Genomic DNA, 60948 nt, shown 5'->3' on the forward strand with positions numbered 1-60948 from the left:
CTCCTGGAACCGGGCACTCAGACCCAGGTCCCACTAGACCTCAGCATCCCAGCCCAGCCTGGGACACCCAGCTAGGGGCAGCCACCTCTGTCTCCATCAGTGAATATCTCAGTGGCTCTGAACTGATGCGTCCCAGAGAGAGCTCCCCAAACTTGTCCCACCCTCACCCCGATGAGAACAGCGCAGCTATTTCCTCCAGGGTGGACCCCGGGGCCCACCCTCTACCGTCAAATTCAGAAGGCCTGGACCAAACAGTGAGAGTAATTCACAGAGCAATACTCGAAGTCTGACGAATTCAATTCTAAGTAATACCATGTGTGGGACCTACCAGCCAGATCCCAGAAACTCTGCTGAGTCCAATTCCATTGTCTGCATCCCACACACGGGCAAAAAACACCAGGCCTGCTGGGCTCACACACCAGGGTCCAGGTTTCCTACTTACCATGTAAGTGCTTAGAGAAGAACTCACACACACACACACACACACACACACACACTCCAGGAACTAGCAAGGATCTGCAGACACAGAGCATTGAAGCCACGATTCAAAGGGGAGGAAGAACACTGTATACCATTCTGCAACAACGCAGCCTTGGTCAAGTCTGCAGTTTTCATGACTGGGCAAACTGCGATCCCCCTGGCAAGACACATGGGCCCTCATGTGATGCTGAGCGTTCACGGCTGTCCAGAAATGGCCCACCCGCCCTTCCACACCCACTCTGCTCCCCACCCTCTGTGTTCTCCGACCCCTTGACCTGTTTGGTGTACAAAGGTCACGGAACTCCAGTTGGGCTTGGCCAATGAGGAGTCCAGAGGGAGCCTGGGGAGAAAGAGAGGGTCTTCATCCCCCCAGCTCCCTCCCCATGGGGTCCCCCGAACTGCCTGTGCCCCTTTATCCTTTAAAAGCCATCCTCTCAGCGTGATGCTCAGTTGTGTCCAACTCTTTGTGATCCCATGGACTGTACCCCGCCAGGCTCCTCTGTCCATGAGGTTTTCCAGGCAAGAATACTGGAGTGGGTTGCCATGCCCTCCTCCAGGGCATCTTCCCGACCCAGGGATCAAATGCAGGTCACCTGAATTACAAGTGGATTCTTTACCGTCTGAGCCACCAGGGAAGCCCTGTGATGCTCCCAGGTCCCCGTAACTACCGTCACCTTTGTCCCTCGGGGTATGGGGTGTGGACAGCTCTGTTTCGTCAGCACAGCTTACTGCACTGTCTTTGGGGCTCCCAAACAGTGTGTCTAATGGTCCCTTCATTCCACCCTCCTTCACCCCGACTGGAGCTGCCAGCCGTCTCCAGGGAGGATGCTAGCCGACACAAGGCTTTTCCCGGAATAGAGCCAACGCCTGAAAGAGCTGGATGTATCTGAGCAAAGGAAGAGGCTGCTGGTAGTTCCTGAAAACCCTGCCTGCGTTCAGTGCCCGCAGGGCAGTGCTCCGGCCCCCGTTCTCATTTTCTGTCTCCACCCAATGCTGTCTTCCTCCTGCTGCTGCCGGGCTTTTGTTCCCAAACACAATAAAGAAAAGAGTCTGGAAGGGACCAGCACGAGTCTTGGCACCTATAGGCAAGATATATTATTATGCTTGTTTTCCTATGACCTGGAAAAGCAACATCAGGAGAAGGAGAGGAATGTGCTTATGAGCTGGACAACCTCCATCCCAGCCTTCTGAGGCTGTGGGTCAGGACTGGCTTTAGGCTTCCCTGTTTTATAGGGAACATTGGCTTGCAGGCGTATTTCTTGCCTTTTCTAACCGCTTGCTTTTTAGTTATTATTAAACACGTACCCCTAGACAGAGGTTCCATTGGCATTTTTAGATTTTAATATTTCTCAAATGATTTGGAAATGTCCCTTTGGAGCCGTGTTAAAAGGGCCCTCAAATATTATCATGATAGTACACTCTTAGCCGAGGAATGGGAATTGTCGGCCTCATGAAATACCCTTTTGGGGTCGAGGAGCTGCCTGTTCTCCTGGCGAGACAGTCCAGGGGATCAGATGGGAACAGTGGGGTGATGTGGAGCACAAGTTTGGGGCAGGTGGGGGGCGCTCTAGGCTACCCATGGGTCTGGCGAACTAGAAGCGGATGGGGGGTCAGGCGAGTGGGATCACCGTGCCCTCGGATGGCATGTGGCCTCCCTCTGTCTCTGGGTGGGAAGGGCAAGCTGTGGTAGAGACAGCAGGGAGGGAGAAGCCTTCTGTTTCCCTGCAGGGGGCTTTCTGTTCTCCCGGGAAGGCTAATGCAGGTGAGTGTCCAGAGCGAACAGCGCCTTGGCTTCCCCTGCCCAGAGTCCAGGCCTGCCCCACTGCGGGGTGTTTCTTGGTTAATTTATTTATTCATCTGGCTGTACCATGTCTTAGCTGCGGCATGTGGGATCCAGTTCCCGGACCAGGGATCAAATCCGGGCCCCTGGCCTTGGGAGCGAAGAGTCGTCCGCACTGGACCACCAGGGAAGTCCCTACCCCACTGTTTTTTGTGCTGATTGATTGGGTTGGATCATCAATTTGACCTTGAAAGTTGCTTCCCAGGTGGCGCTAATTATGGTAAAGAAAGTGGCTTCCAATGCAGGAGATGTAAGAGACGTGAGTTCGATTCCTGGGTTGGGAAGATCCCCTGGAGGAGGGCATGGCCACCCACTCCAGTATTCTTGCCTGGAGAATCCCATGGACAGAGGAGCCTGGCGAGCTGCAGGCCATGGGGTCCCAGAGGGTCGGATACAATTGAAGCGACTTAGCAAACACAGAGCAGACACGCGTGTCACTCACACAGTCTTTGCCTACTTAGTTTTCGAGAGACCGGCTTCACCTCCATCATTGATAGGGACCCTCAAACCTCCCGATCCCACCCAACCCTGCATGGAGCAGAAGAGGCATCCTTCATCCCACTGTGACCAGGGTCCCTTCCCAACCCATCAGAGAAGGTAGCGGAGGCGGCAAGAGGTGGGTAGAAATATGAGTATGGAAGGATGGAAAGAGACCCAGGATGCCCATCCCACCAAATGGACTTGGAGAAACGGCCTCGTTTGGAGCAAGAGGACCTACATTCAGCTCTAGGACACTGCTCTTACTTAAACCCCCCAAACTTCTAAGTCCTCGGTAGGGAAACAGAGACGGTGACGTCACTGGGCCGATGAGAAGAGTAACCGAGAAAAGACACGTGCGGGCGTCTGGCACCAGGAGCCTCAAGTGAGGGGCGGACCGTGATCAGTACGATGTTCAGTTCAGTTCAGTCACTCAGTTGTGTCAGACTCTCTGCGACCCCATGAATCACAGCACGCCAGGCCTCCCTGTCCATCACCAATTCTGTACGATGTTAGAGAGAGTGAATTTTCGTCTCATGATTCTTTATGTTCTTATTCCATGGAATGCCTGTCATTTCCTCAATGGGAGTCTGCTGGACGTTTGGTCTCTGGAGGAAAGGACTAGAATAGAGCACCCGGTGTGGACATTGAGGCAGTTTCAGTGGCCAGTGACACGGCTCCAAGGAAGTGTTCCCCAACTGCTCTCCCAAAAGCAAGAGTCTAAAACAGCGTGGAAATGCGCTGGGCAAGATGGGAATAACTGGGAACATGGAGAGGTCCAGAACCACAAAATCCATAAAACCAACGAATGAAACGCAGAAGCCCATTAGCCTAAAGAAAAAGAAACTCTAGTGGAGATTACCAGGCACCTCCTTTCTCTCTCTCTTTTTTTTTTATGATTATTTTTTTATGTGGATCACTGTTAAAGCCTTTAATGAATTTGTTACAATATTGCTTCTGTTCTACCCTTTGGGTTTTTTTTTTTTTTTGGCAGTGAGGCATTTGGGATCTTCGCTTCCTTACCAGGGATCAAACCCACATCCCTGGCACTGGAAGGTGAAGTCTTAACCACTAGAACTGCAGGGAAGCTCCTCAGGCTCCTTCAGTGGTAACAGCAATGACAATCTGTTACTGAAACCCACACTGTACGTCCTATACACGTTTTCTCAAAGCTTCCCGACCACTCTGTAGGTCAGGTCTGAGGATCAGCATCTCACAGAAGAAGAGACTGAGGGTCAGAGAGGACCGGGCCCTGCCCGCCCACAAACCCTCCTCGCTCTCCTCACCGCCTCCCCGCTGAGAGCGGGGTCCTGTCACAGTGGAAAACAGGGCCTGTTTCTTTCCGGGTCGGAGGCATGTAACTGGGAACAATGGGTGGAAATTACAGGAAGACAGATTTCAGCTCGATAGCAGGAAGAACTCTGGAACCCCGGGTCGCTCACCGACAGAAGGCACTGCCTTTGGAGACTCACAGTCTCCCACGACTGGAGAAACTCACGCATTGTTTGGAAGTAGGGGGTGGGGGTTCTGGGTAGGGCAATGGGGCAGCAAAAGCGCCTCTGCATTAGATGACTTTTCGTTTTTTTTTTTGCTTTTGGTTGCACCACATGGCACATGGAATCAGTCTCCTGACTGGGAATCAAACCCCTGCATTGGAAGCCTGGAGTCCTAATCACTGGTCCACCACTAATTCCCCTTGCATTAGATGACTTTTATCGGTCCTCTCCGGTCTTTTCCAACGAGTCAGTTCTTCGCATTAGGTGGCCAAAGTATTGGAACTTCAGTTTCAGCATCAGTCCTTCCAATGAATATTCGGTACTAATTTCCTTTAGGATGGACTGGTTGGATCTCCTTGCAGTCCAAGGGACCCTCGAGAGTCTTCTCCAACACCACAGTTCAAAAGCATCAATTCTTTGGCGTTCAGCCTTCTTTATGGTCCAACTCTCACATCCATACATGACCACTGGAAAAAACCATAGCCTTGACCAGACAGACCTTTGATGGCAAAGCGATGTCTCTGCTTCTTAATATACCATCTAGGATTGTCATAGCACTTCCAAAATGTGTCTAGCCTGTGAAACGACTCCCCAGTTCAGAGGCGAGGGGGCGTCTTCACTTTCCCCATCCTGTTCTTGCACAGTAACTGAGCAGAAGCTCTGATGTGCCAGGGCTCCAGAGAGGATCCCCCGACATCTGCCTCCAGCCCACCCTATGAGCTGAAGTGCTCTCAGTTCACAAGATTTCAACAAGCCCCGAAACCCACCCCACTGTCTCCCGTGTGATCTTAGCTGGGAAGTGTCCTGAGCCCTTACCCTCGAGAGCACTGCTCCCACCTTTCAGACATTAAGACCATGCATTTGGGCGAGGTAATTCAACATCTCACAAAACCTCCAGCAAAACGAAATGAAATATAACATGTGAAACCGAACAACTTTCTTGCACACAAAGCTTTCAAAAGAAAGCCAGCAAGTGTGTTCTAGACATCTCACAAAGTTCATATTGTATTGTGAACCTCTTTAATGAAGCTGTTATTATGCTAGGAGAACGCAATAAAACATCTGAAACCTAAAATTTCTTATTTTTATCACCTCCTGTAAAATTTTCAAAAGGGCCAAAATGATTTGTTTCAAAATGCGTACAGAAATAATTGGATTGAGAGTTTTCATGCCAATTTTCCACTTGAAATGAAATCTAGAGACTGTTACTTCATAAACCACTACAACTATGAGAGCAATATGAAAAGGGTAAAATATTACGAAGAATAAGTAGAATCAGACATAATACACCCTGGGAGGGACACTGATTTACCGTCTCCCGGTGTGGGGTTCAGCACAGGGACCTCGTTTACATCACAAATAACTGGTTTTAACTGAATCCCCTAATTACTTCTGGAAAGAGAAACCCTATATACATGAACTTCTGTGTATGAACACAAAATACTAAAACACTAAAGTGCAAATCCTACATTGCCTAACTTTTAAGCACAATAGTATTCTGGATTGTTCAGAAGAATGCTATCCTCGGTCCCTTAATTTTCTTTTGGCAACACACATCCTTATTCCCTGTTACAAAACTCTGGCAAAAATCGAATCCTTGTGTGCCAAGCCAATACATTTTAGCATACAAATTGAATATAAGAAGTTTATTTCAGATTGTGATTTGTTGTAACAGTCCTGCCAAATGACCAGGAATTAATCATACGCCCAAACGTGTAACTATAACAGGAAGATGTTAGTTATCTCACGATTTCAGATTTAATTTTCAGTTCGCACCTTTTTGAAAGTCATTCTGGAAGATCCGTCGCTTAGGAAACAGACAAACCCTCCTCAATTGCAAATCAAGTTTCTGGTTTGGGGCGCAATCTTTCCCGAAACATTCATCTCTGTCAGCGTATCCAGTGCACTGTCTTTCATGAACAGCTTCCAGAATTAAGTAGAGCAATTCTGTCTACCATCTGGCTCTCTTAGCAAAAAGATTTTTTTTTCCTATGTGAAAGTATAAAACTGATGTGTCCCTTGGTCTAGACATATAATCTTTCCAAGGATATTGTCCATCTCCTCGTCCATTCCCAACGGATGGAATTTGAGATGGACCAGTCATCAGAGGTAAAAGGAATGGAATCTAATTTCACATGTTTACTTAAGTTGTTTTTAAAGGACATAGGGGTTGGAATCAGTTTTTTTAGAGTACCGCCATCCCTGGGAACTGGCCCAATATTTACTTTTTACTATGTGACAATTGAGCACATTTTCAGAAATGCAGAAGAAAACACTGCATAGTGGAGGCAACAGGGGTCTTATTTAGCTGTTGCAGATGTTGGCAGTTAAAACTACAGCTTTCACTGGTTGATCTGCAGTTCGATCCCCTTCCTTCGGTCACAATTCTAACCACATAGGTTTATTATGCTCACATGCTAGATAAAATCATAGTCGGAAAAAAAAAAGGCATAAAAAGCTACTACAACAAGAGTTTGATCTCTCTTTAACTCCTCTTTTAATTCAATGGATTGTCCGCATGTACTGGGTTGGCTGAAAAGCTTGTCCGTGTTTTTCCATGTGATCTTATGGAAAAAGACGAACAATCTTTTTGGCCAGCCCAGTCCAACGTGAGTGTGGGTTTCAGCCACGGAGTGGGTTTTTACTCCATCTTTGTTCCGCCCCACCAGAACAATATTCTGGGCAATGGAAAGCACGGTCAAGGTCACAAGGTACTCTGACTCCTGCTGCTATGAAAATTGTGGTCGTTTTCAAAACACTTAAACCACTAAGAAAGACTTTCTTAGAGAAATCTTGTCTTTGTTCTACAAACAGTAATTGATAAAACCGGCGCCCACTGGGGAGTAAGGAGCAATCTCATCTCTATCGTGCAATCTGGTAGAAACTGAGGACACCCAACTCCAACTAACTCAGCCTAGAATCCTGAAGAACAAGATAGAAATCTGTGGGCTCAATCAAGCCACGGTGAAACACTATCCTTTTAGGAAGAACTGATGTTCAGTCACTAAGTTATGTCTGACTCTCTGCGACCCCATGGACTGCAGCACTCCTGGCTTCCCTGTCCATCACCATCTCCTGGAGCTTGCTCAAACTCATGTCCATCTAGTTGGTGATGCCATCCAACCATCTCATCCTCTGTCGTCCCCTTCTCCTCCTACCTTCAATCTTTCCCAGCATCAGGATGGACTGATAATTAATCAACATGCCTTAAAAGGTCATGGGTGATCCACAGCAAAGATCAGATCAGCTGATGCTCAAAAGCTCAGCTCTGCTGCCCTTCTCCACTGGAGGGCCAACTCCGGCACAAGCGCTAAGGTGCCAGCCTATCGCTTACTCTAGGCAAGTGGCTTCACCTTCCTCTACCTCAGTTCATCTGTGCAGTGAATATTCTAACAGTGCCTTCCACATCATGCTATAAGTAAGATTTAACGCATTAACATGCGTGTGTGTTAGGCTGCTTCATTTGTGTCTCTATGCCACCCCATGGACTGTAGCCTGCCAGGATCAAGAATGCTCCAGGCATGAATACTAGAGTAGGTAGCCATGCCTTTCTGAAGGAGATCTTCCCGACCCAGGGATCGAACCTGGGTCCCTTGAATTGCAGGGCAGATACTTTATCATCTCAGCCACCAGGGAAGCTGCATTAACACTCAGGTAAAGGAAAAAAGAAAGGTCTTTCTCTCAGCCCTTGACCTACACTGCTGACATATGGAAGAGAGAAGTTTTTTTATAAAGACTCAGGAAATGGAAACATTTGAAAGAGGTGCCTGAGGACAGCTGGAGGGAAAGCTACAAGCCTCCCCTGCCCCTCCTAGGCTGCTCCCCGACGCTCTGTCCCCACACTTCATCCTGTTCTCCAGTTTCCCGGCGGCAGGAAAATAGACCCTGCTCCTTACAGAGCCGTTCCCCACCTCTTCCCAGTGGCTCAGAGTGAGGCTTCGAGAGATTTAACAACGGAAGGGGAAAGAGCCAAAGACTAACTGACTCTAATGACATCTCCTGCTTGATAGGAGCCTTTGACTTTAGCTCAAGGTTAAGCTCATCATTTCGGACCACGTGACACTGGATACCATTTTTAACTGCAGAAGGCTCTTCCTAGTCTTCTTCATATCATGCAGCTCACCTCACCTTTTTTTTTAGTTATATTTTAGGACTATAGTTGATTTACAGAGTTTGTTAGTTTCTGCTGTACGGCAAAGAGAATCAGTTATACATATACAAGAATCCACACTTTTTTAGATTCTTTTCCCATATAGGTCATTACAATGTACTGAGTAGAGTTACCTATGTAATACAGTAGGTTCTTATTAGTTATCTATTATATATATATATATGAAAGTGAAAGTCGCTTAGTCCTGTCTGACTCTTTTTGACCCCATGGACTGTATAGTCCATGGAATTCTCCAGGCCAGAATACTAGAGTGGGTTGTCATTCCCTTCCCCAGGGGATCTTCCCGACCCAGGGATCGAACCCCGGGTCTCCCACATTGCGGGAGGATTCTTTCTATGGACAGAGGATCCTGGCACGCTACAGTCTATGGGTCACATCTATTTTATATATAATGGTGTGTATATGTCAATTGCAGTTTATCCCATGCCCCTCTTCAATTTCCCTCTGGTAACCATATGTTTGGTTGCTAAACTTGTGTCTCTATTTTTGACCCCACTTCTTAGGACTATGGTCAGCCCTGGAAATACAGGCATAACCTAGCATTCTAACCCTAGGGTTCTCTTTCAGTAAACTAGTTGATTCCACTCAAAAGGGCAATGTGACCAATATCAGCTTTACAGAACCAACTGCATTCAGATTACAATTAAGATAAAGAGGATCAGCTTAAGTTTATTTTCCATCAATTGTATTGTCATGTATGATAACAGAAAAACACCTAAAAGTCTTGATTATATGAAAAAGTCTGATTTACACAGAAGTAATCTTTGGTGTTTAATTTTTTGTGTCTGTAATCAAACAATAAAGAACAAGTATCTCACAATTTCAGACCAGACTGTCTGTTGTGCTTAAATCAGAAGCTGGACCTCCTCTGAGCGGTAAATGCTAGACTTTCTCTCCTTTCAGCATCTTTTCTCTCTGCCTTGGAGCGGGGCAGCCTGAGCTGCTGTCTCCCAGGCTCCCTCGGGTGATCTACCGAGCCTGACGCTAGGGGGAGCAGAAGGGAAGGCAGTGACCAGGTCTTCGGAGGAGCTGGGTGGGTATGGGGGGAGAGGGGCAGGAGTGAAGGAGGGGGTGAGGAGTGCGGAGTGGGGAGAGGGCTGAGCAGGGGGAGAGGGTGTGGAGTGGGGGAGGGGTGAGCAGGGGGAGAGGGTGAGGAGGGGGTAGGGATGAGCAGGGGGAGGGGTAAGCAGGGGGCGGGGGAACGACTAGGGGAAGGGGGAGCAGGGGGGAGGGGTGAGCAGGGGGAGGGGGAAGGAGTGGGGGAGGGGTAAGCAGGGGAGGGGGAGGGGTGAGCAGGGGAGAGAGGGTGAGCAGGGGGGAGGACTGGGGGAGGGGTGAACAGGGGGAGGGTGGTGAGCAGGGGGGAGGGTGGACTGGGGGAGCAGGGAGCACGGAGCAGGGGGGAGGGGCGGCAATGGCACCTGGGCCCAGGTCTGGGAAGGAGCGGGGGTGCCAGTACGCAGAGGAGCCCCAGCGGGGCCATCAGGGGCTTTTAGGGAATCGGTCATTCGTGTCTTCGGGTTAATGATCAGGTGCCCCGATAAACAAGCAATGGCGGGGGCCTGCAAGGTAAGGCTGTGGGGGTCCAGTTTCTGGGTCGAGGGGGGATCTCTGCTCCTCTCTTCCCGTGCGCCCCAGCGAGGGGTGCAGGGAGATGAAGTCCTGGGCGCCAGATGAGAACCGGGACTTTCCAGGAATTTCCAGCCACGAGGGCCCGGCTCCTATCACGCCTGGTTTCCTCTTGCTGTTGTTTAGTTTTCCTGTTCAATACAGCCTCCCTCCACAGCCTCGGTGAGGGGGCATTGGGGGGGCGGTGCTGGGAGGGGACAGCCCAAGTGTCGCTGCACACAGGCCCGGGCAGCTCTGCAGGAATGAGCGCTGCACCTGCGGTTAAAAAAAGCCGCAGGCCCGTCCCAGTCAGCGTTTCCTGAGCCTCGCGGCAAGAGCTGTCAGTGAAGGAGGCTGTTCATTGTCTGGGTTCCGTCACTGCCAAGAACAGACCTGCTGAAGCCAGCGGGGCTTTTGTCACCGGGGCTCATAGGGGACATTGTTCCAGCTCAGGAGGGTCCGGGGGGGACAAGGGGAGACGGGGAAGGAGCACCCCAGGCCATCGCTGGCCGTCCAGGCAAAGCCGACCCGGGTGACCGAGTCCACGGCAGGAAGAACACGGTCAGTTCTCCTTGTTGGTGGGGGGCACACAGAACTTGTCTCCACGGAGCCTTTTGTTCCACGTTCAAGTCAACACGGAACCCACGAGACGACAGACCCTTGCCAGCCCGGCCGTCACCCTCTGGCTTTATTCCGATTCTTGGCGTAGCGTTGACCACTAGCCGGTACTGACCCATTCACTCAGGCACCCGTTCGTTTCTTTCCCATCCGTGCCTGCATCTCCCCATGCAATGTCAGCTCGGCGAGACAGCCTTGGTCTGCACTGCGGGCCACGGCAGGCCCAGAGCACCTGGACGGGGGACCTGGCCCGCGTTCAGTAACTACTCCTGCGTGAATATGATCGTGTCTCCGAGGGTTCGTCCCCCAGCAGCAGCAGCAGGGACCGTGGTCCGGGGGACGGAAGGAGGGGTCAGAGTCGGAGACTGACACAGGCAGGGAGAAAGGCGCACGGAGCGCGTCCCGGTCCGCTCCCAGAAGGGCTGTGACATCCGTGCTGTGAGGCGGGCCGGGTCTGCAGCAGGCCGGGAGGGCGGTGGGTAAGGCCAGAGTAGGCAGTGGGCAGGGGGAGATTCACATGATGCAAAAGGCGGCCAGTCCAGAGGGACCAGGAGCAAACAGAAGTGCAAACCAGTGGCCAGGAAGCCGAGGGACCAGGCACAGGGTGAGTTCCGACCAGGCAGGGGGTTATTTCAGGCCAGGGCAGCGGATGTCGTGTGCCCCCCACCCTCCCCCAAAGAAAACTGAAAGTGTTAGTCGCTCAATCGTGTCCGACCCTTTGGGACCCCATGGACTGTAGTCCGCCAGGCTCCTCTGTCCGTGGGATTTACCAGGCAAGAATACTGGGGTGCATTGCCATTTCCTCCTCTAGGGGATCTTCCCCCACCCAGGGATCGAACCTGGGTCTCCCTCACTGCAGGCAGATTCTTTACTGTCTGAGCCCCTAAAGACATGTGTGTCCAAGAAGATAAAGCCTGAGAATGGAGTCTGGGGAGCAGCAATGCTTAATGAGGGACGGATGGGCCAAGAGGCGGTAACGGGGGACAGTGGTGGCAGGTACCCCCACGGTCCCCCAGCCTCTGGAAGTGTTGGTGGCTCCAGGCTCTCTGCTGAGCCCTTCACTGGGAACTGGCCCTAGTGATGAAAGCCACCCTGCCCCAGTTCAGAGCCTCCCGTGACTGGTCCATGGAGGGAGGCGACAAGATAGGCGTGGACCCCCTCCTTGGCTTGGCTCTGAACGCCATCTCGGCTCAGGTTCCAGTGGGGCTGTCAGAGGCCTGCCACAACTGCCTCGACAGTTTAGCATCCGCTGCTCGGGATCACGTCTGCTATCCCTCTATAGGCCAAGACGCCAAGGTCACTCCTCAGGAAGCTTGTCTCACACCAATCTTCATCTCCTTCATCTGCTTCCTAGAGAGCCTGCCCCAGGGAGTGGGGGCCTGGAGCTACCCGAGGAAACAGCCTCTGACACGGAATCGGAGAGTGGATCATCCAGCTGCCAACTGGAAACAAAGTCCCGTCCCTGGAGGCCGGGGAGACCCTGACCATCCTTGGTTCTGCTGGAGATGCATCGTTGTTAAAACAAAGACGTTAGTGATGAACTGGGAGGTAAGTACCCTTGAAACCGAATTGGCCATAACAATGGTGAAGTTGGATAATGGCTACAAGGAGATGCATCTGTGTATTCTTTACTTTGTATGTATTTACATTTTTCCCCTAATAAAAGGTCTAAAAAAAAACCAGAAAGAAAGTGGATATCAATGAATCCCATTTAGGCAGCAAACACAGAAAACCAGGAAAGCAAGACTAACCTTTTCCTCATCTCCCAGCAGCATGGTCCGAGGCTTTGAAAATACAGTGGTAAACAAAACAGGCAAAAATTCTTGCCCTTATAAAGATTAGATTCTAGTGGGGGAAATAGACAATAAACAAAATAGTCAGGACAGGAAAACTGTTTTTGAGCACCTTTGTGTTGACCCTGCTTTTTCTCCCCTCCCCTGAGTGCTCAGGTTATAGCTTTGAAAACAACATAACTGGTTCAGGGATCAAGGCAGGGCAATGAAAATATTCTATGAAAGTACGAGGATCACAGATTACACACACGAGTTCTTCCTTGGCCACACTGTTATGTACATAAGCATAAACCCATAAAGCAGAAGTATAGTTCCCTTCTCCTCAAATCTAATAGTACTTTGTTGGTGTTCAGTCACTAAGTTGTGTTTGACACTTTGCGACCCTGTGGACTGCAGCACACCAGGCTCCTCTGTCCTCCACCATCTCCTGAAAGTTGCTTTAATTCATTTCCATTGAGTGGGTGATGCTATCTAACCATCTCATCCTCTGCCGCCCCTTCTCATTTTGCCGTCAATCTTTCCCAGCATCAGGGTTTTTTCCAGTGATTTGGCTCTTTGCATCAGGTGGCCAAAGTATTGGAGCTTCGGCATCGATCCTTCTAATGAATATTCAGAGTTGATATCCTTTAGGATTGACTGGTTTGATCTCCTTGGAGTCCAAGAGACTCTTAAGAATCTTCTCCAGCACCGCAGCTCGAATGTATCAATTCTTTGGCACTTAGCCTTCTTCATGGCCCAACTCTCACATCCGTACATGACTACTAGAAAAAACCATATCTTTGACTATGTGGACCTTTGTCAGCAAAGCGATGTCTCTGTTTTTTAATACGCTGTCTTAAAGGTTTGTCATAGCTTTCCTTCCAAAAACAAGCCTCTTTGGGGAACCAGAGCCAAATATGCATTCCACTGGGTTGAATCTGACCACAGAGCTACAATATGCAAAGTGACTATAGCCGTTCCACACCCACAACCCCCGTCATTCAAGTAGCCTGGGAAGATTGCAGCCTCTTTCTGCAGATATTAAGCAAAAACTCCATCTGAGTCATCAGCTCTGATTGGGCCGTGTATCCTGAACCAACAATTGTCATCGGATGAACACGGTCTAAGGCCTATTCTCCCTTCCCCAGCTGAGGGTGGAGTCCTGCTCAAGGGCTAATCACGCTACATACAGCAGGGTTTGTATTGACAGCTGAGCTGACAGGACAATGGAGCAGTGATTTTTCAATAGGGATGCCACCACTCAGAAGGGAGTTTTGAAAATCTGTGGGAGTATTTCCAATTGTCACAGTTATGAAAGGGAGCTGCTGGCACTGAGGAGGCCAGAGCCTGGGGTGTCAGATCTTCGGCCTGCACATGGTAGTTTGCATTAGAAGCTAGAGGAAAACAACAGAATAGGAAAAACAAGAGATCTCTTCAAGAAAATTAGAGATTCCAAGGGAACATTTCATGCAAAGATGGGCTCGATAAAGGACAGAAATGGTATGGACCTAAGAGAAGCAGAAGATATTAAGAAGAGGTGGCAAGAATACACAGAAGAACTGTACGAAAAAGATCTTCACGACCAAGATAGTCACAATAACGTGATCACTGACCTAGAGCCAGACATCTTGGAATGTGAAGTCAAGTGGGCCTTAGAAAGCATCACTACTAACAAAGCTAGTGGAGGTGATGGAATTCCAGTTGAGCTATTTCAAATCTTGAAAGATGATGCTGTGAAAGTGTTGCACTCAATATGCCAGCAAATTTGGAAAACACAGCAGCGGCAACAGGACTGGAAAAGGTCAGTCTTCATCCCAATCCCAAAGAAAGGCAATGCCAAAGAATGCTCAAACTACTGCACAATTGCACTCATCTCACACGCTAGTAAAGTCATGCTCAAAATTCTCCAAGTCAGGCTTCAGCAATATGTGAACCGTGAACTCCCAGATGTTCAAGCAGGTTTTAGAAAAGGCAGAGGCATCAGAGATCAAATTGCCAACATCCGCTGGATCATGGAGAAAGCAAGAGAGTTCCAGGAAAACATCTATTTCTGCTTCATTGACTATGCCAAAGCCTTTGACTGTGTGGATCACAATAAACTGTGGAACATTCTGAAAGAGATGGGAATACCAGACCACCTGACCTGCCTCTTGAGAAACGTGTATGCAGGTGAGGAAGCAACAGTCAGAACTGTACATGGAACAGCAGACTGGTTCCAAATAGGAAAAGGAGTACGTCAAGGTTGTATATTGTCACCTTGCTTATTTAACTTATATGCAGAGTACATCATGAGAAATGCTGGGCTGGAAGAACCACAAGCTGGAATCAAGATTGCCAGGAGAAATATTAATAACCTCATATATGCAGATGACACTACCCTTATGGCATAAAGTGAAGAGGAACTCAAAAGCCTCTTGATGAAAGTGAAAGAGGAGAGTGAAAAGGTTGGCTTGAAGTTCAACATTCAGAAAACAAAGATCATGGCATCTGCTCATGGGAAATAGATGGAAAAACAGTGGAAACAGTGTCAGACTTTATTTTTGAGGGGGCTCCAAAATCACTGCAGATGCTGATTGCAGCCATGAAATTAAAAGACGCTTACTCCTTGGAAGGAAAGCTATGACCAACCTTGATAGTATATTAAAAAGCAGAGACATTACTTTGCCAACCAAGGTCTGTCTAGTCAAGGCTATGGTTTTTCCCGTGGTCATGTACGGATGTGAGAGTTGGACTGTGAAGAAAGCTGATTGCCAAAGAATTGATGCTTTTGAACTGTGGTGTTGGAGAAGACTCTTGAGAGTCCCTTATACTGCAAGGAGATCCAACCAGTCCATTCTAAAAGAGATCAATCCTGGGTGTTCATTGGAAGGACTGATGCTAAAGCTGAAACTCCAATACTTTGACCACCTCACGCGATGAGTTGACTCACTGGAAAAGAGTCTGATGCTGGGAAAGGTTGGGGGCGGGAGGAGAAGGGGACGACAGAGAATGAGATGGCTGGATGCCATCACCGACTCTGTGGACATGAGTTTGAGTGAACTCCGGGAGTTGGTGATGGACAGGGAGGCCTGGCGTGCTGTGATTCATGGGGTCGCGGAGAGTCGGACATGACTGAGCGACTGAACTGAACTGAACCTTGCATAAGGTCCATGAATCTCGTTAAAAACCATGCCTGGGGCTTCCCTGCTGGCGCAGTAGATAAGAACCTGCCTGCATATGCAGGGACACAGGTTCAGTCCCTGCTCTGGGAAGATCCCACATGCCCCAGAGCTACCAAGTCCGTGTGCCCCAACTACTAAGCCTGAGCTCTAGAGGCCGAACACCACAACTACTATGACCCAGTACTGAAGCCTGCACCCCTCGAGCCTGTACTCCACAAGAGAAGCCTCCGCTGTGAGAAGCCCAAGCACCACAATGGACAGACACCTGCATTACTTGAAACTAGGAAAGCCTTCACACGGCATGAAGACCCAGTGTGGTCAAAAGCAAAAAAATCCAATTTTAAAAAGTAAAAGAAAATTTAAATTAAAATTTAAAACATAGAAATAAAAATTTTAAAAATGGAAAGAAAAGCATGCCTGACTATGTACTGTACAGCAAGCTGGCTTGCAAAGAGATTTGTTTTCCATAAGATGATCGCCACCCTGACCCACATCACAACAAAGAAAATTATTCTGTCCCTACACTTACAAATAATAAACAAAGCTGAGCTCATTGGTAAGATTATCATACTTGCTCATTTTTTTTCACTTTAACAGACTCACTCTGTAACTTGTCTTGACATGTTATCAACTCAGTTCAATAAAGGATATTTCCCTCATCCTCTTATTTTGTAGCCCTGTAAGAAAAAGACCGCAGACTATGAAGCTCCTCTGAGATTTTCCCTCTGGGCCTCAGGGAAGAAGGGGCCACATACAATCAAATATGGAAGCCAGGACATCCTGATTGCCAGCAGAGAAGGAAAAACTGCAGCTCAGTCAAAGGTTAGCACATATTTAACTTAGAATACATGGTATGATCACTTGGCTACTAAAAAGGGATAGTTTTTGTCAACACTGGAGTACTTCTGGTTTTCCTAAAACTTGTTTATAAGCTAGGGCTTCCCTGGTGGCTCAGTGGTAAAGAATCCACCTGCAATGCAGGAGATGCAAGTTCGATCCCTGAGTAGGGCAGACCCCTGGAGAAGGAAATGGCAACCTGCTCCAGTATTCCTGCCTGGAGAATCCCATGGACGGAGGAGTCTGGTGTGGGCTGCGGTCCACCGGTCACAAAGAGTCAGACACGACTTAGCACACAGATACACACACAGAGTTTATAAACTGACATTGGTTTTTAATCAATGTCCACTCACATCTCTGCTCTTTCCCACAACTTTCTGCTCAGAATGACTTCTGATCAGATTTCCCTTACATCCAAATGATTCCCTAGAAGCAGATGCAAGCATCTGACAACTTCATCATGGGGTGTTCATTTCTACTGATGAGTAACTCATTACCCTGAAATGTGGTGGCTTAGAACAACATTTATTATCTCACTTTTTTCTGGGTCAGGAGTCCAGGTAGAGCTCAGCTGGTTCTTCTGCCTCAAGGTCTCTGATAAGCCTGTAATCGAGATGTCTACTGGGGCATTGCCTGGCGGTCCTGTGCTTCCAAAGCAGGGGATGTGAGCTTGGTCCATGGTCAGGGAACTAAGAGCCCACATTCCCCAGGGCAACAATTAGAGAAGTCCTGTGCACCCAACTAAGACCCTAGACAGTCAGATAAATAAATATAAAATAAATAAACAGCTTCAACCACAAGGTTCTTGGACATTCTCAAGTGTCGTTTGCTAAGAGACTGCTTTTGTGAAGACATCTGTGCTAGATTCTCTGTGCATTCTCAAGGAGCTTATCCTTTAGAAGAAGAGAACTTTGTCTTTTCAGTTTATGTCCTGCTTCTGTGGGCTTCCCTGGTAGCTCAGACGGTAAAGAATCTGCTTCCAATGCAGGAAACCTGGGTTCGATCCCTGGGTCAGGAAGATCCCCTGGAAAAGGGAATGGCAGCCCACTCCAGTATTCCTGCTTGGAGAATTCCATGGACAGAGGAGCCTGGTGGGCTACAGTCCATGGGGGTTACGCAGAGTCAGACACAACTTTCACTTTCACTCTCTGTGGAAGCAGAAGTCAGCGTTTACTCAAAGATCCAGCCCTTACCGGGCAGAAGATAACTACTAGTATGATGACAATATGAAGCAAATGGACAGCGTCCCGTCGGAGGACCAAATTACTGCTTCATTCAAAAATATGCATTGGATGTCTTCTGTTGCCAGATCTGTATTAATTATTGGACACTGTGCTAGAGGCTAGTTACAATTTTCATAGCAAGCTATTATCTGAGTGAAACTAGGTCAGGGAGACAGAGGAATTAAGTAGAACATTTAGCTCCGAAAGCACCAGACACACGACAGACCAGAATCTCAGCAAAGGTTAACAATGACAGGAGTCTCCTATTTGACACAATGTGGGCAGTTTTCTTCTCAACACCCAGCAATGAGCACAGAGGAGCTCTCTTGGGTTGGGTTGCTAGGAGTCGAGCCTGAGAAAGGTTATCTGCTCAGGAGGCGTATTCAGAGAGTGACCTTGGGAGAAGGGTCAGGGTTAGTACCGGAAGTGGGACAGAGCAGGAGGAAAAGCCAAGCAAGAATGTGTGACTCCCTTGAGATGAGCCCCCAGGGAGGCTCGGGGTGGAGATACACATGGTCTGTCCTACCTTGAAGCTATCTATGCCCATGTCACTAGGTCAGGGGCCACAGTCCACGTGGGTTTAGCAACACGAATAGCACTCAGACCTTAATGATAGCATCAACCAGTCAGTCCTAAAGGAAATTAGCCCTGAATGTTTATTGGAAGGACCGATGCTGAAGCTGAAACTCCAATACTTTGGCCACCTGATATGAAGAACTGACTCACTGGAAAAGACCCTGATGCTGGGAAAGATTGAGGGCAGGGGGAGAAGGGGGTGACAGAGGATGAGATGGTTGGATGGCATCACCGACTCAACGGACATGAGTTTGAGTGACCTCTGGGAAACGGTGAAGGACAGGGAAGCCTGGCGTGCTGCAGTCCATGGGGTCACAAAGAGTCTGACGCAACTGAGCGACTGAACAACAGCAATGATGGCAGGCTGGGTAGTGAGGCGGAGCACAGACCCACAGAGTCTATTCGAGAGAGAACGAGAAGGGAGGAACCGCACTCAGCGGGTGCAGACAGCTGCTTTGGGAAGCACTACTGTAAATGGGGCAGAAATACGGACTTGCAGCCAAACAAGCACACAGAATCAAGGGGTCTTTTCTTAAAAAAAATATTTATTTGGCTGACCCAGGTCTTTGCTGCAGCACTGGGTATCTTTTTCTGGGATTTTTTTTTTTTCCCCAGTTGTGGCATGTGGGATCTAGTTCCCTGACCAGGAATCGAGCTCTGGCCCTAGTCACTGGACGCCCAGGGAAGTCCCAAGGAGATCTTTTTTAAATGGAAAAAAATGTTTTTCCTTTTTGTTTTTTTTGCTAATGGGGATGATCTAGTAGAGTAGAAACATGATGATGCCAAGAGGAAGGATAGTTTGGAGGGCACTCGCAGGTGGGTCCTTTACCACGGAGCCACCAGGGAAGCCCCGGTTCACCTCTGCGAACAGAGGAAAAGACAGACTATATATAAGGGAGTATATTCGTGTGAACAGGAGGGCACGGACGCCAATGGGAGCCTCCGGAGGTTCTCTTCTGATTGCTTTTAGTTTCCCCTGAGCTAAGGGAGCACAGGAGACTGAGGAGGACAGAAAAGGCGTTGGAGGTTTGAGGCGAGCGAGAAAGTACGTGGGACAAGGACGGGCTTCCCTGGGGGCTCAGCTGGTGAGGAAGCCGCCTGCAACGCAGGAGACCTGGGTTCAATCCCTGGGTTGGGAAGATCCCCTGGAGAAGAGAAATGTTACCCACTCCAGTGTTCTGGCCGGGAGAATTCCATGGACTGCAAAGAGTCGGATATGACTGAGTGACTTTCCCTTTCACTTTTCTTTCAAGCAGCATTACTGATTCAAGTCATTTTCGGTTGATGACTTCAGACTGCCTGAAATCATGACTTCTGCTCTTTCCATACAACAGCATGTCCTTTATTTCTGTTCCATTCCTTTAAAAAAAATATATATGTATATCAAGTTTTTTTTTTTTTTAATGTGGACCATTGTTAAAGTCTTCACTGAATTTGTTATATACTACTTCTGTTGTATTTTTTGGCCACAAGGCGTGTGGGATCTCAGCTCCCCAACCAGGGACTGAGCTGGCACCCCTTCCACTGGAAGGTGAAGTCAAATACTGGGCCACCAGAGAAGTCCCTAAAATGAGTTTTCTATCTTTCTGTTGGGGTTTGGGAAGGGTGTGCTGTGCTGTCGCTTCAGTTGTGTCCAAGTCTTTGTGACCCCATGGACTGCCGCCCTCCAGGCTCCTCTGTCCATGGGATTTCTCAGGCAAGAATACTGGAGAGGGTTGCCATTTCCTTCTCCAGGGGATCTTCCCAGCCCAGGGATTAAACCCAGGTCTCCTGTATTGGCAGGCAGGTTCTTTACCACTAAGCCACCAGAGTAGCCCCTTGGGGAAGGTATGGAGAGTGTTATTTACATGTTCACTGGGGTCGCAAAGAGTCAAATAGGACTTAGCGACTAAGCAACTGTGCTGAAAGGAAAGTCCCTATAGTAAGTTCTAACTGGAAATGAGAAAGGAGACTGGGTAATAGTAATGAAGAAACCTTATTCCCTCTCAATTGGGATAAAGTTTTGCTTTTATTCCAACCTCTAAGTTTTCTAAATAAATGCTCGTGAAGGCACACATGGGCAATCCACCCACACACCCTCCCCCATGCCTGCAGAGCTTCGGCGACCAACCACGGAGGCCCACGTTTAAAATAAAATGACTGTGGACTCCGTGGTGGTGCCCAGCGTGATATACAGCTTGTTTAAGCAAAAATAATAATGACTTTCCCCACAGATATAAATTGACTCTACCCATGCATGACTTTGCATTTTAATCCTATCACTATCGAGTGGACCCAACCTTGATGAAGCCTACTTAAGCCATAGCAAGAAATGTCAGTTATTTAAAAATGAGCTGGAGTCCATACTCATCCAAGCAAATAGGAGAATCATAGACTCAAAGTTCTGAATGGCCTCTCTTTGTTCCGACCTTCAGATATCACGCAGGTGAATCTGTAAAGCGGTGTTGCCTGCCAAATGGCAGGCTTTCAAAGGCCCCTGAAGCTGCCAGTCTTATTCAGATCCTTCCTGCCTTTCTCCCTATCTCCCTCCGCAAACAGACACCCTGTTCAGCAAAACCAGAAACTTTTGATGAGCCAAAAGCATTTGTTTTGGTGGTGCTGCCGATCAGAGAGGTGTAGATTGTTTAAACAAGGCAGGGTTAGCATGAGAAGGAGTCTTGCAGAGATAATTCCCAGGAGGCTGGAGAAAAGATAATCCTTAATTTTTTTTTTTTTGGTAAAAGCAAATGAACTTGAAGAAGAACTTGGATCCTCCAAGTTTAGCCCCAAAGTGGAACTGACCAAGTAGAATGTCTACTAAGACTATTTTATCCTTCTGCCATTGGTCTAGCCTTCTGTCATTGCAGCACGATCTGCTGCAGTGTTGGCACATACAGTTTTTGCTGGGATTCTTTACCAGCTGAGCCACAAGGGAAGCTCAAGAATACTGGAGTGGGTAACCTGTCCCTTCTCCAGGGGATCCTCCCGACCCAGGAATTGAACAGGTATCTCCTGCATTGCAGGCAGATTCTTTACCAGCTGAGCTATAAGGGAAGCCCTGGTAAATAAACAGAATTATTAAAAGAAAATAGTTCCGTAACAATCCTGTTCATGTGTTCCAGAATATTATGTAGTGTTTAAAAAATGTTAAATCTCTTATATTATTGACAGGTCAAAATTGCTAAGACATGTGGTTAAGTCATTTAAAAAAGTACACAAATAATATATTTGATAAATACAGGAAAACATCTAGAGGTATATGCAACAAATACGATAGACGTTATCTCAGTGGAAAAAAATACTGAGGGAGACTGTCTTATCCATGTGAGTGTGCTAAGTTGCTTCAGTCATGTCCGACTCTTTGCAACCCTATGGACTGGGGCCTCCCAGGCTCCTCTGCCCATGGGATTCTCCAGGCAAGAACACTGGAGTGGGTTGCCATGCCCTCCTCCAGGGGATCTGCCCGACCCAGGGATCAAACCCACATCTCTGACATCTCTTGCAGTGGCAGGCAAGTGCTTTACCATTTGAATATTTTCAACAAGAGCATATTTTTACATTATGTGTGTAGAAAAAAGATAAAGCAAATGTGCCAATTACCAACTGATATTTTTTTCTTGTGCACTTATGATAAATTTTCATATTTTACTTACCTTTTAAATGTCCTATTTACATTTCATTTTTTAATTCAAAAATTGTAAATTAATCTTTAGTAATTCCTAACTTTCCTACTGATAATACTATTTTTATTGCAATAGCATACTTATTTTGCTATGATTATCATGTAATAAACATGTAAACAAACAATAAAAATTAACAAAAATTGAACAATGCTATCAATGTTTTTCAACCATTTCTTTACTATATATGAGGTACTTCCATTTGAATATTATACATCTATATCAGTATTCATGGTGATTTCATTCTATTCCATTGGATATATATTATATGGATATATATCATTACCTTATAACCCCCGTCTTTTTGAATATTTATGCTGTATTCCTGTTTTTAACTATTACAAACAATTCCAAAAATTGTTTGAGCTTGATTGGCTTGCATTTTTCGAAAAAAATTTAGTAGTGCAAATTATTGTCCAGAAAAGTTGCACTGTTTCAAACTTGCAGTGAGCAGGAATACATTTTCCTCTACCAGTAAAATAATTGCTGATGTCAGCATTTTAAAAAACTCTTCATTATATGGTAAAAAAAGTAGAATCACTTAATGTTTAAATGTATGAGTCTTTAATTATTAGTGACAATGTTAATATTTGTCTTCCTTCTTTAGTGAAATTCATGCCCTTTCCTTACTGGGATATTCACTTTTGTTATTGACTTATAAGCTCTTTTTATATTTTAAGGCTATTTGGACTTTACAACATGTGTTGAAATCTTTTTTACCAGATCATTTAATTTTAAACATTGTTTTAAAACTTTCATCATCAGTTCAGTTCAGTTCAGTCACTAGTCGTGTCTGACTCTTTGCGACCCCATGAACCACAGCACACCAGGCCTCCCTGTCCATCACCAACTCCTGGAGTTCACTCAAACTCATGTCCACTGAGTCGGTGATGCCATCCAGCCATCTCATTCTCTGTCGTCCCCTTCTCCTCCTGCCTCCAGTCCCTCCCAGCGTCAGAGTCTTTTCCAGTGAGTCAACTCTTCGCATGAGGTGGCCAAAGTATCGGAGTTTCAGCTTCAGCATCAGTCCTTCATAAGACTCGTTTAAATTCTTATTTATTAAAATTTTGAAATATTTTGTCTTACCACTTTTTCCTCAGAGTCACATTTTGACAACCACCCAAAATATACACGTAAGAAAATAAAAATCCTTAAAGCACTATAGTTTCATTTTTTACCTTTGAAATATTTAAAATATGAATAAAAAAGAAAATGTGTCTAGGTGCATAAAACACAAAAACATTAAGACTTTAATTCACCGTATATTTATTGATTTATTTATATACAAACAGGTAGGACATGAAATTTATTTTTTCCCAAGTGGTTAGTTAGCTAATCATCCAGTACCGATAAACAAATATCATTTATTCGCTGCTGTATAATGCCACCTTCATTATATCAACAGAATAAAACTATAAATAAATGTGGGCTTGTTTCTGCATTTTTATTCATTTACTCCTTTCTTCATTCAACCCATCTTGAATGAGCAGACAGTGCGTTCTGGGCACCGCATAGGCACGAAGAACACGGCGTAAATGAGCTGCACAGGAGCCTTGCCTTTGGAAGCCTCTGTTGAAGTCACAGACACACAATGAAGGGACTGTCACCAGCAGGAGGAGCACGAGCAGAAGACAGAGCGACGGAGCAAAAGAGGGGCGGGAGGGGAGTCTGACCAAACGCCGTCAGCGGTGTCCGGGAGGCCTGCGGCCTCAGCACTCCCCAGAGAAGCACAGGGGGCACGAATGATGCAGAGCCCCAGACGCACTGGGAACGTCTGCGGGTGGAGAAGCAGCCAGTGCAAAGGCCCCGGGGCAGGACCGGGGTGGGGAGCGGGGGCCAAGGCAGCTGGGCTGAGATAAACCAGCACAAGTTCAGAGATTTAGAGTGGCAGGGGGCTCTCTGCATCTGTGGGTTAAAGTGAAAGTGAAAGCCGCTCAGTCGTGTGCGACTCTGCGACCCCACGGACTACACAGTCCATGGAATTCTCCAGGCCAGAATACTGGAGTGGGTAGCCTTTCCCTTCTCCAGGGGATCTTCCCAACCCAGAGATGGAACCCAGGTCTCTCGCATTGCGGGCAGATTCTTTACCAGCTGAGCCACAAGGGAAGCTCAAGAATACTGGGGTGGGTAATCTATCCCTTCTCCAGGTGATCTTCCCGACCCAAGAATCTAACCGGGGTCTCCTGCACTGCAGGTGGATTCTTTACCAACTGAGCTACTAGGGAAGCCGCTGTGGATGAAGGTTCTGTATGTAGGAAATGTGCTCTGATTCACATCACTTAAATGAGCACGTTTGTAGCTGTGTGGAAAACGGACCACGTGAGCCAGCGACAGGACTAGATTCAAGCTGTGACGCTGAGCTGGAGCTCACAGGACTTGGTGATTGACTGGACACACAGAGGAAGAGGAATGGCTGGAACAACTGAGGTGGGACGACCTGGAGACGTGTGAAGGTCCTGGAAGGAACATCAGGAATCAGGAGTTTGGTTCTGAACAGGTTCCTGTTGAAATTCTTAGGACCTCTCCAAGTGGAGATATTAAGCAGGTGGCTGGATATACAAGTCTGAACCTCGGGGGAAAAGGTCAGGCTGGAAATACAAGTTTGGGAGGGTCAGTAGCAGGCAGCTGGTGTGCAGGGCCTGTGGGATCTCCAGGGGAGACACGACAATCAGAGGGCCTGGGGGAAGAGACGGAGAACGCAAAGGAATGGCCAGTGGGGGACAGGGTGCGGTGCCCTGAGACAGAGCCAGTTCGGCGTTTTCAAGAGGACAGCAGGATGTGGGTGGTGACTAAGGTCAAGACTGCAAATGGACAGTTGGGTTCTGTGAGTTCAGTGTCATTAGTGACATGGACAAGCGCTCTTGCAGTAGAGGAGTAGGGCTTCCAGCTGAAGAGAGTTCAGGACAGAAGGAGTAAGGGTGAAGCTATTTCTACAAGAAACAGAGGCTGTCTGAGCAGTATGCATAAGCAGGCACTCGCATTTTTGTTTTTCCCACGGAAGTTAATTCAGTGTTCTTGTACACTGACGAAGTAACCCAGCAGAAAGAAGAAATTAACCATCCAGGTGAGGGGGAAAGGCAGGAACAAGAGGGAATAAGGGGCTTTTCCTGGTGGTTCAGACAGTAAAGAATCTGCTTGCAATACAGGAGACCTGAGTTCGATCCCTGGGTCAGGAAGATCCCCTGGAGAAGGGACTGACTACCTACTCCAGCATTCTTGCCTGGGAAATCACATGGACAGAGGAACCTGGTGGGTTACAGTCCATGGGGTTGCAAAGAGTTGGACATGATCTAGCAACTAAGCAACAACCATGGGATTTCTCAGGCAAGAATACCAGAGTGGGTTGCCATTTCCTTCTCCAGGGGATCTTCCCCAACCTATGGATCAATCCCGTGTCTCCTGCATTGCTGGGGGTTTCTTTACCACTGAGCCACCAGGGAAACCCCCAAAGAAGGATGCAAATAAATAAAGACTCTACACAAGGCAAAGAAAGCTGATACTATAAGTTAAAGACTTTTAAAAAATATTCTAAAACTGGAAAGACAACAGAAAATAACGTGACCAATAAACATCAGCTGTAAAATTCAAACTGGAACCTGTAACATTTTCAGTTGGTACAATTACAGGAAGACCTGTAAAACCACAGTTCTGCAGAGGAGCTGGAGACCTACCTAGTACAGCCCTTCATCCTGCAGTTGAGGGCACTGAGGACTAGAGAGCTGCAAAATCTTACTCAAAATCAAACAGAAGCCTGAGAGTATCTTCCACCAAGAATGCAGCACTACTTCCATTACACATTCTTTGAAACATTTATTCGTAAAGGGTATTGTGATGATTTTTAAACACTCCTGCACATTCTGTGGGCCCTCAGGAAGAGGCCTCCTCCCCTGAAATCTGCACCAACCCTGGTGACTCAATGGTTACAAACAGAATACAGCAGAAGTGATGGCACGGCTTTGGAAGTCAAGTGAGAACAGGCGTGGGTAGTTTCTGCCTCTCTTGTTGTCTTGGGTCACTGGCATAGGGAGCACTGAGCTGGCACGAGGCCCCACGGCGTGCCCAGGCCACAGGGAGGAGATGTGGCTGAGTTTCCAGATGATGCTCCTGGCCATTGAATCGGTCCCCTTCTGCTTTCTGCCACTGAACCTTCCCAACTGAGTCCCCAGACAGCCTGGAGCAGAGACAAGCCATTCCCACTGTTGTTGCTGTTCAGTCACTCAGTCATGTCTGAGTCTTAACCAACCCATGGGCTGCAGCACACCAGCCTTCCCTGTCCTTTACCATCTCCAGGAGCGTGCTCAAACTCAATGTCCCTTGGGTCAGTGATGCCACCCAACCCATCTCATCCTCTGTCTCAAGAGGACGAGATGGGTTGGGTGGCATCTCCCACTGGACAGAGAATCTCTGTGCATGATAAAATGGTTCTTTTAGGCCAAAGTTTTGGGGTGGCTTGTTGCAGCAGCATGAGAATGAATACTATTTTTCCTCCACTACTATGGATTTTTAAACGGAGAGCAAAGAGGAAAAATTTATTCCTAGTCTATTTTATCTTCGAGTCCAACTAAAGCCAAAAGGCTGTACTTAATTTGAGAAGAGAAATGAAATAAAACTTGGTTCTGAATTTTAACTTTCTGCCTCACAGAGGAACAAATTATAAGGCTAGCCCAAGAAGTTTTTCTTTTCTAAATGTCACAAGATTTTCAGATGATAAACACTTGCTTAGCAGCACAGTACTCAAGCAAATAGCTCGGCAATTAATCATATGTATACAAGATTTTTTTTTCCCCTGGGGAGAAATTTTTTGTTGTTGTTGAAGAATAGAGCTATACTTTAAAAGTATCTGAAAGCAAAAGCAAACCAGAGGCTTACCTGCTCTTAAGTACAATACGGCTTACATAATTACAATTATTTTCATAATGTAAACATCTTTTTTTTTTTTCTTTCTAATTAAGCCAGGTAAACAAAGCAGGATGGAGAAGGCAATGGCAAGCCACTCCAGTACTATTGCCTAGAAAATCCCATGGATGGAGGAGCCTGGTAGGCTGCAGTCCATGGGGTCGCTAAGGGTTGGACACGACTGAGCAACTTCACTTTCCCTTTTCACTTTCACACATTGGAGAAGGAAATGGCAACCCACTCCAGTGTTCTTGCCTGGAGAATCCCAGGGATGGGGGAGCCTGGTGGGCTTCCGTCTATGGGGTCTCACAGAGTCGGACACGACTGAAGTGACTTAGCAAACAAAGCAGGATGAGGGCTCGGGTTGGTGTCAAGCGTTCTCAGCAGCCCCTGAAACGCCTGATGACAATCCAGCCTGGCAGGTACAGACACATTCAGAGACCTGGAAAACCAAGATACTGTATGAAGTGTTTCTGTTAGTTCCCTATGGCTGCTGTAACCAATTACCTCAAAATTCGTGGTTGAAAACAACAGAACGGACTTCCCTGGTGGCTCAGCGGTAAAGAATCCGCCTGCCAATGAAGGAGACACGGGTTCGATCCCTGACGTGGGCAGACCCCACGTGCAGTGCAGTCACTACGATTATACACCACAACAACGGAACCTGTCCTCCGGAGCCCGGGAGCCACAGCTCCTGAAGCCTGTGTGCCTAGAGCCTGAGTTCTGCAACAGGAGAAGCCACTGCAATGACAAGCCCCACTAAAGAGAAGCCCCCGCTCGCTGCAACTAGAGAAAGCCCATGCAGCAATTAAGGCTCAGCACAGCCAAAAAAAAATTACTAAATAAATAAACCCAGCATTGTGCTGTTGCATCTGTGGAGATTGTTACCTTGAGTGCTGTGCTCAGTCCTGTTCAACTCTTTGGAACCCCAACGTTCCAAACCAGGCTCCTCGGTCCATGCAGTTTCCAGGTCATACGGTAGTGGGTTGCAGGTTTCCTCCTCCAGGGGATCTTCCCAACCCAGGGAGTGAACCCAGGTCTCCTGCGTTGGCAGGTGGATTCTTTACCTTCTGAGCCATCCATGAAACCCATTGTCATGGAGGTTAGAAGTCCTAAATTAAGCGGTTGGAATAGTCATAACCTCTCCGAAGGCTCTAGGGGAGAATCTTTCCCTGCCTTGGAGACAGGCTGGGACTAGGATCCTCTGCCTCAGTGCTGCAGTGGAGGCACCTGGACACACCTCTCCTGGAGTGACAAGATACAAAGAAGCTGTTCAGTTCAGTCGCTCAGTAGTGTCCGACTCTTTGCGACCCCAGGAATCACAGCACGCCAGGCCTCCCTGTCCATCACCAACTCCTGGAGTTCACTCAAACTCACGTCCATCGAGTCGGTGATGCCATCCAGCCATCTCATTCTCTGTCGTCCCCGTCTCCTCCCACCCCCAATCCCTCCCAGCATCAGAGTCTTTTCCAGTGAGTCAACTCGTCGCATGAGATGGCCAAAGTATTGGAGTTTCAGCTTTAGCATCAGTCCTTCCAAGGAACACCCAGGATTGATCTCCTTTAAAATGCTGTAAGGGACTAAAAATAACCACATGCATGCACAGCTGGGCTAAATTCTGGACAAAAAGATACAGAGTTTAAAAAGCCCAGCTGTCACTTCTGCAGAGCCTGGAGCAAAAGCTGGGATGTAAGTTGCTCAGGCATGTCTGACTCTTTGTGACCCTAAGAGCCACCGGGCTCCCCTGTCCATGGGGTTCTCCAGGCGAGAATACTGGAGAGGGTAGCCGTTCCCTTCTCCAGGGGATCTTTCCCACCCAGGGATCGAGCCCAGGTCTCCCGCATTGCAGGCAGATTCTTTACTGTCCGAGCCACCAGGAAGCAAAAGGCAGGAGGTGGGGGGAGAAAGCAGGATACTGCTCATGCCCCGGGCACACAACACAACCAGAGGCGGGGGAGCCAGAAGGGGAACCTGTTACTTGTTCTCATTCCCCTGCTGCAGCAAGGGCCCCAGTAAAGCCTTGCTGGAATTCCTTGTCTGTCCTCTGATCAGTTTCTACTGATTAAGGAGGCCAAGAACCCTGATTGGTAACACTTCTTCCAGCTCCGGAGGGGACCAGCCGTCCTCAGGGTCCCTTAGCTGAGGCTAATCACTGCCGTCTCTGCCTCAGTCTTCACGCGGCCTTGTCCCCCCGTGTCTGTCGCCATCCTCTTCTTGTAAGGACGCTCATCACACTGGATTCAGGGCCCCCTACTCCAGCTTGACTTCACCTTAACTTCATTATATCTGTAAGATGCTATTTTCCAGTAACATCACATTCACCCATAGCGGGTCAGGGTTAGAGCTTGAATATATGTTTGTGGGGGATGCAATTCAACTGGTAACAGTGTCCTACACAGAAATCTAAATAAAGGGCTGTGATTGTGGGGGAGACAGGATAATTATCTGCAGGGATCCCTGGGCCACTTCTTTTGAAGTCAAGTGCTTAGTCATGTCCAACTCTTTGCGACCCGCCAGGCTCCTCTGTCCATGGGCTTCTCCAGGCAAGAGGACTGGAGTGGGTTGCCATTTCCTTCTCCAGGGGATCTTCCCAACCTAGCAATCAAACCCAGGTTTCCTGTATTGTAAGAAGATTCTTTACCGTCTGAGCTACCAGAGAAGCCCTCCACAAACTGAAAGTCAATGCATTTTCTTAGCTCCATCAGAGAACTGAGGTCTTGGGATAAACCAACCCCCTGAAAACTATAGACAGGTGAGGACCAAGAACCCAGGACCACACAGCAGAAGCTCTGGGACCAGGAGCAGGGCTTTCCTGTCTCACAGCACACTGCTAAGACACTGACGGCTGATTAAGCAAGGATCCCCCACATTTTCATGGATTTTATGTCCAGCACCTCCATCAGGTTTTCAGGGGGAAGATGGGAGGAAAGTCCCCTTGTTTGGCTGGGGTTGGGTAGTGGGGAGGTAGTAGCCCTTTCAAAATATGTCATGACTAGAAGTTTAACCAAAGTTTGACTAACACACATTTGCTCCCATGGATCAGTGGAGACAAAATAGTTCAGCTCATTTAAGAGATACAGAACAGAAATTTGGAAGGTCTGTGTCTGGCCTTTTCATAAGTAATCAAGGTACTCCTTTAAGTCTCATTTAGTCTTACAGGGGAGACGGGTTCCTTGCAGTGAACTTTTTCTCCAAACACAAAGTATGAGAAATCTCTTGTCACTCTTTTCCAGGAGTATGGGGTTCAGGTAACAGTCAGCACCATTAACAGTAAGGGCTTCCGAGGACGATCTAAGATTCTTCACTATTTCTTCTCTAACTCTTCTTTTCTTTACGTAGATCTGAGTTTCTGACCCTTATCCATTTCCTTCTCTCTGAAGAACTTTTAAAACTGTTTCTTGCAAGGCAGGTCTACTTTTGCTTCTCTTTTACTTCTGAAGGATAATTGTGCTGGATTGAAAATTCTAGGTCACCTTTTTTTTTTCCTTTCAAAACTCTGAATATGTCATCCCACTGTCTTCTGCTATGCATGGTTTCTGGTATGAAGTCTGATATGATGCTGTGTGTAAGTTCATGGAGTGTGCGATGCTGAAACTCTGATAAAGTGGACAGCTGAAGTGTGTGAGTCCCTCATTGCTCAGTGCATCCCCAAAGACAGTTCCCCGTAATCTGAGTGGCTGTGATCCACTTTTCTTTTCCAGTTTTTTTTTCTTAAACTGTTCTTGATGGAGTGCCTCTAAGAGAAGCATTTGGGTGCTCACGAAAAATGCAGACTCTTGGGTCCAAGCACTCTATGAGAATCTCTGGGGAAAGGACACAGGATTTTATATTAAAAACAAATCTCTAGGTGGTAAAACCATTGCTTCATAGTTACGTATTTTATGTTTCATATAATTATTTAAGAGTGATATTTTATGCTTTCGTATATATTTAGATTTCAATCCATCTTAATTTGCTTTCTGTTATGATGCAAAGGGATTCCTTGGTGGTTCAGATAGTAAAGAATCCGCCTGCCATGTAGGAGACCTAGGTTCGATCCCTAGGTTGGAAAGATCTCCTGGAGGAGAGCATGGCAACACACTCCAGTATTCCTGCCTGGAGAATCCCCATGGACGGAGGAGCCTGGCAGACTACAATCTATGGGGTCACAAACAGTAAGACATGACTGAGTGACTAAGCACGGCACATGATGCAAAAATCTAAATTAAATTAACTGTATTTTTAATGTTTTTACTTTAATTAGCCAGCAGCATTTATTAATAACCCATCTTTTCCCACTAAATTACAGCATCATCCTTATGATAGACTGTGGAGTTTCTCAGTTTTTAAAAAAGACACATCCCTTTATTCTTTTTGTAAAGTATCATGTACTAATCATAAAGAATTTGTGACATGCAGAAAAATAAAGCTGTTTTAAAAACCCAGCTGTCTTAGATTGAATAGTATCCCTCCAAAATTCATGTCAACCTGGATTTGTGAACTTATTTGGAAATGGGATCTTTGCAGATTTAATTACATTAAGATGAGATCATACAAGATTAGGGTGGGTCCTGATTAAAAGAATTAGTACTAACATAAGAAGGGAACCTGGGCTTCCCAGGTGGTACAGTGGTAAAGAATCCACCTGCCAATGCAGGAGACACAAGAGACACGGGTTCAACTCCTGGGTGAGAAAGATCCCCTGGAGAAGGAAATGGCAACCCACTCCAGTATTCCTGCCTGGGAAATTCCATGGACAGAGGAGCCTGGTGGGCTGCAGTCCACGGGGTCACACAGAGTTGGACACGACTGAGCGCACATGAAGAAAGAACAGATGCACAGTGAATGCCATGTGAATCAGAGACCGAGATTGAAAAGCCAAGGAAAGAAAGAATGCAACTGCCAGAAACTGAGACAGAGGCGTGGAATACAGTCTTCCTCTGAGCCTCCGAAAGAACCAACCTTGCCGACTTCTTGACTTTGGACCCCAGAGCCATAATTGTTACTGTTGCTTTGTGCCACCAGTCTGACTGTGGTGCTCTAGGAAACCAATGTATCAACTACCAAGAAATAACTACCTTTAACATCAAATGGCCCTCATTCCAGATGTGTTCAGTTCAGTCGCTCAGTCGCATACGACTCTCTGTGACCCCATGGGCTGCAGCATGCCAGGCTTCCCTGTCCACCAACTCCCAGAGCTTACTCAAACTCATTTCCATCGAGTTGGTGATGCCATCCAACCATCTCATCCTGTGTTGTCCCCTTCTCCTCCTGCCTTCAATCATTTCCAGCATCAGGGTCTTTTCCAATAATTCAGTTCTTCGCATCAGGTGGCCACAGTATTGGAGCTTCAGCATCAGTCCTTCCAATGAATATTCAGAGCTGATCTTCCTTTAGGATGGACTGGTTGGACCTCCTTGCAGTCCAAGGGACTCTCAAGAGTCTTCTCCAACACCACAGTTCAAAGCATCAATTCTTTGGCACTCAACTTTCTTTATGGTATAACTCTCACATCCATACATGACTACTGTAAACACAACTTTGACTAGATGGACCTTTGTCAGCAAAGTAATACAGCATTTAGCATGATGAACTCTGCACTGAAGTTAAATAAGCAGGGTGACAATATACAGCCTTGACATACTCCTTTCCCAGTTTGGAACCAATCCATTGTTCCATGTCTGGTTCTAATTGTTGCTTCTGGATCTGCATACAGATTTCTTAGGAGGTAGGTAAAGTGGATTGGTATTCCCAGCTGTTTAAGAATTTTTCAGTTTGTTATGATCCACACAGTCAAAGGCTTTAGCATAGTCAATAAAGCAGAAGTAAATGTATTTTTGGAACTCTCTTGCTTTTTCTATGATCCAGTGGATGTTGGCAATTTGATCTCTGGATCCTCTGCCTTTTCTAAATCCAGCTTGAACATCTGCAAGTTCTTGTTTCATGGACCATTGAACTCTTGCTTGGAGAATTATAAGTAAGCATGAAGTGTAGTGTTAAAGTGTTAGTTGCTCAGTCATGTCCAACTTTTTGTGACCCCAGGGACTGTAGCCTGCCAGGCTCCTCTGTCCATGGGATTTCCCAGGCAAGAATACTGGAGTGGGTTGCCATTTCCAACTCAAAGGGATCTTCCTAACCTGGGGATTGAACCCTGGTCTTCTGCACTGCAGGTGGATTCTTTACCATCTGAGCCATCAGGCAAGCCCATAATATGTATACACATATTATACATGTAATAGATTGAGAGAAATATTTCCAGTACAGGTAATTCTGTACACTCTATATTATTAAATATTATTTTACTTGAATCTATCTTAAAAAAAAAGAAAAAACTGGATTTGTACTGTTAGTCTGCTGATGGTTTTTCCTATTTCTGTGCTAACAGCTTGGTGTTTAATTATTATTATTATTACTTCTTTTTGTAGGGCTTTCTTGATCATTCACAACTGTGTGATCCTCTACACAAAATTTAAAATTAGTTACTTTTAAGTCACCCTGGAGAGAATTTGGGATTCTGATGTCAATTATGCTAATTTTAAAATATGACTTGGGAAGAATTGGCCTATTTTTGGTACTGACTTCTCATCCAGAGATCTGGCATTCTTTCTCATTTACTCAAGTCTTGCTTTCACCAAGAGTAATGGATTTATTTCATCACCAGGATCTTGTAACTTCTCAAACTTTATTCCTAATTACTTTACAGTTTTTGATGCCATTGCGGATAAAATAATTTCCTTTTTAATAGGTTATTACTTGTTCAAAAGGAAAACTGCTAATTTTCCCTCTGCTTATCTCTCTCGAGTTTTAAGCCTCTTACTAAACTCAGTTTTGATGGAGACATCTGAGTTTTTGCACTTGGCCTCTGAAGCGCTGCATTAACCCCTGGCTTTCCCGTATCCCAGCCGCCTCGCCAGCCAGTGAGCTGCACAACCGCGTCATAAAGTAGGGTGTCTCCAGGGCACAGCACCAGCGAGCTCAGCTCAAAGGAAAGTGGTCTGTACCCACGGTCACTGACACCACCTTGGCCTGCTTGACGAAATTAGCTCCTAAGAAATAACGCCGTCAGTCAGCTCGTACTGAGGCACCTTTCACCTGCGCCAAAACCGGACAAGCCCACGATCACATTAGCAGCTTACCAGGAAGCAACAGTGCTCTGGAGCAGAGGCCAGGGAGTCGGCCTCCCGCGCGTCGGGCCGGCGGAAAGAGCCGAGCGCGCTCGGAGGCTGCGGCCACGCCCTCCGCAGGGAGCGTCAGGGGCGGGGCTCGCGCGCCGGCGCGCTGCGCGCGGGGCATTGTGGGAGGGGCGGCCGGTGCGGCCGTGGCTGCCATCTTAGCAACTCCTGGCGTTGCGGCCTTGTCGCTGGAGGCGGCCTTCGCGGCGGCCCTCGGCCTCAGGGAGAGACGAGAGAGCCAGCTCGCTCACCAGCTTTTCTTCCCTCGGCCTCGACAGGCCTGCCGGCCCGCGTCCGGAGGCGGAGGCACGGGTAGCCCGGCACGTGCAGGGCCCGAAACCAGCGGTTAGTCACAGCGTCGCCCGGAAGGATGGGCCGGTCTCGGAGCCGGAGCTCGTCCCGCTCCAAGCACACCAAGAGCAGCAAGCACAACAAGAAGCGGAGCCGGTCCCGGTCGCGCTCTCGGGACAAGGAGCGCGTGCGGAAGCGCTCCAAGTCCCGGGAAAGTAAACGGAACCGGCGGCGGGAGTCGCGGTCCCGCTCGCGCTCCACCAACACGGCCGTGTCCCGGCGCGAGCGGGACCGGGAGCGCGCCTCGTCCCCGCCCGACCGCATCGACATCTTCGGGCGCACGGTGAGCAAGCGCAGCAGCCTGGACGAGAAGCAGAAGCGAGAGGAGGAGGAGAAGAAGGCAGAGTTCGAGCGGCAGCGGAAAATGTGAGCTTCCGCGCGGGGAACGGTGAGGGGAGTGGGGGTGACGGGGGGAGTGGTGGGGGGTGACGGGGGGAGTGGTGAGGGGAGACGGGGAGAGGGAGGTGATGAGGAGAGAAGGTGACGGGGGAGAGGGGGTGAGGGGGGAGAGGGGGTGACGGAGGGGTGAGGGGAGACGGGGAGAGGGAGGTGGTGAAGAGAGACGGGGTGACGGGGCGACTGGGGTGAGGAGAGAGGGGGTGAGAGGAGTGGGGGTGACGGGGGAGGGGTGAGGGGAGACGGGGTGGTGAGGGGAGACGGGGAGAGGGAGGTGGTGAAGAGAGACGGGGTGATGGGGCGACGGGGGTGAGGAGAGGGGGGAGAGGGGGTGACGGGGGAGGGGTGAGGAGAGACGAGGGGGTGACGGGGGAGGGGTGAGGAGAGACGGGGTGGTGAGGGGAGGAGGGGTGACGGAGGGGTGAGGGGAGAGGGAGGTGGTGAGGAGAGCCGGGGTGACGGGGGAAGGGGGTCAGTGAGAGGTGACGGGCGAGTGAGGGGCGGCGAGGAGACAGGCGATGGCCGGGGCCGGGGTGGGGGGAGGTGAAGGCGGTGAGAAGCGTCGCCGGAGCCGGGCCCCGAAAGGCGGGGGGTCGGGACCTAGTCGCGAGTTGGTTGGGAAGGAAGACGGCGGGCACCGGCCTGGGAGGGCTTGGAGGGGAGAACGCGTTTTGGCGCGAGAGGAGGCGGCGACGGCGCGAGTCCCGGAAGTGGGGGGTGCAGTTCCGAGCGGGCACGGAGCCGCGTCGGCCCCCGGGGCTGACGAGGGATGCGGGCCTCCATCGCGCAGGAGACGTAGGCCCCGAATTCTCGGGGTAAAGGAAAACACTCCGAAACCAGGCGTTGAACTTCCGCGTGTTCCTCCTGCTGAGTGATGTCGTGGTTGCTTTTCTCTTCTTGAGCCTCCTCTCTTTTTTTTTTTTTGAGGTATAAAAAGCAAAATGCACGAAGCTTAAGGACAGTACGATAGGTCTTGACGCGTGCATTCACCTGTGTAGCCACCATCCCGAGCAAAGGCGACGCCCTCCTTTTGCTGTGCTGTGCTTAGTCGCTCAGTAGTGTCCGATTCTGAGACCCCGTGGACTCTAGCCCGCCCGGCTCCTCTGTCCATGGGGGTTCTCCAGGCAAGAATACTGGAGTGGGCTGCCATGCTCTCCTCCAGGGGGTCTTCCCGACACAGGGACCGAACCCGTGTCTTCCACATTGCAGGCGAATTCTTTACGGTCTGAGCCACCAGGGAATTGTACTGTTTATTCGTTTTGCTGTGTAGTTCTCTGTGGCACATTTTGGCGCAAGCCTGTTGTTTCCCCTTGTGGGGTACTTGCTGTTGAGAAGACAGAATTGCTTTTACTTTTGCATTGATCCCATGTAGAAGAGGCATCTCTCGAGTTATCTTTTGATCTAAGACTAGGTGCACATAGTTCCAAGCTAATGAAATGACTTGGGATAATATGGTCTAATCTTGAAATTTTGGTTTTAAAGTGTAGGATTCTGTTTCGGTTCAAGATGCTCTGATGCTCTGAGTGTTCTTTCCCACCCAGAGTTCGACTTGCTGACTCTACCTGGTTAGCCAGCCGTCTTCCGTAGCTCTTGAGTACATGTTCGGAACGTGCCCCTGCGGCACGGCAGTTACTGAATGTTGAGCTTTCCCGAGCCAAGTTCTTCTTGTGCACTATTGGTGCACGGTTTTCACTCTCTCTGCAGTGTGGCTTGTTTCTAAAAGCAAATCATTCAGAGGTCGGGGAATGGAAAAGTAATACTACCGTGGAAGCATTACCTGAAGAGTCCCTTTGCTGTGTTCCTTTAAAACATGGCAGTGCTTTCATTTTTCCTTAGAAGTGTCAGTGATTGTATGAATACCAAGTACATGTAATTGTGTCGGAGGACATTGCGCTTACATAGAATCTAGTTTTGTAAAGTTGTAGCTCTCAAATAACTTATCAACATATGAGTATTTAAAAAAAATGAAGACATCTCTGAGATAATATTTACATGTGAAACCAAAGGATGCCTCCAAAGAGAAATGGTTTGACATTCACTAGAAAGCTCACTACTTACAGGAAGAGTATGTATGGGAGGAATAGTTAGAAGGGTTTAGGAAACTTCACACGGATAGCAGAGAAGAAATCCAGAGATGAAATGAGAAAATAGAGCAGTTATGTAGTTCCAAGTTGAGGAGGAGGAAGCACACTTCCATTAGCATGTATGAAGGGAGGAGGGGGCAGAACTAGCATCCATCTTACACGGAATTCCTGTGTGTCTTGCCGTTAGACTCTTTGTGACCCATGGACACTAGCCCACCGGCTCCTTTGTCGCATGAAATTCTCCAGGCGAGAATACTGGATGGATAGCCATTTCTTTTCCAGGGGATCTTCCTGACCGAGGGATTGAACCTGTGTATCTTGCAGTAGGCACTGCTTAATATGGTCTGATCATGCAGAGGAGACAATTGAAAGTTCTAGGTCAGCCGTAGGAATGGGCAGAAGTAGTTGTCTATCTACAAATTGTGTTGGTTAGCTCATTCAGCTAATACTTACAGAGCATTTGAGAAGTGCCAAGCACTATGCCAAGAGCTGTTATTCTGAAAGATGATTGACCTCCAGGATCTCAGTCTAGCTTGAAGATGGGTAGGTAGGTAGTAATACAGTGTGCTAAATTCCATGATAGTGATGTGACTGTCTTTTAATTTCATGGCTGCAATCAGCATCTGCAGTGATTTTGGAGCCCAAAAAAATAAAGTCTGACACTGTTTCCACTGTTTTTCCATCTATTTCCCATATAAAGATGCTTACTCCTTGGAAGGAAAGTTATGACCAACCTTGATAGTATATTAGAAAGCAGAGACATGACTTTGTCAACAAAGGTCCGTCTAGTCAAGGCTGTGGTTTTTCCCTTGGTCGTGTATGGATGTGAGAGTTGGACTATGAAGAAAGCTGATCGCCGAAGAATTGATGCTTTTGAACTGTGGTGTTGGAGAAGACTCTTGAGAGTCCCTTGTACCGCAAGGAGATCCAACCAGTCCGTTCTAAAGGAGATCAATCCTGGGTGTTCATTGGAAGGACTGATGCTAAAGCTGAAATTGCAATACTTTGGCCACTTCATGCGACGAGTTGACTCAGTGGAAAAGACTGATGCTGGGAAAGGTTGGGGGCGGGAGGAGAAGGGGACGACAGAGAATGAGATGGCTGGATGGCATCACCGACTCTGTGGACATGAGTTTGAGTGAACTCCGGGAGTTGATGATGGACAGGGAGGCCTGGCGTGCTGTGATTCATGGGGTCGTGAAGAGTCGGACACGGCTGAGCGACTGAACTGAACTGAACTGATGTGACTGTGAAAAGGAGGCATCCTGGACAGCTCAACACCTTAGTTCTCTTGAGGAATGAGTGGCAGATAAAGATTGGAGACTGTCAGACTCGCCATAGGAGGATACATGCATACCCAGGGAAGGAGTCTTCCCACCCCTGCCAGAATAAAGGGAGAGGAGCAGATGGTTTTAATGTGGAGTAAAGAGATGAATATGGATTTGAACATGAAATTCCATAAGTACGAAAGTCATGGAGTGACTGGAAAGGTGGATAACAGGCTGGGAATCATGGGAAGGATCTTGTAGGCTGAGTTATGGAGCTTGGATTTCATCATGGAAACCAGAAGGGTTTAAAGCAGGCAAATGGTGTGGGGTTGTTGGTTTGTTTGTTTTTAAACAGATCGACTGCTGTGTAGGATAAATTATAGTAAATACACATAGGAGTAGTGAAGGAGCAGTTGTTGAAATGGACAAAAGGGGCAGATTTAAGAAACAGAGCAAATAAAATTCGATGTGAAACGTAAGGGAAGTAAAGCATTATTCTAGGCTCTATTGTGGCCATTGCACCTCAGCTACCAGATCGTTAAGTCATGACACTGTGGGTCAGACTCAGGTAAAATGTCAGAAGCCTGGTGGATGGTGGAGGGGGAAAAAGGGAGTTTCCACTTGGCACTTCCAATGTAGGCACTAGATTTTAGATATAATGAGTTTATCCAAGCTTGATAGTGGGGGACTGAAACCTGAGAACCTTTGAGCTTAGATAGAGTGACCCAGGGAGAGTGTGGGGATGAGCGAGGGTCACAGGGATGTCTGTGTTTACCATTGGACAGAAAGAAAGGGCATGGTTGGGCAGTGAGTAAAGAAGGAGCAGAAGACACATTTGTCGCGTGTACCTTCTTCTTGTGAGAGGTCCAGTGTGAGTTGGAGAGAGACAACAAAATTAAAATTGATTGGGCTTTAGCAATTAGAAAGTCTCAGTAAGACTGGAAACCAGGCTGTTTTGCCATTTACACTTCTGAGACCTTGAATAAACTACCTACCTTTGAGCTTGATTTCTTAGCTGTAAAGTGGAAATACGTGTCTTGTTTATTTCGAAGGTTAGAAGTAGTGCATTTGGGGTACCTAGGTGATATTTGTCATGTATGCAGTGAGACTCAATAATGTTGTATTTGTAACTTACATACATGCAACCAGATTGAACCTGATGAATTTAAGAAGTGATCTTACAAATCATAATCTTAATACAATAAAAGGCAGACCTTAAAATTAAGAAATTCTTTTTCCCAATTTTGAGACTGATAAGTCATTCAGTGTTGCGCTCTCTCTCCGCTTCTGCATCCTTATCATTTTTCATGTTTTATTTTGAGATGCTTTATGCCTGTTGTAATAACTGTTGGGGAAAGAGTGACTGAAAATGACTTGTAACAAATCAGAATAATAGTGGCGTAGTAACCTTAGTGTTCAACTGCATGACGTCTTGAGCGCCTTCTAGAGTATCTGAAATGAACTGGGGCCTATCTAGTGATTCTGAGAATACTTGGGAGCTTATTGTGAGAGCAAATTCAGTGTGTTGGAACTGCATATCAGGGAGGGTAGGGCTTTGAGAAGAAATTTAGGGAGAAAGATCAGGCTGATGTTGAAAAGAATTTTGTCAATTTTTAACGTATTTTGTAGGTAAATTTTTGTGCATACCTGTGCCTTCCACATTTGTCTGGAGAAACAGTGCAGAGTAGTAGGTCATTACCTGTGGAGTAGATAGGTTGGGGGTCACCCCTCAGTCACCTGCTGTGCCTCAGAAGCCATCAGAGATGTACATGATGCTGTGGTGTATAAAGCTTTGGGCAGAGAAGTCAATACTGAGTAAATACTGTTTGCTAATATTATGAAGCAGTTCCTAGAATTATAGCTTCTTGCATTGAGTATGTACATTTTAAAGACTTAAAAATAATGTTGCTCAATACTCTGTGCAAAGTCCCACTCGAATTAATGGTGCTGTGTTGCTGGGCTTTTGCTGTTTGTTCTAGTGGTTGCCATTTTAAGGTTGATTGTGATCAGTGTTTTTAAAAGACCTGAGACAATAGAGAAAACTTGGTTTTGATTGACCCCTTTCATCAGTGTCACAGGTTCTTAACAAGGGGATGAATTTACCACAGGACTTTGAGGAAAAAGTAGAGAAAAGAATGACACTCTTATGACCAAAGTTTAACGAATGGGTATGCAGTGATTGTAGTGAAAGGTTTCATAAGATACTAATGATGAAATTGGGTTTTTTTTTTTTCTTTTCCTGAGAAAGTTTAGTGCCTCTTTTGAAAGTCAGCCTAACAGCTGCCTTATCAGTGATTATGATAATAAATTTGTCATCAGTAAAAATGAACTCAATTTTTTTTAAGAGCTATCCACCCATCCCACCCACCTTCAGCTGAGTGGTACAGGCAGGCTATGTTGTTCTAGGTTTTTTTCAGTTTTATACCATGTATCTTTGCTTTTGTGGGAAGACAGACAAAGAAGGGGATCCAGACACAAGAAAGGTGGAGTAAAGGGATACAGAGTCACGGTCAGGAGTCCAGGCTATGTAGTGCACAGTGGGTGGTTCAGTAGAGGCTTGTCCTGTCTCTCAGGTGCTTATTCCCCTGTGCTTGTGTCATTGAGTTTCTGGATTCACGTGTGTGGGGGAAGGGGAATTAAACAGTATTGGGCTTTTAACTTTTTCAGAACTGGATCTAGAAATTGATTAGTTTTTTCTGATTGCTGAAGTAGCAGTTTTAACCTTACCAAGAATAACAGTGATTATATCGTTGATAATCCTTGTAGGGGGCAGCTCTGCACTGGTGCCCCGACCTTGCCTGTCTCCTGGCAGGGCACAGCAGCAAGGCCTAATTACAGTCCGGGGTGGGGGTGCCTGTTCCTCCAGGAACAGAGATAAGCAGCCTTGTGAGAAAGTCCACTGGGCCATTTCCCATCTCCTGGTTTCAGTTAAGCTTGGCAGTTTCCGCTTGCCCTCCCCTCCAGACTGTGAAACTGCTGAGATGTAGTTATAGAGTTGACTCCTTAGCAGCAGCTACCTTTTGCCTACACTGCTTGTCGCCATGTGTGGCCTGACACTTAGCCCCTCTGGTTTGGTGTCCATCAGTGGGAGCAGAGACCCAGGGAACCAATACCATGCTGGTGTGGCTTTTGCTGTAAGTAATAACACTGAATTTATTTATGCTCATTTTGTGCTTACTGACCAAATCTGTGGAAATGTGGCCCCATCAGCCATTGTGCTGTATTGCTGTCATTTAGGGACTGTATGCTTGTCAGAAACACTAAGTATATATCAGATCTCTTCCACCTTTACCAAACTCCTTAGCAGCTTTTCCACTAATAACCTAACTCAAAGCCTTATTCCATTCTTTTCCCTCTTTACTACTTTGTGTGGAAAGTTTTAGTTGGAACTTGGTTTATAGTGTCCTTCTTTTAAGAGTTGAATTGTACCATTTTTGAAATTTAAAAATGAAATTTCTTCTAGACTTACACATTTATTAATTTTATAAGAACCAACTAACAAAAGAACGTGTGCAGGGTGTGTGAATACTTTTAAAACTTGGTGTTCTAAAAGCTTTCCAGTTTACCGAAATGGAGTGCTGTAATCCTCACACATCATACAGGTTCAACAGTTGTTAGCCTTGCTTGTTTCTTTTCATGTTTGTCTTTCTCTTTGGATGAAGTAGAGAAACAGCATGGTTATATTTGAAATGTAGTTTTGATTTGTATTGAAGTCACTGCCTGATTTCCTTTAGATATTCTGACCACTCATTTTTAGTGCTGAAGTAGATATCTGTTCTATTTTACTGAGGTGCTGTAGATGAAGGCTTATTGGAACTGCCTTAATACTATATTTTATTGAAACTTAAAAGAGGAAAAAGAGTACATGTTAGGCTTTCATGTTTTTCCTCCCAATTATAATCACCAATAATGTAATGTTGGGAAGAGATAGTTAAGAGACAAGCAACAGAATCTTCATAATGGTTATTTCAGATATCTGGACCCTAATAGAAATTAAGCTTTCTCAAGAAGCTACTATGTCCCTGGCAGAAATACATAGATATTATAAATGAAGAAACAGATATGAATCGGAATGTTAGATATGCTGGTGTTAGTATGGTATCACTGAATAAATAACAGGAGGTAAGAATGAAAAGCACCTTAGTGGAAATTGAATCACCCCCCGAAATAGTTGACTTGAAGTGGATTAGGATATTTAAAGGTCACTTAGAAACTATAGTCTTAACAGATAAATTGAATAACTTCATACATACATAGGAGTCATCAAAAGATAGAAAGTTTACAGATTTTGTTTAATTTTGTCGTTAAACAAAATTAAAATTTTGTTTAATTTTGAGAAAATTGAAGCATTAATAGATTGACCTCTTAGGATTTAGGTATACTTTCAGAGTCTTTTGCGTTCATTTCAGCACAGATTGTCTCTAATAATGCTGTTGAATAGAAACATAACATGAGCCAGATTAAAAAGAAACTAGTGAAATTAATTTTAGTATATTCTGTATCTTTATTTTTTTCTTTTTACTAATCTTCAGTTCAAACTGGATGCGTGTGACTAGTGGCTGTCATTGGAGATCACTGGTATAAAATGTGCAAGGTTTCCACCATGGTGCCTTGATAAATGTCAGTGTCTTCAGCACCGAATTTCGCCTTGAGTAAATAAGTTCATGTATCATATCTAAATGGGATTAGAATAATTAAGCAATATCATGCTTCATTGAACTTTTTCGTAGAAGTGATGATAAAAATGCATTTCATCCACTTCCCCATATCTGGAGAAGGAAATGGCAACCCACTGCAGTATTCTTACCTGGAGAATTCCACGGACAGAGGAGCCTGGTGGGCTACAGTCCCTGGGGCTGCAAAGAGTCACAACTGAGAGACCAGCACTCCCCATATCTGGTAGAGAGTTGAACTGACAGTCAATTAAGGAAAGAGCAGGTTCATTAAAGGGTAAAAGTTGTGAAGCTAAATAAGTCTGTTTTGTCTAAAAGCTGAAGTACTGTTGCTTTCGCATGTGAATCTCTTTGAATCTGTATTTATTCTCACCTTGCTTTTAGTGGGGGAGGAGGAATCAATTTAGCTGGTCTGAATTGCTTGCTGCATAAGTTTTTCCTAACTTTTCTGTAACTCATTGCTTAGATTAAATGGATTGGCAGATGAGCAAATCATATATTTAATAGTTTGTCCTTTCATTATAAAGCTGATAATGAAAGTAGATTTCCAGTTTCAGATTTATTCTGAGGTTCCTAAAGCTAAGGCATTAAGCTCTTTGTATATACTAGTCTTTTTGTATTTACTTTAGAAAGTGACAGAAGAAAAAACCATGCTCTTATATTTATTTGAATTTTGGTATCATTTAACCTCTTGGTTTCTATCTTTTCCTTGAATGTTACATGAGAATGAGTTGTAAACCTATAGAAATATATAATCGGACTCTGTTTTACAGACTTAGAACTAGTTCTGTTTCAACTCTTGGTTTATTATATTATCAAAATCACTTTTCCCACTTTGTTTGCTAGTCGGCAGCAGGAAATAGAAGAAAAACTCATCGAGGAAGAAACAGCGCGAAGAGTGGAAGAACTGGTGGCCAAAAGGGTAGAGGAAGAATTGGAGAAAAGGAAGGATGAAATTGAGCGAGAAGTTCTCCGAAGGGTGGAGGAAGCCAAGCGCATCATGGAAAAGCAGTTGCTCGAAGAACTCGAGCGACAGAGACAAGCTGAGCTTGCAGCACAAAAAGCCAGAGAGGTAACGCTCGGTCGTTGGGAAAGTAGAGACAGTCCATGGCAAAACTTTCAGTGTCGGTGTGCCTCCTGCTCAGTTCAGAAAGAGATGGAATACAGACTCATTCCTTTCTCGTCTAAACTTAACATTGCTGTGAAAGTTAATTTTTTAGCCTATTCAGATGTGCTGACTGATACTTAAAAGTTATTTCCATAAAACTATCCAAGGATACTTTTTGATTGAATGGAACTGGCTTACATATTTGAGAAGTGTTTGAAACTTTTGCCATGGCTGCAGGACTTACATTCTTCTTTGGGAGGGTGGGGGGGACAGGGAGTGGTAAAGGGGAAGGTTGATAATCCACCTGTGGCTGTGTGTTCTTCTTTTCTGTTCATCACTCTTACTGCCTAGACTGTGAGAGGCTTTGCCTTCAGTCAGATTAAAAAGAGCAGGGCCTAACATTGAGTGACAGCACCTGCTTTTGATAAATAGGTTTTCTTGTTCTTCTTTTTTTCTTTCTTTTATTCCTTGCCCCCTACCCCAAATCCTGCTTCAACACAATGGACTAATTCTAGCATTCTGATCATAAGGCCCTCCATTTTCCTAATGTGTTTCGAGGATCTTTTTAGGAAAAATGTCCAGATTATTCATCCACTTTTTTAGGATCTACTAACAACTCCTTTTTTCCTCTAGAGAGTTATGAAGGAACAGGTTGTCCTTGTCTGGAGTCAAGCTAAACACACGATTTGTTTTATCAGCAGCCGGAGCAGAAGTTGAAAATGTCTTTCTGTGAGACAGTAATTTGCTACTGAAGCTTTATGGCTTGTTTGCACTGATTACTCCAGGATCCTAAAACTTGCTGAAAGTCACTGAAACACTCGAGGCAAATTACTTTACAGCACTGAGTGTCCCTCAACGTAGTTGCATAATAACTGAATTCCATTGATGTATGCCATAGGAAAACCCATAGTTCTATTTTGTTGAACTTCAATGTTTTACTCAAAATAACGTGATTAATTGTCGTTTTTAATCTTGGCATTATTGTGGACAAGTTGACCTTATATTAAATCTCTGTTTTCCAGTAAGCGTAGTTTTTCAAATGCATTTTCCCTCGTGCTGTCTTTAACTAGATATACATGTCTATATTTAGTGGATGTCACAGCCTCTGCAATTGAGTATATGAAATTTTGATTAGTGCTTTTCATGATGAAGATACTATTGGAGTAATGGTGCTGTCTTGTAGCGAGTTATTAATCATAGGAAGATTTTTTTCTCTTCGTTTGCTTTTTGTTTCATATTAACAAAATTTTTTTTTTACACGGACACAACCCTCTTGACAGTCTTCCCAAATATTAAAATCATTTGAATATGTATGCTGTGATCTCAACACTGCCCAAACCATCAAGCAGTCTTCATATAGTTTGCATTATAAAATCTCATTAAATTCTCCAAGAAAAAATAAATTACAGAACTTTATTTCCTGACCATGCACCCCCTGGATTCCTGATTTTCAGTTCAGATTGTAGATGACAAGATAAGCTGCCTTTAGAAATTGTCAACAATTCTGAATGTTAAGTCCATTTTCCCCATGGAAGAAGCCCTTAGTTCCATGAAGTATGGATTACCATTTGTATTTTTCACTAACAGTAAATGTATTTTTCTTATTAATTGTTTGCCTTAGGAATGATGAATTACATTTTTTGTTCCTTCTTACCATAAACATCTGCATTCCTCAGCTCAGCCTTCCTTGTATGTTGTTTCTTTATAAATGGTTGAGCTGCTGATGCAGGTTTTGCCAAGCTAACAGTACAAATCATTTTAAAGAGGAAGCTGGCGCGTATGGCAGCCGAGGAGCACACTCTGCAGGACACTGGACAAGACAGTAAATATTCAACTTTTAATGCTGATTAAAGGAGTATAGGTAAAGAATACGTAGGTATACATAATTGGTGAGACAAATATTCACTTTATTTATCTTTTATATATTATTTTTTAATTTGGTAAATACTATCCAGTTTTGTAGTTGTCCTTGTTGATTTGTGTGATGTTAAAGTATTAGTAGTAACTGCCAGGAAACTGTCATTAGGGAGGGTGTAGTCGGTTGCTGTTTGGACTGGGAGGGATGATTGAAATTTAGTGCTAGAAACAAATGTTAGTGGCTGCACAGTTTATCATTTGTCAGACAGAAGGTAGCTATACAGCTGCCCTGTTAAGTCAGTTCAAAAAAGTTCAGAGGAAGATTAGTAAGTATTTATCAATTAAAAAAAAAAAACATTTTGTCTTTCTAACATCTTAACATGTCCTCCCCTTTAGGAGGAAGAACGTGCAAAACGTGAGGAGCTAGAGCGAATACTAGAAGAGAATAACCGAAAAATTGCAGAAGCACAAGCCAAACTGGTATGTATAAAGCACACGTGAAAAACCGTTCAGAGTTCTCAGGACTGTGCTAAGGAATTGGAGGCAGGAGTAGGGATAGTTCACTAGATTTTAGCTACTATCTCTAGAGGAATCTCTTTGGGGCAAGCCAGAAATTCTGGTTCATCTGGAGAAAATTCCAGAATTCACAGTAGTTTGGAACAGATTTTCTAGGGGAAATTGAACTATCCCTAATTTTTTTCTATCCTAACCTCATTCACATTTCTTCTCTACCTAAAACACAAAACCAGAAGTCTGAAGGTACTTACACCCACTAATATGCAATATTTCACTTGGCATAAGTTGCTGTTATCAACTACTAGACAGAATAAGTAGACAGTATTTGATAAAGTGTACCAGGTTAGAAAGTGTTTTGTGTTTTTCAAGTTTATAATCTAACAAGGAACAGAGACTTAAATAATGACATTATGAAATAGGCTTATGAAAGGAGATACAGTTTTTACATTTCAGTTATGTCAGCGTAAGAATACTAGAGTAAACTTTCTGAATCGAAAAGCTAATACACATAACTACTGTTTTTCTTTCCCATTCTGTATTTTAGTACTCCAGTTTTTTGTGTTTGCAGCATATAATAGCATTTAAAAGTAGATAAAGTTTTTGTTGTAGTAGGATTTTCCCACTTAAAAGTGTGAATGTATTTTGAAGCATACTCAGTATGATGAAAAAGAAAGCTAGAATTAAAGGAGTATAGATATAAATAAATCAAAAACAAGGATAGTCAGACATTAAAGCTTTCTTACACAGATGGCATACAGGAATTCTCTTCAAAGTAAGACTATAAATCAAAGATAGAACATATACTTAATGATGAATGGGCGTTAGTGGTGGTTCCTGCCCAGGAATGAAAACATGGCCCAAGGGGGACTTTTGATTGTAGACAAGTTTTGCATAGTTAGAAATGGTTGTGAACAGTATAGCCATGGGAAAACATTTGCCACTAAGTTACACTGTAGACTAGGGGGAAAGCAAGATGTAGGTTCCATTTAAGTGGTTTAGAAAAAACAAATTCTGTGACTGTGTTTATAAAGGCACAGAAAAAGATCTGGGAGTGTCTAAGCAATTTGAGTTTGAGCAAACTCCGAGAGATAGTGAAGGACAAGGAAGCCTGGCATGCTGCAGTTTGGGGTCGAAGAGTGGGACAAAGCAGTTAGAGGTGGATCCTTATGACCGGGTTGGGGGAGTGAGGGAAGACTGCGAATACTTGTTTATAAAGAATAAGAATGTGAAAGGTAAACCACCAGCAGTTGGTTCTAGAGCATGATCTTTTACGAGATATGTTCCCCACGTAAGAGCCAAACTCGAAATACTCTGAAGAACTTAATATCACTGTCCTGGTTAAAGTGAAAGCCATAAAAAAGGGGAAGACATTAAAGTCTGCTTAGGTAGAAAAGGCGCCATGAATGCGAAGGGGATGAGAAGTCAGTACGATGTATCACTGTGCTGATGAACAAGTGTGTGATTTTATTTTAATAATTCCACATAAGGACATCTCAGTACAAATAGAGAGTGTTAGTTGGAAGTGTGTCTCTTAGTTTTGCAAGTTGAGCTTTGAATGGTACATGCAGTATGGTTTGTAAGGCATGGATATTTGCAGAAGACAGGAGCAGTATAGTTTGGGTTGAAACACTGAAGCAAAATTACCCAACAGGTGAGGTGGGATTCCTTTTAGAACATGGTGTAAGAGGTTGGATAGTAAATGGGTTTGGGTTGTGGATGGCCTGAAACACTGGATGGTGACTCTGGAACTGTGTATATGCTGCCCAAGTCCTGATCCCCCTGACCTGGGCTGTCTGGGTGCCTAGGGACACCTCGGCCTCCGGTGTTCCTCTGGGAGTGTTTACCCACATGAACCATAAATTTAGAGCCTTCTGTTTGTCATTACTGGGAAAAGATGAGCACACATACTCTGGAGCAGCTTTTCAAGTGGTAGTAAAACTGGCCAGATTTTGTTTTTGTCTTCTAATCCTGGTTTGCCTCAGACCCCTACTTTTGCAAAACACAGTTAAGATGCATTATTAGAAAAATGAGATCAGAGGGCTGTAGGAGTTGCTGAAATGCTTACCGGCTTCTCTTCTGTGGGTCAGTGACAGTTTGCATGGTCTTTGGTCCCTGGACCATACTTAGACCAGCGCTGCTCCAGGGCAGTATTAATAGATGGTGTAATGATGCTACTGTTAGCTGCATGTTGCCAATGAAACTTGGGTGAAAAGAAAGGTATTGTACAGGGAAAGAAGCTTGAATTTGAGGAAAGTTGGTAAGAATTTGGACATAATTAGTCCATTTGCTTCTTGGGTTCAGTAAAGTTGCAAGTATAAGTTACTGTTCATGTTGGAAAAGATTAATTTTTATTTGGTTCTTTTGGTGAACATTTCCTTGCAGGGAAAGTAGAGTATCCTTTGTGTAGGAAGAGACAAAATGTATATTTTGCAAAACATATATTGCTGTTTCTTTAATTTTTGTTTCCTCTCCTCTTCCTCTGAACTTTGAGTACAGTTTTTTAATCTTTATACATGTTTACTAAGAAATGGGATTACCTGGTGGCTCAGTGGTAAGGAACTCGCCTGCTAACGCGGGAAACACAGGTTCAATCCCTGGGTCAGGAAGATCCTGGAGAAGGAAATGGCAACCCACTCAATATTCTTGCCTGGGAAATCCATCAGGGATAGAGGAGGCTGGCAGACTACAGTCCACGGGGCCACAAAGAATCAGACATTACTAGGGCATTCTACGTGGAATAAATTGAAAATCTTGTTAAAATTGTAGATATAATGTATAAAGAGCAATATGGAGATAAAAAGAGTCAAGTCTCTTAAAGACTTTAATGTATTAATTGTGGAGACAAGGACAGTTTCAAGAAAAGTCAACTAATAACTATGGCACTGCTTGGTAAGGGGTATGCAGTATGTGAGACAGCTGACATAATTGCCCTGAGAACCCTCCTGGAAGAGAGGCCCCTGATCTGGACCCTGATGGACAGTTAGGGTGCGGATGAGAGTGTGAGGGAATGAAGTGGCACGCGAGGGCCTGGAGGGAAGTGGAACTGGAGAAACAGCAGGAGCTGGGGGCTCTCTGGGAAGCACGGGGAGAGCGGTAACAGCTGTGGTAGTAAAACCACTTTGTGTGTAGCAGCTGTGTGGTGAGTGATGGGAGAGACTCCTGAAAACAAACCCCTCCTTAGTAGGGAGACAAAGAAACGGCCCTCTCTTTGCTTTTCTCTGATACTATATGCCACGAAGGTCTCTTCCTCCTGTCAAGGCCCAGTGCTGGCAGGGATGTCACAGGGACCCTTTGTGCAGAGTGCTGTCCTGGGAGTGGAAATGGGCAGGACCATTTTCAGTTCAGTTCAGTTGCTCAGTCCTTTCCGACTCTTCACGACCCCATGGATTGTATCCCACCAGGCTCCTCTGTCCATGGGCTTCTCCAGGCAAGAACTGGAGTGGGTTGCCATTTCCTTCTCCAGGGATCTTCCCGACCCAGGGATAGAACCTGTGTAATACAGGGAAAGTAGCTACATACACAACTTACATATATACTATGATTTTCCTAATTTGAAATGAACATTTGCACATTTAATAGAAAAATATGCCAAAGTACTGAGAATAGATATCTCTGATTGGTAGGCTTGTAAGTGATTTTATACTTTTCTCCAATTTCTACATTTTCCATAAGTAATACATGTCACCATTGTGATCATGTAAGAGTAACTAGTAAAGAAAGTAAACTTAGGCCACACTTAGACTGACTTTTAAGTAGGTCCTCGTGACGAAACCAGAGAGATAGACCCCAGTAATGTCTGTAATAAGGAACACATGAGCTAAGCGGCTGGGCTCTCATATGTGATAATCATGTTAAGTGGTCTAGACCAAGAGTAATTCTGCTTATTTCAATTCCAAGTTATCAAGATTACTTGACTTTATCTGTTCATAAGGAGACAAGAAAATATTAACTGACATAAACACTTGATTTATAAAATCAAATGAAGATTAATCAAAATGTGAATTGACTTGGCTTTTTGGCACATTGGGTCGAGTTCTTGGGTTAGTATTGTCTATGCACAACTATCATCAAATATTTGCAAGGCTGTTAGCACGATGAGATGGAGAAATTTAATTTTCTTCAGTGTTAATACTTAAAACTGTGCGAAAGTCTTCTTTGCACAGTTTTTTAATGATGTGTCTGGGAAGAGCCCAGATACTGTTCTGAAATGTATATAAATCTTACTTACTCAGAAAGGGAAACAAACTAAATTAAGGTGATAGGTGTTGGCATGGAATAAAATGTTCTAGGTGGTTATGTCAGTAGGAAAAATGGCCCTCAAACAGTTCCCTGAAATTGTAGATCGATCGTATGTTTCCTCTCTTTAATGTTCAGTTCAGTCGTGTCCTACTCTTCGCGACCCCATGAATCACAGCATGCCAGGCCTCCCTGTCCATCACCAAATCCCGGAGTTCACTCAGACTCATGTCCATCGAGTCGGTGATGCCATCCAGCCATCTCATTCTCTGTCGTCCCCTTCTCCTCCTGCCCCCAATCCTTTTCCCCTTTTTCCCTTATCGGATAGGGAAATTTCCCATGTTCATTGTGCTACGTGACAGTTGGTATCTCACCAGTTTGAGAGACTTAAAAAATAGTACCATTGTTTATATAAAATGTGTCCATATTCTTAGTTTAAAAGTAAACTAGATCTTACACTGCAGTTAGGAGAGACTCTAAAAAAGAGTTTTTGGAAAGATGCAGGAAAGCCCGTTTTTTTTAAAGTGTGTGTATATGTATGTTGTTGAAGTGCAGTTGATTTTCAGTGTTTCAGGTGCTCAGCAAGATGCTTCAGTTATACACATATATTATTTTTGAAGTTACTTTCCAAGTATAAGATATTGACTATAGTTCCCTATGTTATACACTAAAGCTTTGTTGCTGGTCACATATCTATTTTCTAGTTAGAAATTTAGCATTCTGTTCATACTAAGACAAGTGGAATAACAGTGTCGTGATTTTTTAGGCAAAAACTCAGAAGTTTTCTAAAATATGTATTATGCATACCATGCATGTGTACAAAAGCTTTTCAGCTATACTTGATAAAGCCTTGAAAAAGAACACAAGAGAAGAGAGGTGGAGAAATTGGAGAACAGACTAAATGAAATGGGAGTGCTGAGCATGAAACAGAAAAAATGAAACAAACTGGATAAAAGTGAAAGATCATCATATAGTCCAGTTGTTTAAATGTGACTGCTCGTTAGAAACATATCTCTATGTTTCATCACTTTAAATATATCATGCCATTCCCTTCTGGCCTGTAGAGTTTCTGTTGAGAAATCAGCTGATAGCCTGATGGGAGTTCCCTTGTATGTTTTTTGTCATTTTTCCCTTGTTGCTTTTAGTATTTTATCTCTGTCTTTAGTTTTTGTCAGTTTGATCACTGTGTGTCTGGTGTGAGACACCTCCTTGAGTTTATCTTAGGTCCTTTCTCTCTCCCTTCTCCTTCTGGGACCCTTGTAGTGCAAATGTTGGTGCGTTTAATTGTCCTCGGGTTGTCCAGAGGTCTTGTAGTCTGCCTTCATTTCTTTTCATTCTTTTCCTGTGTTCTGTTCGGCAGCAGTGATTTCCACCATTCTGTCCTCCTTTACCATTCTTCTGCCTCAGTTAACTCTGCTGTTAATTCTTTCTAGTGTATTATTCATCTCCGTTCTTCAGTTCTTCTGGTCTTTGGTAAACATTTCTTGCGTCTTCTCAATCTTTGTCTCCATTCTTTTTCTGAGATCCTGGATCATCTTCACTGTCATCATTCTGAATTCTTTGTCTGGAAGGTTGCCTGTGTCCACTTCATTAGTTGTTTTTCTGGGACTTTATCTTGTCCCTTCATCTGGGACATAACTTTCTTCTCTGTCATCATGATTAACTTTCTGTTATACAGTTTTTGTTTTAGCCACTGTGAGACTGTGCTTCTTCTTGCTGCTTCTGTCTACCTTCTGATGGAGGAGGCTAAGGGGCTTGTGTAAGCTTCCTAATGGGAGGAATGGGTGGTGGGAAAAACTGGGTCTTGCTCTGGTGGGCAGGACCTTGCTCAGTAAAGCCTTTATCTGATTATCTGCTGCTGGGTGTGTGTCAGGGGGAGGTGACCCAACCCTGGGGTCTCCAGGGCTCTGTGGTAGGGTTAATGGCAAACTCCCAGAGGGTTTACGCTATCGGGGACCTTCCAGTGCCCTGTCCCTGTGGTGAGCCCCTGGCGACCCGTGCCTCCACGGCAGGCCCTCCCACACTGGCAGGTAGTTTTGGTTCAGTCTCCTGTGGGGTCACTGCTGCTCTTTTCTAGGTCTCGGTGTGTGCAGAATTTTGTTTGTGCTCTCTGGGACTGGAGTCTTGTTTCCCTCAGTCTCCCGGGAGGCCTGTGATCAAATCCTGTTGGCTCCCAAGGCCAGATTCCCTGGGGATCCCCAGTCCCTTTGTCAGATCCCAGGCTGGGAAGCCTGATGTGGTTCAGAACCTTCACAACAGTGGGGGATCTTTTTTGGTGTTATTGTTCTCCGGTCTGTGGATCACCCACCTGGCAAGTACGGGGTTTGATTTTATCGTGATTGCGCCCCTCCTGCCATCTCACTGCGGCGTCTTTGTCTTTGGACATGGGGTGTCTTTTTTTGGTGGGTTCCAGTGTCCTGTCAATGGTTGTTCTGCAGCTAGTTAAAGTTTTGTTGCTCTCACAGGAGATGAGTGCACGTCCTTCTACTATGCCATCTTGAACCAGAAGCACTTTTTAATGTTTGTATAGTAGACTGAAAAATACCTCCAGCCCCCTAAAAAACGATATCCATGTTCTAATCCCCAAAACTTGGGAATGTTACCTTATATGACAGATACACAGTTTTACAGATACAAGTTCAGGTCTTGGGGTGGAAAGTCTATCCTGGATTATTACTATGCCCTGAATGCCTTCAGGCATTCACCAACTCATCACCAACTTCATAGATGGGAGTTTGAGTAAACTCTGAGAGTTGGTGATGGAGAGGGAGGCCTGGTGTGCCGCAGTCCATGGGGTCAGACACGACTGAGCAACTGAACTGAACTGAATGCCTTCACATGTGTACTTTCAAGAGGGAGCTAGAAGAGGTTTACCACAGAACACAGGAGATGGCCAGAGGAGAGAGGTTGAAAGATACGAGCCTTGCAGACACTAGTGCTGTGGTCAGAATGCAAGAAGGCGTCGCAGCCCCCAGGAGCGGGAAGAAGCTCGCCGTGGACTCCCCTAGAGCTTCCCGAGGGAGCACAGCCTGGACATCTCGATATGGGCCCAGTGATGCTGATTTTGGATTTCCAGCCCTCTGATGAACTTTGTGTTGTTTTGAGCCTACCTAGTTTATGGCAAGCCACTCCAGTACTCTTGCCTAGAAAATCCCATGGATGGAGGAGCCTGGTAGGCTGCAGTCCATGGGATCGCTATGAGTCGGACATGACTGAGCGACTTCACTTTCACTTTTCACTTTCACACATTGGAGAAGGAAATGGCAACCCACTCCAGTGTTCTTGCCTGGAGAATCCCAGGGACAGGGGAGCCTGGTAGGCTGCCGTCTATGGGATCGCACAGAGTCGGACACGACTGAAGTGACTTAGCAGCAGTTTGTGCTAACTTGTTACCTAAAAATGTGGGCATATTTTTGTAATTGGACCGTGGATAGAGGCTGGAAGAATTTTGAGGCACGTGATAGAAAATGCCTGGACTGCTTTTGAGAGACTCTAGGTAGGAATATGGACTTTCTAAAGTGCCTCTGTTTAGGGGTGGGAAGAAAATAAATAACGTGTTAATGGAAATTGGAGGCAAGGAATTCCTTATGGACATCTTGCTAATGCTGAAAAGGTGACGCGTGTGACTCACAGGTTACCTCAGCCATGTTAGCAGAAGCCAGGAGTAGATGAGATTATCCATGAAGGACCCACGGAAGAGCCTGTTGGCTCATGGCCAGATGTGCCTGGGAGATGAGCAGAAACACTGCCAACACGAACTGAGAGAGAAGACGCCATGGCAGGAGGCTTCAGACTGCACAGCAGATGAGACAGTGGCACGGAGTCAGGACGGAGCTGGGAGATCTGGCGGGAGGAGGGTGGCCCTGGAGCGTCAGCACCTTGATTCTGCCTGTGATCACTGCCTGCTGGATACATTTCTGTTTTAAGCTGTCCAGTTTGTAGTAATATGTTACAGTGGCTACCGGAAACTAACAGTTGGAAAGAGAATGGAGCATTTGTAATAGAGCTGAGTGTATGTAAGTTGACTAGTAACGACATGTTTATACATTTTAAGAGATGGGAAAACATGCTATGGCATCAAAGTTAAAGGTCAGTTTAAAAATCTTAATTTGAGATGGAATGGTGGGCAAGTTAGAATTTTCAGGAATTGAGAGGCTTGTTCCCACATGATAAGGTAGAAAACTGCTTTAATTATGTTGATGTATTCTGGGCAACAATTTTTTAAAAACTGTGAACATTAAATGTATTGACATTGTGCGGTGTGGTGTGAAGGACAGAGGCTATAGAAACAAGAAAGCCACTGAGGTCAGTGAAAAGGTGGGCACTTGATAAGGTGGAAATAGAAATAGTAAAGAGAGAATAGCTGAACTTGGTGAGTGATGTGGGTGTGCAGAGGGAGGAAGAAGAGGAAAGGGAAGAGAAGGAAGTCTGCTGTAGGAACCAGGAAGGCCCGGTGTGATCACGCTAAGAGCCAGGGGTCACCAGGCATTGAAGGGAAAAAATCACAAAAGGAATGCTTATTGAACAAGACAAGCAAAAGAACTGAGTAAAAGAATTTAGGGCACAGAATTAAAAGAAGTGCATCTAGAAGAGTACAGTTTCTTTTATGTGAAATTTTAAGACATGAATGACAGAATCCTGAAAGTCAGCTCTCTTTTTTGGCAGTAACGTCGAACAGTCTCTCCAAACATCTGGAAGGCAGTGGTTTCTGTACCCAGTGTTTCATACCATGCTCAATTACCAGGCAGTTCTTGAAGCACTTGTTTGTACTTTAGGTAAAATGAGGAGAGAGGAGATGTTATCTCGAGTATGTTTGTTATAAAGGTAGCAAAGGGGAATTAACCTGAGGAGAAAGGGGACTAGAGGGAGCGTGGTTCCGCCTTCTCTGTAGATGAGTGGCTACTGGTACAGTGATGGCATATATCCTCAGAAGGTGTCCGTCAGCGTGCCTGACTTGCCGTGGGCACCTGGGGGGAAGAGGGTGTTACTTTTTCCAAGCCAACCCCCCTGCTTTGTTTTTGGCCTTGTACATGAATAACATAAAGTAGTTTGCTAAGGGTCAAAACTAATTACATCAGATTTTCTTTTTAATATTTTTTACTCATTTTTTTTTTATCTAAAATGGGACCTGTATTTTACATGTTAATGGAGGAAAGGGTGTGTTAAAATTGCAAGATGGCAGAGTGAAACATATGCTTTGGAACGTTAAAATGCAGAAATTCACATTTCCAAGTTAGGGGCATGATTCCTAATGGTAATATTTTTTTATTTTCTCCCATCATTCCTGTTATCACTCCTGATACATATTTTGTAAAAATTCATATGTATTCCAAGTAGACAGTGATGGTTTTCAGTATCAGTATTTGCTAAAGAAACTGCTGCTAAGAACCTTGATCCAGAATTGCAGACAGTGCAAGGACAATGCTTAGAAAAGAGTTAATTTTTAAAAAGGTACTAGAGCCTCTGGGTAAAGAGGGACAGGGAAACAGAAGATCCTGGGAGAGGGCCTAGGTAGACCCTTCTATTATGGCAGTATACGCTGCTTTTGTGTATTTCATCTCAGCAATTCTTTTGAATGGGGTGAGGGTTGAAAACCTTTTTGAGACCAAGCAGGGCCCTGGGTGCAGTGCCCGGGAACCCTGGCCCACGTCATCGGTGTTGACCTTTCTCTTCTGCCTCCATGGTGTAAGAGAACTTGGTGCTGCCCATTGGTATGAGCGCTCCTGTGTGTGCCTGCCCCTCATTTGGAATACTGCTTTCTTGTGCGTGTTGGAAGCGAAGAGGGGAGAGGAATAGTGTATACTTGCCAGCAAACTGGATCGTGAGAAACAGGGCAGCAGGTCAGTTAGCTGAGAGGCCTGCAAGGCTTCAGAGGAACACCTTTCCAGTCAGCTGTGGAGTCCCACCACACGCTGATGCTCAGGCAGGTTTCCGTCTCTTGAAATCCACTGCATTCAAATGAGAGAAGACTGGTTTTTCTCAACTAACCTTTTTTTAATATAACATTTACTTTATTGTCTAGGTTTATCAATTTACCAACATACTCGTTAACTTGCAATTGAAAAGGACTTTGTAATTTTATCAGTTCAACATAGTTTTCTTATTTTAGAGCTAAAATAATGGTTTTTCTTCTTTGGTAACTGTACTTAGGTTTCATTTTTTCTTTGGCTTAAAGGATAGTTTCTAGCATTTATAAAGTATTGTACTTTACAGTGTGCTCTCATAATTATCTTATTTCATCTTGTAATTACCATATGATATAATTACTCGGTGATCATTTCATTGTTATTGTCATTGCTATTAGAGTCATTCTTTATATATAAGGGTCAAAAAAAATTAAGATTTCCCCAAGATTATTGAAGTAGTGAATCTTAAAAACCAACTTTTATGCATGTCAAATTCTTCTGTGTTTTACAAAAGCTTGGAATGTTTTACAAATAGGGAGCCTTCCCTAATATATTAAAATTGTTAAAAAACTTATTTCAGGTCACATTTTGGAATACATGTTCTTTACACAAAGACACTTATTTCTGCACCATTTGAAAATGTGTGTTTCATTACTGTTTATTTTTTTCTTACAGTTTTGTTGAGATATAATTGACTTACAGCACTGTATAGGTTAGTGTATAGCCTAAACATTTGACTTACGAAATGATTACCATGATAAGTTTAGGGAAAACCCATCTTTTTTTTTTTTTTGCCAAAAGGTATGCTTAGTTTAAAGCCGTAATAGAGCAAAACTGTGAGTGTGTGTGCACAGAAAAAGGAAGGATGTGCTTCAGGTGCGGCGACGGCCCCATGCTTTGCCAGCACTGGGATAGCACTTCAGTGGTTAGTGTCATCCCAGCTCAATTATGCTTCCCCGCTGCATAGACACTGTCATCTCCTGTATTTGTAGACTTTATGAAAATGAACCTTTTCTTTTTCTTCACTCAAATCTGAAGTTAATTTCAGTACAGTTGGAATAGATTTTTCTGTCTGTGAAGGAAGTTGCTTTTTAAATCTCGTTTAATTTTTTTGATTAGGTAAGAGCACACGATTCTGGATTTAACAGCTAGACAGTATTTTCTTTTATAGGGTTTTTCCAGTCTTTTATAAGTCATGTTGCAATAAATTTGTTCAATTTTGCATGTTTGCAAGTATATTTATAGAATAAAACTGGTAGAAAATGAAATTGCTGGATATAAAAGTGCTGTGAAAATGTAGTTTGGGGTAGATAGTGCCAAAGTGCTTTTCATAAATTTCTCAAGTGGGTTGTTGAGGTTGTGATATAAAATCCTTCAGTCCCCAGGGCTCTTTCTAATATGCTTTCCTTGAGGCTGAGTTGGAACTTCAGGGATGTCTGTGTTGCTGCGTTTCCGAAGCGTAGGCGCGCACCCAGAGTCTTTGCCACACCTTGATTCAGCTCATGTGCCGTGCCCTGACCGTCTAGAAAGCAGTTTCAGGAGAATAACGGAGGTGAAAGCAATGAATTTTTGACTTTGGAAATAAAAAGGCATTCAGATGACGCAGTGAATATTTTACGATCAAGGTCAAATAGGGAAAAAAGGACAACTCAGTGATAACTGAGATTCAGAAGTCAAGGGTTAGAGCAGGTTTTCTAAACCTTGGCACTGTTAAACTTCGGAGTTAGACACTTGTTTGTTGTGGGGGCTGTCCTGTGCCTTGTTGGGTGTTTGGCAGTCTGTTCTCTCCCCATGAGATGCCAGCAGCCACCCCCCAGTCGTGATGACTCAAGTCACCACCACACACTGCCTGATGTCCCCTGGGGGAGAGTGGACTGGAGTTGCACCTAGTTGAGAGTTTAAGGAAGTGGATATGGTATCTTTAGAGAGAAGAGCGAGTTGAGGAGGAAGGAGCTGGTGAGAATGGCCTGAATTTTCTTGGTGCAGAGAGGAAATCATCTGTAGAGAACACAGGAAGTTGGTTGCTTGAGACTGAAGGAGTTGAAGGCATTGTAGGAATTAATTTTATTAGTGTCTATTGAAATTAGCCAGGGAAGCCCAAGAATACTGGGTAGCCTATCCCTTCTCTAGGGGATCTTCCTGACACAGGAGATACACCTTCATTAAAGGTTTAAAGATAAACCTGGTTAATTTTCTTGAAATTGGACTGCAAGGAGATGAAACCAGTCCATCCTAAAGGAAATCAGTCCTGACTATTCATTGGGAGGACTGATGCTGAAGCTGAAACTACCAATACTCGGGCCAACTGATGAGAAGAACTGACTCGTTGAAAAAGCCCCTGATGCTGGGAGAGACTGAGGGCGGGAGACGGGGACAACAGAGGGTGAGATGTCTGGATGGCATCACCGACTCGATGGACATGAGTTTGAGCAAGCTCCGGGAGTTGGTGAAGGACAGGGAGGCCTTGCATGCTGCAGTCCATGGGATTGCAAAGAGTCAGATGTGACTGAGCGACTGAACTGATGGAAATTAGCGTTTTATAGTCAGCCAAATCAGAAAGGTTTCGTTATTTTTCTCTCCAGAAAAAAGTTTATTATTCTTTGGTTGTCAATATGACAGTATGATGTAGCACCATTGAGGATTTTTGTATGCGTTTCTGATGACAAATTTAGTTAAACAAATTGGTAGATTACTCCCTAGAATTCATGCCTCGATTGGTAATTGACAGTCTGGTTACTAAAATGATAGATAAAAATAGGTAATAGGACAGAATGTATACTGAGCTCAAGGCATGATTATAGAAACTTCGTTTCATCTTCACAACATTCACGTGCTTTCCTAACAATTTGTTCATATATTTTTCATAAAAAACAATATCGGAAAATGTTGGAATAATTTCTAAGGAGTTCTTTTTGACTTCCTCAATATTTTTCCCTGATACCGTCTATGTCATCTTAGGCAAGGTTTTTTTAAACATATACTTTGTATACCCCTTTTGATTAATTTGTCAGAATATTACAAATAAAACATAAGATTCTAATGTTTTACTTTTAACTTACAGGCTGAAGAACAGTTGAGAATTGTTGAAGAACAAAGAAAGATTCATGAGGAAAGGATGAAACTAGAACAAGAGCGACAGCGTCAACAAAAAGAAGAACAAAAAATTATCCTGGGCAAGGGGAAGTCCAGGCCGAAACTGTCCTTCTCGTTAAAGACCCAGGATTAGACTGCAAACTCTGAACTTTTTACAAAGAAATATGGAAAAACTTTGTATGGTAGCTTCATGTTGAAGTGGTTTTTTTGTTTTGTTTTTGTTTTTTTAATTTGGAAAATCTGGAAAGTTAGCTTGTTTTAATAGGGGCTATGCTCTACAGTTCCTCCCCCCCTCCCCCCCCCCCGCCCAACCCCCTCTTAATGTCCATTAAGTCAGATCCTTATCAGATCACTGTTACCTTCTAAAAAGCGATCTATTTTTCACCTGTTAGACTCCGGGTTAGTGGTCTGAGAAACAGATCACTACTTTGTAAACTATGGATGGTCTGATAAGGTTTTTACTGACCCACTGACTTTAGAGTTACACTCTGTTTACTACATCATAATGCTGGTTTTGCTGACTTTTTATTTTTTTATATATTTATAAAAAAAGAAAAAGTTGGTGATTGCGTTGGAAGCCCCAGGGCGTCCCTGGGCCTTGGTGGCGCGCTGTTACCCAGTGTCTCACGACACCGCAGCTCTTAAGTGTTCCTGACACAGGTAAGGAAACAGCTGGTCCGCTCTGGTACAGAATGCACGCACAGTTCAGTGTTGTCTCTGCTCACCTGGTTTTTATTTCATTGACAGACTCAAACCAGCATTCCCCACTGTGTAAATAAATGATTTTGCTGAATAAAGTAAAGTCTTAAATTCATACGTTGAAGCAATTTTTTTTAAAGTTCTGTTAAGTCTTAAAGAGGGTGGTTTACTTTTTGATGTCAACAATCGAGAAATCCTAGGACTATGCTATATATTTCTTCTAGCTTATAGTTTTAACATAGGATTTATACGTACTTTAAATATACTTGAGAATTAGTATTTAATAGGCTATTTTTACAAATACCTAATTTATGCTGACACAAGAAATTATGGCAGCAGTATTACCTTTAAGAAAGATTAAGCACCCAGAAAAAGATTTAAATTCTTGATCCTGCACCTCTATTTTAGGATAATAAGTATTATCACCACAAATTATACTTAATAAAGACTAGAAAAATGCTTCTAAAAATGTACAGTATCTTAAATTATTTTCACAGTGGGCCATCAGAAAGAACTTAGCTCTGTTCTTTTACAAAAGGCTAATAAGGTGGTCAGTGGAGAAGGAAATGGCAAACCACTCCAGTGTTCTTGCCTGGAGAATCCCAGGGCCGGGGGACCCTGGTGGGCTGATGTCTGTGGGGTCGCGCAGAGTCGGACACGACTGAAGCGACTTGGCAGCAGCAGCAGCAGCAAGGTGGTCAGATCACCCTCATTGGAGGGTACCTGCATGTTTATTTTTGGGAAAACACGTTTCATTGTTTTTGCATGTGGTATCTTATAAATGACTTTTATACAC

The 60948-nt window shown here is 45.0% G+C and overlaps 1 protein-coding gene and 1 long non-coding RNA gene across 4 annotated transcripts; one reads left to right on the forward strand and one right to left on the reverse strand.

Moving 5' to 3' along the window:
* Window positions 1-25708: 25708 nt before the first annotated feature.
* On the reverse strand, window positions 25709-34053 carry LOC129556498 (uncharacterized). The gene is made up of 3 exons (XR_008686020.2): window positions 33930-34053; window positions 27703-30617; window positions 25709-27256 (listed from the first exon to the last, which is right to left on the reverse strand). It is a non-coding gene; the product is annotated as an uncharacterized LOC129556498 (long non-coding RNA).
* A 44-nt stretch (window positions 34054-34097) lies between these two features.
* On the forward strand, window positions 34098-60267 carry ARGLU1 (arginine and glutamate rich 1). 3 transcript variants are annotated; one of them, XM_055426663.2, is made up of 4 exons: window positions 34101-34682; window positions 43584-43809; window positions 46099-46182; window positions 59422-60267. In XM_055426663.2, the coding sequence occupies exons 1-4, from the start codon at window positions 34336-34338 to the stop codon at window positions 59584-59586; spliced, it is 822 nt and encodes a 273-aa protein (XP_055282638.1). In that variant the 5' UTR covers window positions 34101-34335; the 3' UTR covers window positions 59587-60267. The 3 variants fall into 3 exon arrangements, 2 of the variants coding, with proteins under 2 accessions (XP_088698738.1, XP_055282638.1); XM_088842612.1 differs by lacking the exons at window positions 46099-46182; window positions 59422-60267 and adding an exon at window positions 45610-46088 and having other exon boundaries at window positions 34098-34682; XR_008686019.2 differs by lacking the exon at window positions 59422-60267 and having other exon boundaries at window positions 34099-34682; window positions 43584-45667; window positions 46099-46163.
* Window positions 60268-60948: the final 681 nt, after the last annotated feature.

Source organism: Moschus berezovskii, chromosome 13 (genome assembly GCF_049115385.1).
Source record: "Moschus berezovskii isolate FMDL1 chromosome 13, NW_MosBer_1.0, whole genome shotgun sequence".
Lineage (NCBI taxonomy): Eukaryota > Metazoa > Chordata > Mammalia > Artiodactyla > Moschidae > Moschus > Moschus berezovskii.

What these genes read in the sequence shown, in the direction of transcription:
- ARGLU1 (XM_055426663.2), top strand. Translation starts at nt 34,336, where the DNA reads ATGGGCCGGTCTCGGAGCCGGAGCTCGTCCCGCTCCAAGCACACCAAG. An exon ending in TTCGAGCGGCAGCGGAAAAT is followed by an intron (nt 34,683 to 43,583) that starts GTGAGCTTCCGC and finishes TTTGTTTGCTAG; the next exon opens with TCGGCAGCAGGAAATAGAAG. An exon ending in CAGCACAAAAAGCCAGAGAG is followed by an intron (nt 43,810 to 46,098) that starts GTAACGCTCGGT and finishes CCTCCCCTTTAG; the next exon opens with GAGGAAGAACGTGCAAAACG.